The following is a 69,287-nucleotide window of genomic DNA, read 5'->3' as shown; positions in this document are numbered from 1 at the left end:
CTGTCACCAGGCGCTTTTCGGGGCGTAAACCACTGAGGAAGGGGTGCGGACGCCCCGAAACGCGTCTGGTGACAACTATCAGTTTTATTGTATCTGAGTTTTATTGTATTTGAGTGTATATGCGAATGATCTATTGGACATAACAGGTCCTATTTAATAAATATATCCCTGTATCCTATATGGTCCATATGGTGTGAGTGCTCACTCCTTCCTTTTTTTCCAAGATGCGTTAGCTGTTCTTCCTCCACAGTCGTGTCAGTATCTGTTCTAACATACACTGACGAGCAAAAGAGAAAGGGTGGGTTTGAACTAACGTTATGCCATTCAGTCAGGTCCATAAATATTGGGACATCAACACAATTCTAACATTTTTGGCTCTATACACCACCACAATGGATTTGAAATGAAACGAACAAGGTGTGCTTTAATTGCAGACTGTCAGCTTTAATTTGAGGGTATTTACATCCAAATTAGGTGAACGGTGTAGGAATTGCAACAGTTTGCATATGTGCCTCCCTCTTGTTAAGGGACCAAAATTAATGGGGCATAATAATAATCATAAATCAAACTTTTACTTTTAAATACTTGGTTGCAAATCCTTTGCAGTCAATTACAGCCTGAAGTCTGGAACGCATAGACATCACCAGACGCTGGGTTTCATCCCTGGTGATGCTCTGCCAGGCCTCTACTGCAACTGTCTTCAGGGCATTGTCCCTTTAGTTTTGTCTTCAGCAAGTGAAATGCGTGCTCAATCTGATTCAGGTCAGGTGATTGACTTGGCCATTGCATAACATTCCACTTCTTTCCCTTAAAAAACTCTTTGGTTACTTTTGCAGTATGCTTTGGGTCATTGTCCATCTGCACTGTGCAGTCCAATGAGTTCTAAAGCATTTGGCTGAATATGAGCAGATAATATTGCCCAAAACACTTCAGAATTCATCCTGCTGCTTTTGTCAGCAGTCACATCAATAAATACAAAAGAACCAGTCCCATTGGCAGCCATACATGCCCACACCATGACACTACCACCACCATGTTGTTTCAGAACTGTGAAGGCTTTTTTAGATGTCGTTTGGCAATCTCTAATCTGGCCTTCCTGTTTAAGGCTCACCAATGGTTTACATCTTGTGGTGAACCCTCTGTATTCACTCTGGTGAAGTCTTCTCTTGATTGTTGACTTTGAAACACATACACCTACCTCTTGGAGAGTGTTCTTGATCTGGCCAACTGTTGTGAAGGGTGTTTTCTTCACCAGGTAAAGAATTCTTCGGTCATCCACCACAGTTGTTTTCCGTGGTCTTCCGGGTCTTTTGGTGTTGCTGACAGTTCCTTCTTTTTAGGAATGTTCCAAACAGTTGTTTTGGCCAAGCCTAATGTTTTTGCTATCTCTATGATGGGGTTGTTTTGTTTTTTTCAGCCTAATGATGGCTTACTTCACTGATGGTGAAGTAAGCCATATGCAAACTGTTGTAATTCCTACACCGTTCACCTGATTTGGATGTAAATACCCTCAAATTAAAGCTGACAGTCTGCAGTTAAAGCACACCTTGTTCATTTCATTTCAAATCCATTGTGGTGGTGTATAGGCAAAAAATGTTAGAATTGTGTTGATGGCCCAATATTTATGGACCTGACTGTAGGTTCCGTTTATAACAGAATATAACGGTATGGCCAGACGGAATGAAAAACGGAGGCCTTTAAGAGGCATTCCGTTTTGCTTCAACCTAATAGAAGTCAACGGGCAAGCATAACGGATCAGTCTGGTTTCCATTATTCAGGACGGAAACAGGACTTTTTTTTACGTCCTGCATAACGGAAACCAAACGGATCAGTTATACTTGCCCATTTCTGTCATGGAACTCACATGATGCAGTTTGGCAATGTTCTTGGCCGAGAATACCGCTATTGATGAGCTGGATGATGCAGTTTCTCTTTTCTTGGGAAATCTTCTTCATGGCAGCTCCTCGATTCAAACGAGTGACCTTTTGCTTGGGAATCAACCTAATAACACACTGAGCTAATAGGGAATGTGATAACAGTTTTAATTTGTAGGATACAAGAAGAAAAAGATTGTTCCACCACTATGATCAAAACATTAACAATGCAGTTACATGACAAGAATCTGCATAACCAATCATATGCTAAATAGTTGCAAGTCCAATTTATGTATGAGGTAGCCACAGTTATTGTCTATAAAGTGATGGTAGTCTTACATTCAAAGCTGTAGTGGATGGTGAGATATGGAGCAGAGTCTAGCAAATGGTACAACAGTGACTGCTATGCCACCAACGTGCCCAGGTGGGAATTAAACCTGTCGACCAATGGATTGCTGGATATGTACAGTTGTTTCCTGGCCACATATTCTGTTATCGATGACTGAAAGAGGAAGGAAGGAGGAGAAGTCTGAGCGGGAGAAGCAGAAAATAATAAAGACGATGTGAAAGACACAGTATTGCCCAAAGATGCGGCCTGGCTGCTGCAAGGTAGATCGGGAGAAAGAGGAAACTCTTGTTGCGGTATCTGGCTACCACCTCTGTTTGCCCACTGAATGGGGTGATGCCACGTCATGTAGTTCAATACAGCTGTGGTGCCTATGTTTGACTGCCCATGGCTTACTTTGTTCTTGCAGAGCTTGCTCAGGGCATTGTTTCTGTCTTCTGGCAGCGTGGCGAAAAACTGACAGATGGAGATACTCGTGCAGAGCTAGAGGCAGCTGAGCTTGGCTTAGTTCTAGCACGTTTTGGGCCGAATGTAACCACAGTGTCAGTGGCATCACCAGATCCCAAATCAGATATGACCCTGGCAGTTCTTTGGGAGTTAAGTCACCTCTGCTCTTTTGCTGCTGCTACCACTACCCTCCTTCTCTGATATTACCTACTCCTCAGCACCCTGATCATTACCCTCCCTTGCCACTTTTATCAGACTGTGATATATCATTGTGGATTCCTCTGCCCCCCTTCCAATTCCCTGCTCTGTATTTTTCCCAACTGCCATTTTCATTGCCCCACCGCCAATACCATGGCTACTGGTGCTATTAATACTACCAACACAGCTATGCATGGGGTCCCTGCCTCCTCCTGAACCCCCTCCTCAGGGCAGTCCAAATGCTGACTGTTCTCACACAAGTTGACAATAGGGAGACTCTCTTGACTATCTATCTTTGGGCGTGGTGGGGTTTTGTTGCCACTTCTTAGGAAAAAGAAAGACACCCTACTAGGAGGCAGAAGTGAAGACAGAGAGGACTCCACTGAAAGCCTTCTCTCGGGTGGCATGGAGGAGGAGCAGGAGGAATGCAGTGACCCCTGGCTGAAAGGCATGGTGTCAAACTCAGAAATTACCTTCACATAATCCTGCTGTGGCTGAGAGAAGGAGTGAGCCATCCAGTCCACAATCTTATTCTCCTCAATAATAATGTTGCCCCCTTCCAAAGCTAGGAAGAACTGCGTCTTACTATTACTACTACTTTTTTATGGCCAGATTGCTGGTGCTGCTACTACCCACATTCTGGCTCTGGGAGGACAAGGGCTGGCCCTGGGTCTTTTGTTTGGAACCCTTCTGTATTCCTGACATTTATTTGGCCTAATATACATAGTCACACAAAGTATGGAACATTTTGCAAGTCTGTTTTGTAGAACTTAAAGACAGAGAGACTTCCGGTTCCGCCACCATCATGGTGAGACGCGAGTAACTGCAGCTCCGCGGGATGAAACTCCTAACTCTTACTCTTCCCTTGCAAACCAGAGAAATACCGGGACCATCATCTCCACCTGACTGGTGGCCACCAATGGACCGTTTAAAAAAAAAAAATTAACCATGGGGAGCAAGAACAAGACAAAAAGCCAAGGCAAGCAGACTAAGCCCGCAGCACAGGAATCAGAAATGGTGGAGGATGACTTAATACTTCCGACTTCGCAAGCCTCCAGCGCCCAGGCAGAGCTCACATGCATGGACGCAGAAATACTCATCGAGGAACCACAGGTCAACAATAAGCAGTTGGCAATTGAAGTAGCCAACAGAATACTACTGTGAGGTCAACGCTGCAAACACTCCAAAACACCGTCGCCGAACATGGCGCCAGACTTGACAGAGTCAAGGACAAAGTACAAAGTACAGACACTGGAAGGCTCCTGCCACAAAATGAAAACTCACCCAGAGGCAGTGTTGCAGCATAATAGACTGTTAAAAGAAAAGGTAGATGACCGTGAGAATCGTTCCCGCAGGAACAATTTGCAGATCATCGGCATTCCAGAATCGATTCCCGCCAAGATCTACTACGCATCTGTGAGTGTAATATACCAGCGACGTTGGGGTTACCGAACAGTTGCAAAGTTGAAAGGGTAATAATTTTACAAATGCCTAAGAAGGCATTAGGACCTTTCTTGACCCAGGTGAAATTTAATACTTCACTTTTATTAAAATCTGAATTACTAAATGAGTGCTCGTTTTATTTACCTTTTATTAATTATTTTACAAACCAAAAAATACTATGTTAAAAATACAGTCAGCACTCCACTAGAGAATTGAGATGTTGAACGGCAATGACGGGGCGTGGAGGGGTGCACTACCTCCCACCCTCTTTCTTGTAATACAGGGAAATGCTGTATCGCTATATGCAGGGCTCTTGCCAACTGAATATTGTTGTCAGTGTGGCAGTGTAAAGCAGTGGGGAACAGGCGACATCAGCCCACTGTCAGAGGGATGCTAATGACACCCTTATACACGTAAGGCTAGCTTGATGCCAGACCACAGATAGCCCTACAAGCTATAGTAAACACCATAAGCTTGTGTCTGAACTGAATAGCTTGATTGATCTCTCTATTGAAATGTAGTCCAGCCGGACTGAACACAGTTTGATCACAATGGAGTAGAAGACTGAATCTAAAAACTACATTTTTAGGGGGGCAGATGCAGTTTTTAGATTCAGTCTTCTACTCCATTGTGATCAAACTGTGTTCAGTCCGGCTGGACTACATTTCAATAGAGAGATCAATCAAGCTATACAGATAAAACAGCAATCCTGCGCTCCTACAAACAAAACCGCTCAGCGACAGAGATCAAAGGCCAAAGACTCCTAATTTTCGGAGACTACTCTGCGGAGGTGCGAAGGCGGGAATTCTCAGTCATCTGCTCGGAGTTTTATGAAAGACACATTTGATTTGTTCTCTTGTACCCAACGCTGTAAAAGGTTTTACACGTGGATGGAACCAGAACAACCTACACCTCCACTAAAAAAGCACGAGACAGTCTCGACATGGACATCTTTGAACCGCAGCGATGAGGAACTCCAACATGATGAAAAGAGCACTCACCCGCCAGAGAATATGCAGACAAGAGCAAAAACCCAGAAGCTAAATCACGTTGGTCTGCCGAGGCAGATGTGGCTCTGCTTCAAGAGTGAGGTGGACAGCGCTAGAATGCAAAAACTATGGGTAGTGAAAGTTTTGTGCTCCCCATCCATAAATTCCAAAGCAGGGGTGCTGATACTTTTGCACAAGAACTTGCCATATACTGTGCGGTCATACTCCTCGGATGGAGAGGGGAGGATATTGCGGGTCTTCCTACACGCCCCATCCGACGACATTAGTATCTATAATGTATATGGGCCAAATGATGCTAACTCCTCTTTTTATGCTGACCTAGGATGTTGACTCGTGAACGACACCTACAAAAACCAAATAGTAGCAGGTGACATGAATGCGGTATACAACTACTCAGAAGACCGGCGCCAATCACAGGGTAAACTGATCACCCCAAGAGGTAGGGATTCCTCACTCCCCTGCTTTTTCCAGGCACATACACTATGTGATATATGGAGAGCCATGCTCCCTGAGGGATGGGAATACATTCACTACTCTAATGCTCACGACTCATGGTGCAGACTAGACTATTTCCTCCTATCAGCCACTTTACAGACTAGAACCATGGCTGTATCGATAGGAGACCTAGTAATTTCAGACCACGTCCCGGTTCAGTTCACATTAACGGACACAGTTCCCGGACGGTCAGATTTTATCTGGCGGTTCCCATCAGCCTTGGTTTGTAATGGAGAATTTGAGGCTGAACTAAAAAAATGGTGGGAAGAAGCTTCAATGGTCAAACAAAAGACACCCAATTATAATGGGAAAGGGGAAAGGAGGTTTTGCGTGGCAAGATTATAGCTCATGTCTCAAATCTCAAAAAACAAACAGCAGCGACCCTACAACATTGCAGCTCCGCTCTCAGGGATGCTTACACTAAATATCAAATCTCCCCAAACCCTCAGAACAAAGAGGCATGGGCGAAGGCGACATATGAGCAATGGGTACATAAAAAAGAAAGTAATTTTAGGACACAATTTGAAGTTCAACTATTTAAATATGGGAACAAAGCAGGCAAATTGCTGGCACATCTGGCGAGGGGATTGCTCCACACCTCCCCAATTCTGGCTTTGAAGGACAAAAGGGGAATTACACACACAACGCCCTCGAAAAAAAAAAATGAAGTGCTTAAGGACTTCTATACTGCCCTGCACTCAGGACAAGGGGGTCACCCTGACAAGGCGATGGAGTAGCTCTTACGCACACCCCTACCCAAAATTACTCCTGTAGATCTGGCTGCGTTAAATACCCCAATCACTAGAAAGTAAGTAACAGAGGTTATTGGGAATTTGGCATCCAACAGTGCCCCAGGCCCAGATGGCTTTCCAGAAAAATTAGATAAAACAATGGGGGACACCATTGCACCCTTGCTGACCTCCCTATACAATGACTATATGTTGGGCCGACAGATGTCTGCATCGGCTCGTACTGCCTACATAAAAGTGCTATCCTAAACCGGCAAAGACCCACTGATGGCATCCTCTTATAGACCAATATCCCTCAAACGCAGACATAAAGATAATATCTAAAATCCTAGCGAGTCGACTAGATCAGTTGATGCCCAAACTATTTTCACCAGCACAGGCGGGTTTTACACAAAAGAGGGCTGCGGTGACAAACATTAGGAAAATACTGGCGGTGATAGAGGATAACAAAATGCGGCCTCGGGTCGGAGAGTCCCCGGCCATTATAGCAATTGATGCAGAGAAAGCTTTTAAGCTTTTACACAAAGCCATATATGGTTTTAAAATCAAGGCAGGGAAAGATATCCCAACTGGGGGGAAACAGACAACATGTCCCAAATGCACGTACCCTAGAACTGACCTTTTCCATTGCATTTGGGAATGTGCGCAAGTGGCAGGCCTATGGGAGTGTCTAGCGCAGGTACTCAACACTAAACTTCAGGCACAGCTGAGGAACTCTTTCATATCACTACACCTTGGACACCATTGGTTGTCCTACTAGCCAGTAGCCACTAAACGATGTATACTTAAACATTGGCTATCACCTAATGTACCGACTATACATGAGATCATGCCAAGTCATGCCTCTTGGCGGACAGATGGGAAGCAGATAGATGTAAGGATAAAACACCCAAATCATATTTGTTATAGGATCTCTGTAACAGGAATGTTAGTATTAAAGCATTCATCATGTTGCCTAATTGATGCTATGATTATATCCTATGTTTATTTGAAAATTCAATAAAATATATTTGAAAAAAAAAAAAAAGACGCACAATAAAATGTAATTCCCTTTCCATAAACACACTGCTAATGACAATTTACCTTGGAATTAGTGCAGTATCAGAGCCATTCACAGATTTAGGCCTAATGTCTTTCGTGCCTTCAAATATGCACATTCAGAAAAAAGCTTTCTCTAGTGTAAAACACAATTTGTCAACCCTAGTGTTTCATGTTTGGTTTAAAACGTTACCCTCTGTATTGTAAAACACATTGCTATTTTAGAGAATGTTCCACCTGCTTATTATTGCCTGAAAAAAATCAACTATAATTGCACCAACTTACATAATCCACGGGGTGTCCATGTTTCATCCTACTCTTCACTACTGTATCAGGTAAAACACGACTTTTCAGTCTGTGTACAACAAGATGCTACTGAATTACAAGGCGTAAGCTAATTCTGGCTATGTATGGGTGAATGGCCTAATATTTTGGACTACAAATTGGACGATGTTTGCAGAGATATTGGTACAGTATATGGGGGTTGTCTGGTAGCATGGATTGTTGGGTGCATGTTCCCAACCGCTCCCCATTCAAGTGTGAACAACTAGGAAGAGTAAAAGGAACAGCACACTAATGATGATTGAGGTGATTTTATCCAAATCCAATGAAAATGGATTACGATCGCCAACTAACCTCTATGCGGCTTTCATACTATCAATCCTACAATAAACCAAGTAGGTTAATGGCGAGGAAAATAAAACCATTAACACAAAAGATAAATATACCCTATATGCTAGCCCCCGATAAAACATCTAGAATTACGCACCCAAATGAGATAGCAGAAGCCTTTAACCACTACTATTCCAAATTATACAACCTTAATAAACACCCTTCCACACACCAACCGTCCTTAGAGAAAATGGACTCTTTTCTCCGAAAAGTTAATCTCCCCTCTCTAAATAGTGAACAAATTGCAGAACTGAATTCCCCAATATCTGCTTCGGAAGTGGATGCTACGATCAAATCTCTAAAGCTGGATAAATCGCCTGGCGTGATGGGTATTTCAATGAATACTATCAATAGTTTTCTCCCTTATTACAACCACATCTTGTTCAGCTGTTTAATAAGGTTTTAGCTGGAGAACAATTTCCATCTGAAATGCTACAGGCTACGATTGTTACCATCCCGAAGCCGGGTAAAGCGACGGATTCCCCTGCAAACTTCCGCCCGATTTCTCTTCTCAACTGCGACGTAAAGCTATATGCAAAATTGCTAGCCCCTAGGCTCTTAAAAATTTTACCTTTGCTAATACATAGTGACCAGGTTGGCTTTACAAAAGGCAGAGAAGCACCAGATGGCACCCGTCGGATATTGGGCCTGTTACAAAAGGCCGGGGGATTGGCGACGCCTTCTCTGCTTCAAACTTTGGATGCAGAGAAGGCATTCGACCGTATACATTGGGGATTTGCATCAGCGGTGCTGGATAAATTTGGCTTCCGAGGCCCTATTAAAAATGCGATCCAGGCTCTATATTCCACCCCTTCCGCTAGAGTACTAGCTAATGGCTCCCTCTCCTCCCCTTTTTCAATTACAAACGGCACCCGACAAGGCTGTCCCCTCTCCCCTTTCCTCTTTTTAATGGTAATGGAGCGCTTCGCAGAAATGATAAGGACGTCAGAAGCGATACGTGGCATTTCAGCAGGTAATCGGCAACATAAGATAGGGTTATTTGCAGACGATGTGAATTTGACCGTATCAGACCCCTTGCCTTCATTGAGGGCCACTTTACAGATTATCAGGGAATTTGGGGAAGTATCATATTACAAAATCAACGAATCCAAATCCTAGCTGTTAAGGTTCCTCCATCATTGCGGAAAGCACTGGAAAATGAATTCCCTTTCCAATGGGTAACAGATTCAATCACATATTTGGGCGTACAAATCTGTTTCCTCTTAAACGGTTAGTCAAAAGCAACTATGACGTTTTATATAATTCCATCCAAATTGATCTCTTTCACTACTCTAAATTAAACCTATCCTGGCTGGGGCGAATAGTAATATACAAAATGATGGTGCTCCCAAAGATTCTATACCTATTTCGTACCCTACCCATCCCTATCCCCACCTCAATTATGGCGAAATTTAAGACTCAAATGCTGTCTTTTATTTGGAATAAAGGCCCTCACAGAATAGCAGCCTCTATACTTTATAGTCATAGGTCACATGGTGGCCTGGGAGTTCCAAATCTTCAGGGATACTATGATTCCTTTGTTTTTAAACAATTGAGATTTTGGTGTAAGCGAGAGCAGACTCCTAGCTGGCAACAGATAGAAATAGACCTGAATAAAGGGAAATCACTTTACTCTCTTCTCTTACTGCATGCTGTTGAGCCCGGCTTCCCGCTTCCCACAGCGCTGACTCTGAAATCATCCATTCAAACATGGAAACTATTGATACAACGTACTGGTCCGACGTCTCCAAAGAGAATAGTACAGATCCCCATAGAGATCTTGCAATATTATATAGCAGATTTCTCGGTGGGTGGTTGGCGGAAAGCTGGGACATGGGTGCTAAACGACTTCTATGACAAAGATATTTTGAGGTCACTCATGCCTACAGGTCTCTTTTGGTATACCAGACTCTTACCATTACCATTATACTAGGATTGCTCACTTTTTAGCTAGGTGGCCTATGAGAGATGTAATGCTTCCAGTTGGTCTTCTCAATATTATGTTATGTACCCGAGGTGATTCCTACAAATTTAATTTATAAGACCGTGATAGGGGATATCCCCTATAACTAAGTGGCAAGCGGTGATTAGAATTACATATCAGGCTACAAAGTGCTCTAACTTGTTAGAATGCTACCATAAAATACTCACACAGTGGTATTTTACCCCTGCTAAACTCAGCAGATTCTACCCCAATGTAGAGAACTCGTGCTGGCGCTGTCAGAAATCGCCAGGTAACCTAATACATATTTTTTGGGAGTGTGTAGGGATCCAATCGTTCTGTATTGGGGTTGGGGAGCTGGTGGGAGAAGTGACAGGCTCCAGAATTTCTCTGTCCCCTGCTATGGCACTCCTCTCATTAGATCTCGACTTGATTCCACAACAACGTAGATTACTAATTTGTCATACACTACTCGCGGCCAAACTTCTAGTGGCTAAACATTGGAAATCTTCCACAATCCCAACTATAAATGAACTCAAAGATAAAATTTCCACACATGCTATTTATGAACACCTTTGGGCTCAGCGGACCAACAGATTGCAACATTTTCAATCCTCTTGGTCTCCTTGGCTCACAAAATTCCCTATCCCTAGGTGGCTTTAGCTCTTCTGCCTGATACTAGATTGGTTCCTTACTCCGGTCGGTTTTTCTAGTGATGATAAGTCAGTGTTCATCGATCTCTTTATTTTAAAAATTTTCTCTCTTGTCTGATTTGTCGCTGTTCTACGTTGGCAGCACCCAGGCGGGTGCCGTAGAACCTGATTTATATAATATCTTGGCCTGTTCACTATATTCAGTGGCTGCGAACCACTTTTTGCTTGTTTGATATATGTGTCTATCATCTTGAGTGGCTGCGTCCACACTACAATCGTTGTCACTTCTACTGTGCCATATTGACAATAAAAATATTGTGACAAATCCAATGAAAACACCAATGCAAATTAGTCAACATTTCGAGTATCAATAACCCTTCATCATACATGTGGTAACATGGGATGCCAGTATGGACATGCACTCAGGTTCACTGCAGAATGCAGAAGACCATGTGAATTCCTGAGAACATGGATACCAGCAGTGGAGCTCCTAATGAAGGGTTTTGATACCCAAACATCAGAGGTGTTAAACTGGATTTTAATAAAATCACTATCATTGGTGTGCTTTTCTTCTGCTAGAGAGCTTTTAACAAACTGGGACTCTAGTGAACCTGGCCCGTCCACGTATTAGATAGGAAGCCCTTCATTTGTTTTGGCCACTGCATGGGAGAATCTACAGCCGGCTGCATCTACCTGGATGCAGAATGTAAAAATAAAATACATAAATGCTAAAAATCACCTTGATAAATAGTCCTTATATCTGAAGAAAGTCTTTGGGTTGACTGCATGGCTGTAGCATATATATATATATATATATATATATATATATATATATATAATCCTTGCAGATTATAGGTTTTCCAAGCTTCACTCTATTTTCTTTCTAGATTCTATTCTCTCAACCATTTTCTTTCGTCCCCTCCCCCAGGAGACCCTCACTATCTTCTCCCCAGGATGAATGGGACTTGTCAGGAAACAATTCCAGGAGGTTCTGGCTGAGGAAGCTGCAACCTAATATCAGAAACCTGGTATGCATCCTAATTAACATATGTCACAGTGACTGTGTTAGGGGCATAGCATGATGCTACAGAGATGGGGTAGACTCAGTGCAACAATGGACCTGCACCTTGTGTCAATATTTGGCACGCAAAAAAATACCATTTATTTGTGTAACCGGCGTCGTTCTATGTTAAGTAAATGTGTGCAACAAGGGGTTGTCACTGGAAAACGAGACCTTCACAATGCAAACTGGGTCAATACAACTGTGCATTATACAGTTATGTATATAAAACATGGTGAACATATGGTCTCCTAAAAACAAAAAAAATAAAAAAAATACAGTGTTCCCTACTTCCAGTGGCTCTACATTGTAGTGATATGCCATTAATGTCTTTAAAAGGAATCCGTCAGCTCCGAAAAACACCTCCCCAAACTAGAGTAAGCGTCGTACAGTGTAGAGTTAAATTACGGTATGTAATTTTTATCTTCATGCTCACTTGCAAACAAACCAGCAAAAAAAATGCTTTGAGAGGACTTATGCACATAATGGAGAGGACTCAAAAAGAAGTCCTCTCAATGCATTTTACTGCCGATTTGGCAGAGGACCGCATTGGAGAATGAAGATAAAAATTACATAATCAGCATCACTTACACTATACACTGTTTATCTTAGTTTGGGGGTGTTTTGTAGCTTACAGATACCCTTTAAATCAACAACCCCTTGAAGTATGAAAAAATAACTGAATACTGCATGTATCCAGTTACCAGCAGCGTCTGGATGGTATAGTTACCGAGCGTTCTTCACTTTGTCTTTGCAATTTTCAAATCTGACCAGTGCAGCTGGTTTGGATGCACTGTCTGTGCAAAGATTTCTCCCAAGCGCTCTGCCTTCTTCCTATACTCCTCAGGCATACATACACATTAAGTGGCTTCCTATGGAATGGACTTTAGACCGCGTGTACTTGAGATCAAACAATTCGCTTGTGGACCCCAGCGTGGATAAGGGACTTTAGTAAGTGCATACTCAGCTATATGAAACATGATTCACTGTACCGATAATAGGAAATCATATGATAAGGCTGTAAAAATAGTTTTTTTCTCCTGGGCCAAAGGTAAAACCACCTTGGAGAACCCTCACTAATGCTAACATTTGGGTGCTTCCATACCAAGTTATTTGGGGACAATTTTTTGGGGTTTGTAAAACATGCCATGAAATAAAACATATTTTTTTGGGAGTGGCATTTTTTAGCCACTCAACATTTTAGATTTTTTTCCTACACAGACTGGCATACCCTATGTATGATACACCAATAAGAATAAAGCACCTCCATTATTCCCTGTAAAACAACTATATCAGGCTGAGGACCAGTGATGGCCAGTTCGCAGTGTTCGCCGACAAACACATGCGATCTGCCATCATTTTTTTCCCAAGTCCGGCGATGCAGAGGTAAGTCCTTACCTGTGCCTGCGCCGCTAGCCGCTCTGAAACACATGCGGTCACCGGAAGCAGGCAGTTCCGAGAACCGCCTTCATCGGGCTGTTCTCGGAACTGCCTGCTCCTGGTGACCGCATATGTTTCAGAGCGGCTCGTGGCGCAGGCACAGGTAAGGACTTACCTCTGCATCGCCGGACTTAGGAATAAAGATGGCAGATCGCATGTGTTTGTCGGCGAACACTGTGAACTGGCCATCATTGCTGAGGACAGAATGTAGTCTTCTTTAAAGGGAACCTGTCACCTCTACTATGCTACCCTCACTGAGCGTTTCTAAAGGTTCATTGTGTTACCCTAAACATATAAACGACACTTTTAATTTCATTTGCAGACGAATTCAATAATTATTAGGCATTTTTGTACTTCCCGCCTTTTATGTAAATTAACATAAGAGAGTCATTTATTTATTTTTACACAATAAAAGCACACAGAGCTATGGGGACTGGGTATTGCGGATGTGCTAGCGGCCATCTAGCAACCCATGTCCTCAGCTCTATACACAAAATCCAGGTGACAGGTTCCCTTTAAGGGCGAGTTTGCATTACCGTTAGAAATTCCATTATAGTGTTCTGTTATAACAGAGTTATAACGGAATATAACGGAATCTTAGGACGGAATGCAAAATGGAAGCCTTTAAGAGGCATTCAGTTTTGATCCATCCTAAAACATGTCTATTGTGGGGATTCGCTCTGGTAGACAGGGTGTGCCGACGCAGTACAGAGGCAAATTACCAGTTCTTAAATCAATCTTCCGTGTTTATTCACACATACAGCAAAAACAAACGTCACTTTGCAGTCTTGGTGTTAGTTCACACACAATAAAAAGTCCACATAGCAAAAAAAATCACCTTGTTGGCAGTTCTGCCTCCAGCAGTCCATAGCAGGCTTTTACGGGGCCCGTTTCCCTTACAGACGGGTCTCAGCCCTCCATCACGGCACAAGCATCAGATCTCAGCACACACCTCCTGAGCTCCACTGCCAGACTGAGGTAATCCCCCTCACCTGGCAGTGCTGGCTGGTTTTTAGGCCTGGCAAAACACAGCCTGGAACATGGGGTGTAGTCACCCACCCAGCACCTTGACTACTCCCAGTAAGAGCTGTCCCGGATCAGCTATACAGCCACACTAAGTATTAAGGTGTCAAACAGCAACTGCTGCTGACACATAAAAAACGGCTGTTACTCCACCGAGGCCAGGAACCTCATTGACACGTACCTATCATCCTCGATGATTCCTTGTACCTTCTTACACTATGTAATAACGGTTACTTTTTGTTTCGTTATACATGATGGGAAAAAAAGTCCTTACGGAACCGATATTTGTGCCCATAGACATGTATTAGGATGAAGCAAAACGGAATGCCTCTTAAAGGGTACCGTTTTGCATGCCATCCTAAAATTCTGTTATATCTCTGTTATAACAGAACACTATAACGGAATTTCTAACGGTAATGTGAACCCCCCTAAACAGATTGATTACTAGAAGTATTTAAAAACTGACTGCCCTGTGATCATTGCTTTATCTCACATATCTCAATTTGTGCCATACACATCCAAAGGTTAAACTGCACCACTGATTTTTGCTGTTACCATAGTCTATGAGGGCAGTGTTGGGCTCCAGCCCTTGGACCCCTTGTATACAAGTAAAACGGAAATACTGCAGCACTCCATGCAGTATTCCCACTTGTGCCATATACATCTGTAAACTTCTTTTTTAGAAGCAGAACGTGTATAAATCTTTATTTTTGTATAGAAACACATATGTACCATTCACTAAATAAAAACATGTTAAAAACAAATCAAGTATATACCGCATACTGGGCCTTATTCTTCCCAAAATGATGGAATGTTCCATAAAGTAAAAGTCCAACTTATCCACATGGTCACTTTGATTCATTATCTCCATAGCCATCACATCATTTTCCTATTGAGGACTCTACAGAAGACTCTTGAAGCTCTCCACTCTCTCTTGGTACAGACGATGGAATGACTTGGCCAAGGCTCGAAATGGTTGATCAAAGTTTTCCAGCTCCTTCTGCAATAGATGAATAGTCTGATGTAAGGCACAATCACTGTGTGGAAGGGCAATTCAGCACACATCTTATAGGTTATGCCAGCAATCCAAGGCAAGGATCCACAGTGTGTTCACACCCAAGGAAATCCACCACTGTGAAAGGAAGGGTCCAGCGTGCTTAATAAAATCTAATGATTTATTTCGATATTTGCATAAAAAACACATCTTCAGAAGCAATTACCTGAAGCCTTTTGACTGACTAGCGGTTTTAAGTCAAGGGCTATATGGCGACGTGTCGTGTGACACTCATGTCGCGCGATATTTATTGTAAATATTGTCTATGGTGTTGCACTGGGACATGCTGCGACTGGGACACAACAGTCACAAAAAATCCATCCAAGTTGGATTTTGTGAGACTGTTGCTTTGCAGTTGCAGTGCGATACCATAGACCAATGGTGGGCAAACTTTTTTGTCAACTGAGCCAAATATCGCTAAAACCACGATTAAAATTTCTTTTTAGAGCCACATTTTTAAAACCTAAAATATATAGGAAGGAAGTGCATGCTGAAGTGAAGCCCGCATCATGGACCCATTCACTTCAATGGGTCCAGGATCCGGGATATGAGTGCTACAGAGTGCTTCCGTGGTGCTTCTGGCTGTGCCTCCGCCCCGCAAAAAAGTAGTGCATGCTGAAGTGAATGGGTCCATGATGCGGGCTGCACACGGCCGTGTGCAGCCCGCATCATGGAACCATTCACTTCAGCATGTGTTACTTTTTTGCAGTGCGGGCATCATTTTTTACCTTTATTAAACTTGTCTGCAGACATTACTTTTGCTGTTTAAACACATGCCAAGTTAATGCTGATGCCAAATAATTGACTCACCTGTAGAAGGAGGTACACTGACTCTGAAAGGAGGTACACCGACTCTGAAAGGAGGTACACCGACTCTGAAAAGAGGTACACCGACTCTGAAAAGAGGTACACCGACTCTGAAAAGAGGTACACCGACTCTGAAAAGAGGTACACCGACTCTGAAAAGAGGTACACCGACTCTGAAAAGAGGTACACCGACTCTGAAAAGAGGTACACTGACTCTGACTTGTAGCCTGCAGCGGTGTTCTATCTCTGGCAGATTTCACTGCCCGGGAAGTTTTCAATACCCCTCGTCACTTCCTCCTCGTTCCGACGTCTACTCTGGAAGGAGGTGCGTACTGCCGGCCCTACTGTGATGCGCGTGCGCTAATACTAGTTAGCGAACACGCCCTCTCTCTCTTCGATTCCTCTGTAGTGCAGGATGGTTCGCCGTGGGAAAGAGCCGCATTGAAGGGTCTAAAGAGCAGCTTGTGGCTCGCGAGCCGCACTTTGCCGACCACTGCCATAGACTATCAGTACAATAAATGTTGCGAGACATAAATGTTGTGCGGCGCATGTCGCAATGTAGTTGTACCCTTTTTGCTGTGCGGCTAATTGTCACGCATGTAGACCTAGCCTAATCATATGATTAGGACCACTAGTCGGTCAAAACGCGTCAGCGACTGCTCTGAAGATGTGTTTTTAATGCAAATATAGGAATAAAGCATTTGATTTTCTGAAGCACGCTGGACCCTTCCTTTCACTGTGGTGGATTTCCTTGGGTGTATAAGCTGTATTGTGTGTATGCTGGATACAGCAGTGGGTCCCAGAACAAGAATAGCAGCTATAACAGTCAATGACATTGATGAGAGTTGGTATCGCTGTTAGATTTTCGGTTGTATTTTCTCTAAAATAGCCAAGACGGTTCAGTCTCTAAATATATTGTAAGTCAATGGGGGACACGAAAGAAAACTGATCCGCCACCATTGAGTTACATTGTGAGTCATGACGAATCCGTCTTGCTCCGCACCACATGGCGGACAGAAAAACGCTGCTTACAGCAACCAAATAGAACGGAATGCATTCTGGTGAATTCCGTTTAGTTCAATTCAGTTTTGTCCCCATTGACAATGAATAGGGACAAAACGGAAGTGTTTTCCCCCGCTATTGAGATCCTATGACGGATCTCAATAGCGGAAAGGGAAATCGCAGATGTGAAAGTAGCCTTACATGTAATTTTCTGCTGCTCCATGTTCAGTCATAATTAGTTAGGTATATTTTTTGCATTTGCAGATCACTGTACCAGAGCGGGAGTCTCACTGTGTCCTGGCAATGAATATGGAATACAGCTGGAGGTGACGACTCTACCACAAGTCAGGGACATGGTGGCCACAGTGTCAGGATCAGATGGACCTGCGCTTTAGCAAGAGGCAGATTCCGAGCTCGGTCTCTGCACTCACCCACCGGACTTCCTGCAGTCAGATGTACTCACTAAAGAAGTGAGTTTCCTGCTGCATCAAAGGCAGATTCTAGGCTTGGTCTCTGCAATAACCACCGGACTTGACAATCACTGGACTTTCCACAGACAGATGTATTCACAAAAGACGTGAGGCAAAGATCCCAGGCTCTGTCTCTGCATTCACCACTGAACTTGTCATCCACTGGACTTTCCGCAGTCAGATGTACTCACCGAAGAAGTGAGTTCCTGTCATGGGTAATGGGGGAGGGGATAACACCAAATGACACACAGAAGGAATAGACCCGAGCTTAGGCCTCAAAGCTAAGGGAGAGGGATGGTGACGTCCTAGGAATCCCTAGACTTCTCCCTGACTCCTGCCAGTATGAGTAGACCCTGAAGGTGGAAATACTCATACACCGGAACCTAGGCCCTGAAGACCCTGGAAGTCCCTTGGAATGGTGGCAGGGAATGAGACAATTGGTTCCTTCCCGGATGAAGGAACCAGTGTCTGCCTGTGGCCTAGACAACAACACACACAAGCGAACAACAAAATGCAAGACAAAATGCACTTAGCTTAAAGCAGAATGGAGGAGCAGGAGATTCAAAGGAACAACACACCAGCTCAACCCACTCCAGCAGCAAATATCAACCGCATCGTAAGCAGTGTGAGTCAGAACTAAATAGGGCCTGAATAATGACTACAAGCTGCACCTGACAAGAGGTGTGGTCATTACCAAACACAACACTGAAAGGACAGAACAGAGAGAGACTGTCAGATACGCTCATGGGCTGCCAGTCTCTCTGATCTTCTCACCTCTGTCATGGGAGGGACCGTGACAGTTCCCTGCTGCATCAAAAGGCAGATTCCAGCCTTTTGTCTCTGCAGAAGTCAACGCACTTGACTATTACAATTGATTTCAAGAAAAAAAAATCTACCATCCTTGTCACGTGCCATCGTTTTCCTCCACCGCCTAGGGGAAGGGCAGTCCTTCAGCCATGGTTTCCTAGAGGTTTTCTCCAGTGTTTTTTTTTCTCTCTCCCGAGTGCTGAAGGCCCGACTCTTCAAAAGCCCATCATCAACAGGGCCACATTTAAGAACAGTGCCCTGACTTCTAATGAGAATATCAACTGTACATTTCATACCTTGCAGTTAATAAAGAAGTCAGTGTATATTAATTAGTGGCGTGTCTGAGCCTCTTTATGAATCAACATAGTCAGACCCTTGCTGATCAGATAGTGATGGCCTTTCTTGGTTTTACAGCTCAGCTTATTTTTTTTATCCCCTACCTACAGGATAGATGATAAGTATCTGATCGGTGGGGACTGATGGATGCTCCATGATCTTTGGGGAAATTGAATGGTAGGTCAACTATGTTCCCTTCTGCTTCATTCAATGTCTATGGAACTCAGCTATCTCCAGCAGTCCCATAAAGAGTGAACAAAGTAGCTATATGCACGCTCAACCTGCCAGTTCATTCATAAAGGGACACAGGATCCAGTTCTCGTGATCAACGGTGGTCTCAGATATTCTGTGCATAGGGTAAAGTTGTGGTCAATGGTGTACCTCCAAAAGACGCAGACCACACAGCTGCTATGGGGGTCTAGCGCTGCACCCACTGGAGTCCCGACTAGCGCTTCTATGTTGTCTCACTGCTGGGTGCTGGGCTGGCCAATCAGTATTAGCAGTGCTTGCAGAGCCTGCTGCCGATTGGCTTTCCTAGCGCCCAGCAGAGACACTTTAATGTTCTGTGCCACGGGAGTCGGGATTTAATTCCTCTGCAAGCAACTTGCAAATGACATTGTAGAGGATGATGAGAGTGACTTCTGCGGAAGCGATGACTTTAGGTGAGAAGTGACTGTACTGTTAGCAATATGTGTTTTGGGTGTGAAGTGAACCCCTCATTTTCAGTGCTGAATCCGCAGTTCTGAAGCAGAGTTCTACTCTCCCAGCTCTGCAGATGACCCTGAATCTTCACCCTCTCAGTCGCTGACACAGTGTAACGCTGCCATGCCCTGCTCTGTGCACTCAGGTACAGTAAGTGTCTCTGTGTCAGCTTCAGGCACTGATGTAGAGACACATTGTTTGTCCTGCTTTAGACTGCAGCTTAGCTCCGTAAGGGCATTACTATGATCAGTGTTGGACTGTGGTGCCTAGGGTCCACCAGTAAAATTTCATTTGGGGGACACACTGTACGGATACATTCAAATATTACAGCAAGGTGCTACCAGATCATTGAATATGGGGGTCCCTGTAACTTAGAGAAGGTAGGTCCTGGGGAAAAGAGGACACTGGTAGCTTTCCTCTATACCTAGAAGTCATCTCAGCTCTGATCGTGTCTATAATAATAAACTGGGGAGTTTAGTTAAAAATCTATCAGGTTTTTATAAGAACATAGGCTGGTTGAGGTGCTGTACATTGAATATATGTCTGTAGTGCAGTGAGTCTACAGTGTTATGTGCCACTTGTGCAGGGGGTGGGAGACTAGGGAGTACTGCAGCCTCCTCGCAGCTTAGGCTACTTTCACACTAGCGTTCGATCGGATCCGTTCTGAACAGATCCGCTCATATTAATGCAGACGGCGGCTCCGTTCAGAACGGATCCGTCTGCATTATAACTTAGAAAAATTTTCTAAGTGTGAAAGTAGCCTGAGCGGATCCGTTCAGACTTTGCATTGAAAGTCAATGGGGGACGGATCCGCTTGAAGATTGAGCCATATGGTGTCATCTTCAAGCGGATCCGTCCCCATTGACTTACATTGTAAGTCGGAACGGATCCGCTCGCCTCCGCACGGCCAGGCGGACACCCGAACGCTGCGTTCAGGTATCCGCTCACTGAGCGGAGCGGAGGCTGAGCGCTGGCAGGCGGATGCATTCTCAGTGGATCCGCCTCCACTGAGAATGCATTAGGGCCAGACGGCTGCGTTCAGGGCCGCTTGTGAGCCCCTTCAAACGGAGCTCACGAGCGGACACCTGAACGCAGGTGTGAAAGGAGCCTTACCATGCACACTGCTGTCCACTGTGCAGTGGCTGTGCTTGGTATTGCAGCTCAGCCCCATTCACTTGAATGGAAATAAGCTGTGGCTAGGCCATATGACCGATGAATGTAGAGTCACCGGCCTAGGAGGAGGCTGCAGCACTCGGGTGCTGACTGGTAGGGGTACTGGCAGTCGGACATCCACCAATAACATATCAATGACCTATCTTATACATTTTTGTAAAAAAGTAGTCATGTTTTTTTCTAATCCTGTCAACACCTCCTACAAAGCCTTCCTTGTAGGACAGTGCTGGAGACAGGCAGACGTCTTGTATCACACACACAGTTAGGACTCATTTGTATTTCCGTTATCTGCTTTATACACAGGTTGTAATTACCGCTGAGGTCTCAAAATACTCCAGCCCATGGCTCGCTGCCCACTCTTCAGCCTGGATCTTCTCCACTACTCTACGGCCAGTGAGGTCTGTCTTATTTCCCACCAGAACTCCTGACAGGATGACAAATAATGAATTCAAATTAGAAGATGATGAAAGGGAGAGATTTATAAAACTAGCATAAGGGAAAATTGGAGAATGTTGATAACAACCAATTAGATTACAGCTCTTACTTCTAAAGGAGTCTTTTGGAAAATTAGAGTTGTAACCCGATTGACAGCTGCCTTTTCCCTTGCACTAGTTTTGTTTTTTTATCTTGATTTTCCAAATTGTACAATAAATTATCTGAGAAATCACCTATTGAGTGCCAGTTTTACCTACCGGGTAAGTAAGGGCTTGTGGTCTTCGATTTTACTCGTTGTAACCACTTTGCACAGTTACTAAACGAAATCTCGCTTGTGACATCAAATATCAAGCAGAAGGCACCAGGCTGATCCCACTGAGAAGAGAATAGTGACGCTCATTGAGGAGGCCATACATAAGTCAACTCCACCTCTTTGAAGGTGCAAAACAACAATTAAGACAAAAAAATATAGAACTTTTAAGGATTGTCTGGGTTCAAGAGGAAACTGGACAACAAAGGGTTATCGACCTATGACGAAGAATAGATTACTTACCTGACAGATCCCACACTGACGCTCCGCTTCTCACAGCGGAGCTCTGTTTTGCCTGCATCAGTGACGTCATGTCAACAGCACATGACTGCTGCAGCCAATCACTGGCCTCTTCAGTGCACCACAGAGGCCAGTGGCTGCAGCAGTCATGTGTTGACATGACGTCATCACTGCAGCCAGGAAAACAAAGCCCTCCAGAAAGAATTGGAGGTGCAGGATCTGTCAGGTAAGGCTACTTTTACACTAGCGGCAGGACGGATCCGTCAGGCTGTTCACCCTGTCGGATCCGTCCTGCCGCTATTTCGCCGTGCCACCGATCCGTCCCCATTGACTATAATAGGGACAGGGGCGGAGCCCTGGCGCAGCACGGCAGTGCACGGCGAGAGGCCGCCGGACTAAAAGTACTGCATGTCTGACTTTTTAGTCCGGCGGCCTCTCACCGCGCACTGCTGTGCTGCGCCAGAGGTGAACAGCCTGTCGGATCCATCCTGCCGCTAGTGTGAAAGTACCCTAAACATTAAAGGGGTTGTCTCACTTCATCAAATGGCATTTATCATGTAGATAAAGTTAATACAAGGCACTTACTAATGTATTGTGATTGTCTATATTGCCTCCTATGCTGTCTTGATACATTTGCCTATGCACACTCCTATGGTCACGGCCATCAGAGAGACCAGCGCCTTTCACTATAGTGTGCAAGCACGACCACCACTGCTGGATTACGGGAAAGTCGTAACCCCTGGAAACAAGCCATGTATAATGTGATGGAAAAATTAATCAAGCCAGCAAAAAAGGAGGTAATTAGCTGCAGGTTTTTGCTGTTTGAAACAGCTGAGACCCGCCGGCCATGACACCCGCTGCACGTGTGAGCGGGCGCCATGTTTGCCAATCCTGATTTGCTGTTGATTGGGATCACTGCCTTGCAAGAAGGTGAACCTCCATCCAAGTTTTCCTCAAGAATGGCACTGTATTTACTGCCATCCATCCAGTTCATGCAGGTGAAAAGCAATCGCACCCCATGATGTTGCCACTACCAAGCTTCACTGTGGGAATGGTGTTCTTTTGGTGATGGGAAGTGTTGGGTTTGAACCACACATAATGAATCCTAAAAAGTTCAATTTTATTATCATCTGACCAGAGAACCATCTTCATTGTGTTTGGTTTGTCTGCCACATGCTGTTTGGTGAACAATGATCATATTTTCTTAGGTTTGTCTTTAAAAGGGAACCTGTCACTACACTATGCTGCCCTCAGTGAAGGAAGCAGTTTTTTTTCCTGGCCATTGTTACTTACAACCCCCACAATGTGGATTGTACAGCTTATAGTGGTCCAATGGACAGATCCTTCCATCTCCTCTGTGGAGTCTACAGCCTATAGTTGTCCTATGGACAGATACTTCCATCTCCTCTATGGGGTCCTATGGACAGATACTTCCATCTCGTCTGTGGGGTGTAAGGCTTATAGTGGTCCTATGGACAGATACTTCCATCTCGTCTGTGGGGTGTATGGCTTATAGTGGTCCTATGGACAGATACTTCCATCTCCTCTGTGGGGTGTATGGCTTATAGTTTTTACATAATTCAGACCCTAACATATGTAGAGGCACTTAGGAGCATTTATTTACAGTTGGTCTAAGACTATTAATTGCCTTCTTTTAACATATGTTATATTTCCCATAAAACGTAACTTTTAATATTGTCATTAATATTACGCTTTAACCATTAGAGTTGTGTTAAAACTCTCGGTTCCCTGACTCTCCTCTCTAATTGCCACATATAAATTGCAAGTTCTTGCTGACATATAGGCTTCACTTCTGTCTCTAAAAAGTCTCCCTCAAACGCTGCCCCCCCCCCCCCCCCGACATGTTTCGCCAGCTGTTCTGGCGTCTTCAGGGGATTGGGCAGAACAGCTGGCAAAACATGTCAGGGGGCAGCATTTGAGGGAGACTTTTTAGAGACAGAAGTGAAGCCTATATGTCAGCAAGAACTTTCAATTTATATGTGGTAGTTAGAGAGGAAAGTAAGAGAAGTTTTGGAGCTAGCGCGCAGCTACCGATCTCCCACCACAAATCATGCTGCAGTTGACAATACACATTAATAAGGCGACACAACTGAGTTTTAACACAACTTTGATGGACAAAGCGTAATATTAGTGACAATATTAAAAGTTAAGTTTTATGGAAAATATAACATATGTTAAAAGAAGGCAATTAATAGTCTTAGACTAACTGTAAATAAATACAGCTTATAGTGGTCCTATGGATAGATACTCCCATCTCCTCTGTGGAGAGTATGGCTCATAGTGTTCATAAGGACAGATACTTCCATCTCCTCTGTGGGGTGTATGGCTTATAGTGGTCCTATGGACAGATACTTCCATCTCGTCTGTGGGGTGTATGGCTTATAGTGGTCCTATGGACAGATACTCCCATCTCCTCTGTGGAGTGTACGGCTTATAGTGGTCCTATGGACATATACTTCCATCTCCTCTGTGGAGAGTATGGCTCATAGTGGTCCTACGCAGATATACTTCTGTGGAGTGTACAGCTCATAGTGGTCCTATGGACAGATACTTCCATCTCCTCTGTGGAGTGTATGGCTTATGGTGGTCCTATGGACAGATACTTCCATCTCCTCTGTGGAGAGTATGGCTCATAGTGGTCCTACGCAGATATACTTCTGTGGAGTGTACAGCTCATAGTGGTCCTATGGACAGATACTTCCATCTCCTCTGTGGAGTGTATGGCTTATGGTGGTCAAATGGACAGATACTTCCTTCTCCTTTGTGGCTCTTTGGAGCTCCTTCAGTGTTATCCTTAGTGTCTGTGTTGAATCTCCTATAAATGCCCTCCTTGCTCGGTCTGAGAGTTTCGGTGGGCACCTTCTCCTGTCAGGTCTGGAAATGTGTAATTTTATTATAGTGGATCTAATGGTGCTTCGTGGGATGTTCCAGCTTTGTGATTTTTTTATATTTTTTTTTTTATAACCCAACCCTGTTTTATACTCCTCCACAACATTGTCTCCGACTTGAATGGAGAGCTCCTTGGGCCTTTCAGAAGACTGGTATTTATATTCACATGATGTGACACTTTGCACACAGGAGTACCTTATTTGACTTTGGAAGTTAATTGGTTGGACCAGTCCGTTTGTAGGGGTTTCATAGCAAAGCTCTCGCAACTTTTCAGTTTTTATTTCTTTTTTAAACAAAGTACTTTTGTCAGGTCTATTACATAAAAATCTACAAAATGTAAAAAACCAGGCAAAACACCCAGCAGGGAGAATACTCAAGTAAGGCGCTGCATTACAGTTTCCAGAAAGCAGTCACTTAGTACATTCTTGACATTTACCGGTTTTGAACCTTTTTTTTTACCGTTTTTTGTGCCACTTTGAAAATCAGCAAATAACAAGTATTATAATTAAAGTGAAAAAGACTTACCAATACCTCTGTCATCTCATTAAACATTGCCTTCCCCGGAGAATCACAAAGAAAGAGCTCCTACAAGTGAAGAATACAAAGTGAACCATAGTACAGCTGAGTGGATTAAAATATGTTTTTTTGAAGCTTTCTGGTAATTAGATAAGATCTACTTAAAGCACATATGAGAGAAGCGAGTGATAGCGGAGGGGCCGCTGAAACAATCGCTACTACAAACAGTACAAGATCAGCTTTTAATCACTTGTTTAAAGGGATTGTCTGGGTTTATTAAATATGATTCAAAAATAACTCACCTGTTAAATCCACCACTGGTGGTCTCTGCCAGTCAGTGTTTACTTGTTCTGCAGCGATGACATCATGTATGCTCATGTGACCACTGCAACCAATCCCTGGCCTCAGTGTTCTTTGCAAGCACCATAGCCGGGGATAGTGATTGGATGTTACAGTCATGTGGATGTATGGCATATCATTACTGCAGCAATGTATGAAAAGACCACCGGAGTGGCTGTATTGGAGTAGCAGGGGAATTTAACAGGTCAGTAATGTATATTTTTTGTACTATCACACTGCCTCCTGGGCTGGCAAATCTGGAGGGTGGTCTCTCACACCATGTGTACAGGGGAAATGATCATTGTCAATTTCCTTTGTATACTCAAACAGAAGCTGGTTCAAAAGCCTGGCTTTAAAGGGAATTTGTCACCAGGATATTTCTGTCTGTGGAGCTGTGTAGGACTTGGGGTCCATTCACACGTCCTCCGTGTTTTGCGGATCAAACACCGGGCCGGCACCCCAATACAAATGCCTATTCTTGTTCGCAGCTTCAGACAGGAATAGGACATGTTCTATTTTTTTGCGGACCCGAAGTTTAGGGCCGTGGACCGGAAATACGGATGCAGACAGCACACAGTGTGCTTTCCGCATCTTTTCCGTCCCCATTGAAAATGAATGGGTCGCACCCGTTCCGCACCCAAAGTGCGGACGTGTGAATGGACCCTTATTGTGAGGCGAGCTGTAGTTTTTAGATACCATTTTGGGTTAAATAAGACTTTTTGATTATCTTTTATTCCATTTCTTTTTAGGGAGGGTGAAGTGAAAATGGTGATTCAGCCATTTTGGATTTTTTTTCCGTTACGGTGTTCACTGGGCTTGATAAATACTTACAATGTAGCCAGTGATTGGCTGAATAGCATAACGAGCCATGTTGAGAAGAGTAGCAGGAAGTGGTGCAAAACAGGAACGGCAATGTAGGGATATCGGTGAAATTAATAGAAGAGGTTTGTTTTTTAACCATTCCCAGGCCATGGAACAGTGTTTTGAGGGACTGAGCTGTTCATTGGTCACATGGCCTAGGCGTTCATGGAGCACCGCAGCCTTTTCCTACAGCTCATCTTTGGGGATCTGGGGAATTGGACATCAATCTCATGCTGATGACCTCTCCTGAGGCTGATCCCTATCAGGGGGCATCTGAACGGTAAGACTGTTCCATACATTTAGCCATATTTCAAGCATCTGTTTGTGGCGCTTTATATTTTATATAAATTAACAGTAAAAGTTATATTTTAAGCTCTCCCAAATTCTCCATTGTTCATGTATATTATATCAATACTTTATTTGTTGCACAGTAATACTTTTCATGGGATAACCCTCAGCATTTTTGAATGATGGGGTCAGTAATACAGTACATGGATAAGAGTTCCCACATTCCCATCTTCTAACTGCACAACTGCCTTCTGAAATACTGCAGAGACGGAACCACCATGAAGACACTGAGTAAACACAATGTTGTTCTGATGTGGATTTGATATAATCGTGCATTTGCTTATTTGTCGGGATTTCTTGGTTAGCAGGAGCTGCCCGGGTCTCCATTGTGCTGATGAATTGAACTTGTCTCAGATCCCCCTGATTAATTGACTTGTTTTCCGAGTGTTAAGGATTAGCTGTCCTGCACAAGAACTGAGCACTCACCACATTTAGGAATGATTTATCTCACACTTTTGCAAGAAAGCTAGGTTTTCATGTGCCAATGATTTATGTAGATGTAAGCAAGTGTAACTATGCTTTGAGACCCCATACAATTTCCCCTTTTCTGTAGCTGTCTGTCACTATATCATTCTTATGTATGATGCTAAACTTAAAGGGGATGTCTGGTTTCTGGAGGGAACCGGACAACACAGGCGATCCACCTGCAATAAAGAATAGATCGTTACTTACTTGACAGATCCCACACCTCTCGCCCCGGTTCTCCCGACAGGGCTCTGTTTATCTGGCTGCAGTGGTGACATCACTTCGACAACCTGCGACTGTTGCAGCCAATCACTGGCCTTAGCAGTGCCCTGGAAGAACCAGAGGAACGGCACAGGATCTGTTGGGTAAGTAACAATCTATTCTTAATTGCAGGTGTATCAAATTTGAGGTCTGGCTTTCTCTTGAAACCAAACAACCTCTTTAATGCTACATCTACGATCTGTGCATCAAGGGACACAATATATCACAGGGTTTCTTGAACTTTTTCTACTTGAGCCTCGCCGGCCAATGTATGGTTAAGTCGGGGTCTTATCAGCAAACAAATATTACCATGCAGTGCCCATATTACCCCAGAAGTGCCAACCAAATCCTATTGTACAGTGCACATAACAGCCGCTAGCAGCACCAAATACCACCGCGCAGGACAGAACACAGCTCCTCAGTGTCACCAAACACCACGGTGCATCACAAAATACCTTTCCGGCTGCGCCCATAACTGAAGCAGGATTAGGCTCATGTCATACAACGCAGGAGAATAAAAAAGAGCAGACATATTACCAGATCCACTCACTCTTCTTGGCTGTATCTGGGAGGATATTTTGGCTCTTAGCCACTAGTACAGGGTATACAGTATCTACCCTTCAGGTATGGGGGTCTGATGCAGCAGGGTGTGTAGAGACACATGGCCGATAATGGACATCTGACACCAGACAGAGCTAGGGAATGAATGTTGAGTTCATAGGGGAAAGTTATAAAGATAGTGCAGGAACTGTGCCCTTCAATATATAGTAAAGATGAGATCCTGCTCCCTGTTCCTGTTAGGCTGCTCAGCCATGACTGCGTCATTACTATATATTGCAGAGCAGAGTTTTTGCTCCACTGTGGATAGTAATGGAGCCATAGTAAATTAGATAAACAGGCAGGCTGAACAGCACAACAGCATGTCTCGTCAGTGCAATAGGAACCCAGCAGCGGCCAGCAGTTTAATGAGGCTTTGCCCCCTCATTAATCCCCTAAGTAGCTGTAGAAGGTAACCCATACTAATAACATTCTAGGATAGGTTGCTGGAGGACATTATTATACTATTCCTTGAAAACTCATTTATCTTATGACCACACTCTGACTTAAAAGGGATTCTGTCACCAGAATTAACCCTATTAAACTAGCTGACATTAGCGATGTGCTAATGTCAGCTAAACCTAACTAGTCTATTCCTACTTTTATCTTTGCCCCCTTTAGCATATTATAAATGTTTGATTTCTGGCGTAATTAGCCTCTAGGAAGGGGGGGCGTTGTTCCTGTTCCTAGAGGCTCCGTTCTCCCACCTTTGTCGCCTCCCTCCAAATCCTGATTGACAGGGCCAGGCAGTGCTCGCATCTGTCTGCCAGCCCTGTGCTCTGGTGAAATCTTGCGTGGTTCAGCATTCGGGGCAGGCGCGGTGAGGGAAAGACACTCGCAGGCTGCCAGCTTTCTCACCGCGCCTGTGCCGAATACCGACCGCCGCAAGATTTCACCAGAGCACAGGGTTAGTAGACGGATGCGAGCGCTGCCTGGCCCTGTCAATCAGGACTTGCAGGGAGGCGACAAAGGTGGGAGAACGGAGCCTCTAGGAGTAGGAATAACGCCTCCCCCTGCTCCTAGAGGCGAATTAGCATATTATAAATAAAAGATAAAAGTAGGAATAGACTAGTTAGGGTTAGCTGACATTAGCACATCGCTAATGTCAGCTAGCTTAATAGGGTTAAATCTGGTGACAGAATCCCTTTAAAGAGGCTGCTTGATTTAGGGAGTCAGAGTGCGGTCATCTGGTACAACTGAAGGAACAGAGACTGATAATTCCGGAAAAAAGCGATTGGTAAGAAAATTAACTACACAGCTATTTACCAGATGGACACTACAAGTGGTGGAAAAGATAAATGCTTCTTTAAATGAAGCTTGCTAATATAGAAGAATAGGTTTACGACTACACTGTAGCATGCCATCCAACATACCATCCTATCATGTGTAAATGATGCCTTGGCAGGAACATCACAATTCAACAGGCAAGTCATCGTACAGCATGAGCATTTTTGGAAATCATCCAATTGCCCTTTTTGCTCAACTAGGGAAAACACTCATACTTCAGCCATTTTCAGACATCCTTATTAAAAATCTTCTTCTGCGAGACAATTACAAAAGTAGTGCATGCCGTTACACACGATGGTCATGGAAGCACTGTGTAAAAAAAAAACGGTTTGAGTGATGTCCTAGTGGTTCCCTGGTTTTCACCCTTTAAACCCTGTATAGGGATATGGCCTTTGCTGCAGGGGAGCCACCAGACTGCTACCTCTTGGAATAGTCCCAGGGTAGTTAGCAGTTGACCCAGGGGGTGGGGGTGGGGCAGAGACACCGGTTGCAAAGCACCAAGGATTCAGACAATACACATAGTCAGAATCACGCTGAGGTCAGGCAGGCAGAGTACATGTAAATCCACGAAAACAGTCCAAAGACCAGGGCAGGCACAGCATCTCAATCCAAGCAATAGGCAGAAGAGGAACACAGGTAGACGAATAGACCAGGGGAAACAGGCACAGGTCAGGTCAGAAGACACACAGACTCGGGAGTCATGTAGAGCATGGTCCACAGTCAGAGAAACGGATTATAGGTCACATGATCCAGCAGACAAGAAAGACCATACAGAACCGGTAGCTCTGACAAGGCGTGGGGCACACAACACAGAATATATAGTAAGGATGATGAGCTCATTAGACAAGCAGGTGCACACAGAAACCACAGTGCATTAACCCTTGCAGTGCTGCAGAGAATACCAGAATACAGAAACAAAGGATGGATACATCCTAGCAATGCTGCAGGAGGAGGGGTGTGATAGCGGGCACGGACCACCAATGTAACACATATGTACCCTGGGTTTCCCTGTACAGACCCTTGGTTTGTGAAGTAAAATGGAGATGTGAATAGCAGTCGCACCATTTACTTCTACGGGTCCGTGTGCAGCCTGTTGTACACACCAATCTGAATTACATTGGTGTGACAAAAACCCAGATGCAGGAAATTCTCTATATGCTCACCACACTGTCACCTGTATCCGGAATCTGCACCGTTTTCGTTATGACATCCATGATGGTTGTCTGTTGAGAAAAGAAATAACAGTGAGCCACAGCAGGCTGTGAAAATGGTTCTGGTGCCTACATTATAATCTGAAAATATACAATCCCATTACTTGCACTTTAATTTCTGAGGATAGTCGACAAATAAACATGAGGTTTTAGAGGAGCCGTCACCTCTCCTGACTGCATTCTCCATGGAACAGCAACCATGGAGCATCTTTGCATAAAACTCTATGGGGCAGATTCACTACTAGCGGTGCAGCTCACTACTAGCGGTGCAGCTCACTACTAGCGGTGCAGCTCACTACTAGCGGTGCAGCTCACTACTAGCGGTGCAGCTCACTACTAGCGGTGCAGATTACTAATTGCGGTGCAGCTCACTCATAGCGGTGCAGCTCACTCATAGCGGTGCAGCTCACTCATAGCGGTGCAGCTCACTCATAGCGGTGCAGCTCACTCATAGCGGTGCAGCTCACTCATAGCGGTGCAGCTCACTCATAGCGGTGCAGCTCACTCATAGCGGTGCAGCTCACTCATAGCGGTGCAGTTCACTAATAGCGGTGCAGCTCACTCATAGCGGTGCAGCTCACCAATAGCGGTGCAGCTCACTCATAGCGGTGCAGCTCACTCATAGCGGTGCAGTTCACTCATAGCGGTGCAGCTCACTAATAGCGGTGCAGTTCGCACTGTCTAAGAATATGAATCCCAGTCTTAAAATTAGACAAGTTTATTATTGTGGCCCACGAACCTTTAGAAATCATGTTCTAAATCCTGCACCCGATTCTGTCTGTGCACCAAAAATCTGTCCGCCTGCCAAAATTTTTGTCCTGGCACCTATAAGTTGGTGTAGTTTTACTGTAAAACTGAGCGTAAATTTTGGTGCATTTTTTTTTTATGCAGAGAAGGTGCAATAAGGCCACGCTCATCTCCTGCAAAGCCATGCCCCTTGTTGAACGAGGCAGGAAAAGAATAGAAAAGTGTGCAAAACTGATTGTAAAGATTATGCAAAGCATATTTTTTGGAGTAAAACTTTTCAATAAAATGAAAACTGGGTATGATCATTCTCTTCTTTAAAAGGGGTTCTCCGGGCTTTTAATATTGATGACCTATCCTCAGGATAGGTTATCAATATCAAATCAGTGAGGGTGCTAGGTGTTGGACCCACGCGATCAGCCGTATGAAGGGAAGGTGCACGCAGTACGTGCATGCTGTCTCCCTACTCTCTTCCTGCTCGACATAGGAATAGCAGCAGTGAGCAGGAAGAGAGAAGGGAGACAGTACGCACGCACTGCGCGCACCTTCCCTTCATAGAGCCGATCAGTGGCGATGCCGGGTGTCGGACCTCACTTATCTGATATTGGTGACCTATCCTGAGGATAGGTCAGCAAAATTAAAAGCCCGGAGAACCCCTTTAGGCTCCATTTCACACGTCCGCAATTCTGTTCTGCATTTTGCGGAACGGAATTGCCGACCCATTCATTTCTATGGGGCTACACGATGTGCTGTCCGGATCCGTAAATGCGGATCCGCACTTTCGTTCCCGAAAAAAAAAAAAAAAAAAACATGTCCTATTCTGGTCCGCAATTGCGGACAAGATTAGGCTTTTTCTATCACATTGCCGGTGTCCGTGTTTTGCGGTCCCGCCGATCCGCAAAACACATACAGATGTGTGAATGGACCCTTTAAGAAATGCATCTGTACGGAGTCTGTTACAGACACCCCTGATAGGACAGTGCGAGAATGTATAGGGGGGCACCACTTGCTAGTAATACTTAGTGTTTCTTCAGTAAATTGAGTAAAATCCTACAAACTGACTTACATTTGAGGCTTAAATAAGAGCGGTCACCTCTGACATGTTGCATTCCCCTTGTAACAACAATTCTAAAGACTCTATTTTCATGGCTCTATATAGATATCAGTATAAGCACACCTAATTTATGACGAGGCGTATGCCACCTGTCTACGATAAATCTGCCCCAAAGTGTTTCTGTCTTGTAGGAAAAAACCCTCAGGATCGGTCAGCCCGCCATTGATCAGACATTTAAAGGGGTTGTCCGGGCTTTTAATATTGATGCCATAGACAGCAGCGTTGAACAGGAAGAGAGAAGAGAGGCGGCATGTGCACCATCTCCCCATACAGTTGATCGTCGGGGGTGGCGGGTGTCAGACCCCCACCCATCTGATATTGATGACCTATTCTAAGGATAGGTCATCAATATTAAAAGCCCGGACAATATTAATATCAGCATTCTGATAATAGATCATTAGGATTTTCATATTTACGTTGGGTTGGGCTAATTAATTTGTCTGACAAATGTGAAAGAAACATTATTACATTTAAGTGTCTGCTTCTAGAAAAGTTTGGCATCAATATGGAGGCACTACAGCTTACACAGGGGTTATCATCCAGCTTTCTCAGGCTCCTGGATGGTAAATGCTCCAGGACTAGGCACAATTTCCATTAAAGGCCCTAAGAAAGTATATGTCAGTTTTGGTAACTGCTGTGGTCATACTGTACCATGCTATAGTTCTTTGTGAAGTGGCTTCCATCACTACGAAACAGCTGGATTAGCGTGCTCTTCCCAACAGTGGTGTCACCTATATAGAAGCAAGCATAAAACGGTCATAATGTACTACTGTATATGACAAAATAATAGATAAACTAACCAAGAGACCCAATGAGAAGACAAGCATACAGCACAATCCAACAAAGATTCAGCCATTTCCTACTGTGCACCGAGCACTGTGTTCTTTGTCCACTTTCCCAATTATTTTTTTTAATTGTCCTAATGCATCTAAAATGACAAATGAAAGAACTTCGCGATAGGTCTTCATGAAAGATTTCCAATCATTTTGCATCTACAAATTTCTATGCAGATGCTGAGCATCTCCATGGTAACAGACTACAAAACCACTTATAAGTCGAAATCTGCAGTCATGCTTCCTTATAACTTTTCCTACATATTGTTAATTTACATTCCATAGGTTAGCAGAAGGTGAGGCGGAGAAATGAGCATGACCGGAGAGTCAGACTACACAAGCACTGTTGAATCCACAGGAAATGTCATCAATATCACAACCCCCGCTGATCAGCTGTTTGGGGAAGCTGTGGTGCTCACCAGTGCTCTGGTGAATGCGGTGGCCTCCCGGGCGCTTACCAAGCACAGCACCGTACATTATGTAGTGGCAGTGCTTGGTATTACAGCTCAGCTACATTGACTTGAATGGGACTGAGCTGCACCTAGGCCATGTGACTAGAGATGAGCGAACTTCTGTTTTAAGTTTGGCGTCTAAAGTTCAGCTTCCGGTTAGCGGAGAATCCCGATCTGGATCCGGATATGGATTCCGACTTCCGTTGTGGTCCGTGGTAGCGGAATCAATAATGGCCGATTATTGATTCCGCTACCACGGACCACAACGGAAGTCGGAATCCATATCCGGATCCAGATCGGGATTCTCCGCTAACCGGAAGCCGAACTTTAGACGCCGAACTTAAAACAGAAGTTCGCTCATCTCTACATGTGACCTATGAACGTTACGTCACTGGCCTAGGAAGAGGTTGCGGTGCTTACCGAACGCCCGGTCTTTTCTAACAGCTGATTGTAGCAGATCCCTGATATTGATGACCTATCCTGAGGATAGGTCCAACTGCTGGCACCCTCAGCGATTCCAAGAATGGAGGTTAGTGATGAAAGCGGTAGCGTGCATGTCGGTCCCCATTCATTTTTATGGGACTAACACAGCACTGTCTACATCAGTCCTATAGAAGTGAACTTACACCACTGCTGACTACTGGACACAAATGGCTGACTTCTTTCCAGAAGATGATGGTCTGTCATTGGTCTGCTAAATGATCACTTCTTGAGAAATGTCATTGAGCAATCTTTGTGACCAACTTTAGACTAAGGTGTATGGGTACCTTTGCTTTAGATGCATTGGAATAAAAAAAAACAAAATCTATTGTACATTATAGTTTTTAAATAATCCACCTAGGCAGGTTTCTCTGGAGAGCTCTTTGATATTGAAAGCTGGGCAAAGGGAAATACTTTTTAAATAATTTTTTTTTACTGTTCCTGCTTTCCACAGAGCTCAATGAGCGCTGTGTATACAGATAAGCGTATATCAAAATAAAATAAAAGTTCTCTGATACGTTGCCTATCAATGGCGCTGCAAGTCCCAAAGTGAAGTGGGTTCTGTTCACATAATCAGTCAGTTTGCTCTCAATCCTACAGCGATATCCTGCTTTACTTGAAACCCCAATCCTCACATAGGCAAAGGTACAATTCCGTAAGCCAAAGGATTTCTTGGTTCCAAGTCACTTTCTGTGAAAGCCAAATTAGCGCAAAATAGTGAAGGACCACCAACCAAAATGATATAAAAAGGATTATACCCACAAGCGTACTGTAGCAAATAAATGCGCATATCACAAAACCATATCAGTCCTCCTCAATTCACCTGACCTAGGTTTCGCTTTATCAGGGACGCGTATATACCCGTACCAGTTTTCACACTATCTGGCAGAAGACAAGTGCTAGGCTGACACTGACCTTTTCTGCAGCTTACTTCGCTTTGCTGTATAGACTGGGGCAGAGTCAGCAGAGGGTGTATTCAATGATAGCTCTACTGTATTGTTGGAGGCTTATATAAGGAAGGGAATCAACACTATACACACAGATAAGTGTGTGTGCGGGGTGCTGTATTCCATCACTTCTTGGAGAATGTAATAGTCTATGAGGATCTCAGTACCGGAGAAAAACGCCTCTGTCTTGTCCCCATCCATTGTCAATGGGGACACAACGGAACTGAACAGAACGGGATGCAAGCTGCGGTTTTCTTTCTGTCATTGGGATGCGGAGCAAAATGGATTCGGCATGACCCACAATGCAAGTCAATGGGGACGGATCTGTTTTCTCTGACACAACAGAAAACGGATTTCAATGGTGTTCATGACAAGTCATGGCTATGTTAGCGTTTTGGTGTCCGTCTGATGAAAATAAGCCAAACGGATCCGTCCTGGCACACAATGTAAGTCAATGGGGACGGTTTTCACTGACACAATAGAAAACGGATCCGGCTTGGCTATGTTTAAGACGGATTCGGCTTGGCTATGTTAAAGATAATACAAACGGATCCGTTCTGAACGGATTAATGTGGTTGTATTATCTGAACGGATCCGTCTGTGCAGATCCACGACGGATCCGCACCAAACACGAGTGTGAAAGTAGCCTAAAATGTCTGCTGAATGCGGGGTCTTCACATGTGTCTTAGCTCCTGAATCCACCAAAAAAGCTCCTATCCACAGTAAAATGAAGCAGGCCCAGGGTGGAGGAGAAACTGAAAGCATTTCTCATATTACCGTATATTCTAGCCGGTACACCCACCTTCATGTAAATGCTAATCTTCAGAAGGCAGAAAAGTACTTTGGAGCGATGTCAGGTGTATTAAACTAACTCCTGGGAGTGATGAGGCGCTATGTGGGAACAGTGAGAGACAAGCGTGGGAATGGGCCCAGTAAGACTGTCACTTGAGCTAACTGCACAGATTGAGAAAATCCAATCCCACTACCAAGCTGCACTTCGAAAACTGTAAAGCACATTTGGAAAAATAAGCTGTTAAGCAACATATTACATATTGCAAACAAGGGCTACTTTCACACTAGCGTTTTTACTGGATCCGGCAGGGTTCAGCAAAAACGCTTCCGTTACTGAAAATACAACCATCTGCATCCGTTGTGAACGGATCCGGTTGTATTATCTTTAACACAGCCAAGACGGATCCGTTTTCTATGGCAGATTGTGTCAGAGAAAACGGATCCGTCCCCATTGACTTGTATTGTGAGTCATGACGGATCCGTCTTGCTCCGCATTCAAGGATGGAAAGCAAAGTTTGCTCTCCGGTATGAGAATGGAACGGAATGCAGAGGAGCACTCCCTTCTGCTCAGTTACGTTTACTCCCCATTGACAATGAATGGGGACAAAACGGAAGCGGTTTTTTTCTCCGGTATTAAGACCCTATGAGGGATCTCAATACCGGAAAATATTAACTCTAATGTGAAAGTAGCCTGTTACTATATACAGTATATATATATATATCCTGCTCAAACAAAGTACATCCTCAATTCTTTGGTTTTATGTGTCAGGCATAATAAAAATAAAAAATAAAACACCTCAGGTCCTTATAAAGTCTTAAAAATTAGTTTGATAAATTCAAGCTCCGATTATTTAAAGGGGTTGTCTAACTTCAGCAAATGGCATTAATTACATAGACAAAGTTAAAGAGGGCCGGTCATCACTCCTGACATGCCTGGTTTATTAGCTTCATGCATTCCCTATGTAATAACAATTCTGGAGCATCTATTCTTATGTCTCTATGTTGTGCCGTTCCTTTCTTATTTCTACTAGAGGTTATGAATTAATTGCCATTAGCCTTCAGTAAGGGTACAGAGGGGTGGTAACCAGTTGGGGGGGGGGGGGGGGGGGTGTACCTGCACAGTCTGAAAATGGCAGCACTGATTGGATAGAGTGAATCTGTGCAGGGACCCCCCCAACTGGTTACCTACCCTCTATACCCTTACTGAAGGCTACAATTAATTCATAACTTCTAGTAGTAATAATAATAAAGGAACGGCACAACATAGAGACATAAGAATAGATGCTCCAGAATTGTTATTACACGGGGAATGCATGAAGTTAATAAAACAGGCATGTCCGGAACGGTGAAAGGTCATCTTTAAGGATGATTATTGAAATTTCCAGATTTTTTTTTTCTGGCAATAATGTATTTTTCTGTTGAATTGTAGTTGTCGGGACACCTAAACAACATATAAATTAAATACGAACGAAATACATATAAATTATTTAGATAAAAAGACTGGGCACACCTGAGGAAATTGGTCACTCTATTTATTGATTAGGCTAAAAACATATGACTAGTAGGAAGGAAATAATATGCTCGGTTTGTGCTTGGGTGGACAGGTATGTATTGGGCAGTAATATATAAAGATACAGTATATACCACCACTATAGGCTACACAATAGACAGGGTATACAATATATTCGATCAGTTGACCTCCTATAAATAAGATAAAATTAGACCATCAATAAAAACTGGTAGTAAATATAGCAGCATGCAGCATATGGGGCAGCATAAATATGAAGATCCAAATAGCAGCGGAAGTGTCTAGAAGGCAGCTTGAAATAATGTCTCCAATGGGGAGGAATCGGGTGACACAGAATATATCAATAGCGGCTGATTGCCGTAAAAAGTCGCAAGTAAGTTCATGATTATGTATCCATTGCGATCATCAGTTCATATACCCAAACCCCGAAAACGCATCTGGTCAGACCCCCTATTTAAATGTGAGTGCACCACAGACAATTAATACAAGACCAAGTGCCGAAAAAACTGACTTTGAAACTCCGCGGGAGAAGGTGGAGGTGAGCTGGAGCCTGGACTTGAATTGGCTGGCCCACGTGCAACAACCCACCGACGCGGTCAAGGAACAGCCTGCAAGACAAGGGGAAAGCATCCCATTAGAGTCTACAGGACGGCAGAGGTCTTCAGCAACTGGTAAGACCGTTCTGAACTTAGAGTGATTATTAATTGCATTATCTATCTCTAGCGGGACGCCGCTGCGCTCAGCTCAAGCATCGTGACCCTAGATGCACTTGCGGTTTTGGTACTGACTGCAATATTCCATGGTGGATACAACGGAGCTTGTCTGTTGAATTGGGTATATGAACTGATGATTGCAATGGATACATAATCATGAACTTACTTGCGACTTTTTACGGCAATCAGCCGCTATTGATATATTCTGTGTCACCCGATTCCTCCCCATTGGAGACATTATTTCAAGCTGCCTTCTAGACACTTCCGCTGCTATTTGGATCTTCATATTTATGCTGCCCCATATGCTGCATGCTGCTATATTTACTACCAGTTTTTATTGATGGTCTAATTTTATCTTATTTATAGGAGGTCAACTGATCGAATATATTGTATACCGTGTCTATTGTGTAGCCTATAGTGGTGGTATATACTGTATCTTATATATTTACTGCCCAATACATACCTGTCCACCCAAGCACAAACCGAGCATATTATTTCCTTCCTACTAGTCATATGTTTTTAGCCTAATCAATAAATAGAGTGACCAATTTCCTCAGGTGTGCCCAGTCTTTGTATCTATATATTTGTTCTCAACTAGTAGTAGGGTGATACTACTTGACCGTGAGCACCCTGGTTGGTGACTAGCAGCCCTGTGCGTCCTACTATTTCATAATTTCACATATAAATTATTGATTAACTTTTATTGCCATGTATTTTTAAATCATTTTATTTTTGGCATGAAAAAATGAAAAAAAGCTATTCTATTATTGTTTTTTGCACTTTAAATTTACAACATTCACAGTGTGGCATAACTAGTGCATTACTTTTATTGTATGGGTGAACATGATAATTGTGATACCAAATAGGTGTAGTTCTGTCAGGTTTTTTGCCCAATAGTAGTATCTCATGCGAAAACCATTCTTTTTTTTATGTTGTTGCATTCCAAGAGTCATGTTTGTGATAATGTTGCCGTATACGGGCTTGTCTTTTGCGGGACGAGATGTGGATTCATTAGTACCATTTTGGCTTACAAGGGACTTACTGATTTACATATTTTTTTTGTTGGGGGAGGGGGATAGGAACAATTTCATTATCTTTTGCCTTTCTCATTTTTTTCACGTTGGTTACGGTGTGGTGTAAATAAAATGTTATCTTTATTAAGTGGTTGTGGCGAACATAAAGTGATACCATAGGGGTTGTGTGCGTTTTTTTTTTTTTTAATGAAAAATATACTTGTTTAGGCTTCGTTTACATCACCGTTCAGCCTTTCCGTTCTCCTGCTCCGTTTAGAAGCAGGAGAACGGAAAGGACGGATAAGCACATAACTGACGCCAAACTGAGTCAAACGGAGCCTTAAGGAACCCATAGACTATAATGGGGTCTGTTATGTTTGCGCTCAGAAGATGATTTTTAAGCGGGGACAAAAGTTGTGCATGCAGGACTTTTGTCTCCGCTTAAAAATCATCTTCTGAGCGGAAACATAACAGACCCCATTATAGTCTACAGGGTCCAAAGGGCTCAGTTTGGCGTCAGTTATGTGCTTATCCGTCCTTTCCGTTCTCCTGCCCCTAAACGGAGCAGGAGAACGGAAAGGCTGAACGGTGTTGTGAACGAAGCCTTATATAAATATTTTATTTATATAAACTTTATTAACCTTTATTTTTTTTTATCTCAATGGGACATGCAGTGCATTTTACTCTATCACTGTAACAGGCTGCCTATTAGGCCAAGTCTGCTGCACAGTTTAATAGACAGACAGTCATGACCTAGGGGCCTTTGTTAGGCTCCTGACTGCCATGGCAACACATCAATGCCCCGCTTGGGGCCATTGGTGATAGGGAGCCTCAGTGTAACTGCCTAGATACCATCGTCGCTTACAGGCTACACAGTGCTGGGCTCCCGCGGTGACCTGGAGCGCTGTGTCAGGGACTGATTTAGCTTTCCAGAAGAGAAAAATATTATTTTTTTCACTTGGTACTAAAAGAGTCAATTAATCAAATTAGTTCGATCTATTGCACAGCCCTACATAAAACACAGCACCACTGTTGTCCAAGTGGTTGTGTCTGGTACTGCAGCTTGGCCCCAGCAGACAGCCACATGCACAGAGATAGCCTTGGGTTTAGTTTGCTTTTTCTCCATTATTCCCATAAAGACTGAATGGAGAGGCAGAGTGCATGCTTGACCTCCACTCCATTCATTCAATGGACTTGGGACCACCATTCTTGTGAGTGTCCAGCAGTCGGACCCCTACCAAACACATTTATTTCCCATCCTGTGTTTACAGGGGATTATATCTCGAGACAACCTCTTCCAGCCAAATAAAAATTTGTGGCAGTGGGCGTAGAGGGGCTTAAAAACATAAAGAAAGGATATACATGCACACCGATCCCCCTCCTGCTTCACCAGTCCCCGTTGCTCTCTACTTCTTATTCCTGCTCAACATAAAGGACCTGATATTGTTGATGGCCACGTTTTATAGTCACCATAGGCAGAGGTCTGGATGAATATTACTCCAGCAGAGATGATGACTCCATTAAAGGCGCTTACCAAAATCCACATTTGAAAGACCTATCCTCAAGATTGGTCATTAATATCAGACAGGTGGGGGTCCGAAGCCCAGCACCCCCACCAATTAGATGTTCCCTTTAAAGGACCCTGGGACGTGTCAGACACCACAGACTTAAAAGGGATTATCCCTAATTAATACTGATAACTAGAGATGAGCAAATAAATAAAAAACAATCGATTTGCTGATTTTTTTCAGGAAAAATATATTTGCGGCGAATTACGTTAAATAAAACGGCTATTTCCTGGCTGCCGAGTGCCTTTATAGTGGTGTAGAACACTGTGCCTTGTAGTAACACACATAGGGAGTGTGCTTTGGTACTGAAATAATACTGGGAGTCAGTATGACATGCAGATGACAGGAGTCGCTCTTAGAATCACTGCACACTTCACTTATTAGGGCAGTCACGGGCCTAAAACTGACCAAATAACTCGAGTATGAACTTAGCCTTACAGGTCGAGGTTCGCTCCAAGAAGAAGCGCACTCCTTTTACACCGTTGCCAGCTGATTCCACATAGATGTCTACAGAAGCTGTTCTATTAAAACGCATATACACGTAGAGCCCCCCAGACAGAGCCCCCCCAGACAGTAGTAAGTTTGTGTTGACGTCACTGATTCATTTGCCCTTCCTCTGATCCGTCAGAACAATAACCCACAAAAAAGGATCCCATCTGTTGAGCATCCGCCTTCACTCGGTCAGCATTTTCTCAATAATCCATCAGTATTGATAATGCCCAAAAATAGATATGACACGTGAATGGAATATTTGCATGTCTTCTGCGTTTTTTTCCCACTTATGCTTTTGGCTACCAAATCATAAGCCAATTCTGATGGGACCATACAGGCCTTACAGCTGCTACACAGACAAGATCCGTTGTGCGTCTCACTTTTCCTTCCTTCTGACAGATCAGAAGAAATGTCAAATAAATGATGATGTCAGCCAGGCCAAAAGGCAAAATAGTGGCCCAGTCATGAAGTGGGGAGGGTGGGAACAGCATGAGAAGTCCACAGAGTGGACCTATGACATAGTGGTGAAGTGGAAGCAGCATGAGGTGACCAAAGAGTGGCCCATCGACAGAGTCTGGAGGTGGCGGCAGAATCAGGAGCTCACAGAGTGGCACGATGACGAAAGATTGTGGAGTTGTCAGCAGCTTGAGGAGGCCACAGAGTAGCATGACGACGAGAGATTGTGGAGGTGGCAGCAGCATGAGGAGGCCAGTGTAGCACGACGACGAGAGATTGTGGAGGTGTCAGCAGCATGAGGAGGCCACAGAGTAGCACAACGACTATAAATTGTGGAGGTGGCAGCAGCATGAGGAGGCCACAGAGTGGCATGATGACAAAGTGTGGAGGTGTCAGCAGCATGAGGAGGCCACAGAGTAGCATGACGACGAGAGACGGTAGAGGTGGCAGCAGCATGAGAAGGCCACAGAGTAGCACAACGACGAGAGATTGTGGAGCTGGCAGAAATATGAGGAGGCCACCGAGTGGCACAATGACAGAGTCTGGAGGTGGTGTCAGCATGAGGAGACCACAGAGTGGCACAATGACAGGGTCTGGAGGTGGCGACAGCAGCAGTATCAGGAGGATACCACAGAGTGGAAAGGTGACAGTGTGGAGATGGCAGCAACAGCATCAGGATACCACAGAGTGTCAAGGTGACATAGTATGGAGATGGCAATACCAGAGAGTCGCAAAGTGACATAGTGTGGAGATGGCAGCAGCAGCATCAGGATACCACAGAGTGGCAAGGTGACATAGCGTGGATAAGGCAGCAGCAGCAGGATACCACAGAGTGGCAAGGGTCATAGTGTGGACATGGCAGCAGCAGCTGCATCAGGAGACCACAAAGTGAACCGGTGACATAGTGGGATGGTGGGTGGCAATACCAGTACCCGCTGACGATGGTGGGTGAAAAAAGGAGTACTTGGCATCAGATGTGTGGCATCAGGCGGGTGGCAGCATCAGATTAGTAGCTGAGGCAACTAGCCAGAAGAAACAGGTCTATTTTGTCAAAGTGTTGTTGTGGCACCATGGATGATCTAGTCTGATGCATCAGGAATTGGTGGTTGGAAATATTGGCAGATCCACGCCTGATTCATCTTGACAAAGATCAGTCTCTCCACATTTTGGGTGGACAGGCGAGTTCTTCTTGGGGTAACTATGGCCCCCACCGCACTGAACACCTGCTCTGATGCCACACTACTGGCCAGGCAGGACAGCTTTTCCAGGGCAAACTCTGCTAGTTGCGGCCACAAATCCAGTTTGGCTGCCCAGTAGTCCAGCGGATCTTCAATGTGAGTTGGCAGGGTGCTGTGCAAGTATGCCACCACCTGCTGGTTCAGGTCCTGCTCCAGGTCTAGGAAAACAACAAGAGATGTCCAGCACTGAGATGAATAAAAGTCTTCAATCTTTATTTCATAAATCTAAAAGAATACACTTCTTCACATGGACAGCGGTAACGCTACCAATGTGTTTCGATCTATCAGATCTTAATCATGGTAGGAGTTGAATGCAAGTATAGTGCTCTTATATACCTGGGTAAGAGATAGCTGCACCAACCAGGTTGGAGTTACCATTGCCAACACGTGATTATAATATCAGCCATTCCTTGCATTTAACCCTTGCTGCTCACATATCCTTGCAAAAACAATAGCATATAAAATAAGTGTAAAACAAAAACATCTGACAACCAATTCTATATTTTTAAGCAAGTCCAAACATCTATAAACTCAATGTAGAAGGGAAATAAAACCCTTCATGCAAGGGGGTATCACATAAGCAGATATAGATTCAAAAACTAACACAATTCCTTTGGATCTGATAGAGCCTACTGGGGCGCATAGATGTACTAAGACCAATATATTACATTACAAAATATTTTGTTAATTTAACTATAGCGATTCAACTATACCCCATGCGTTTTCACAGCGTACATTCCAATGTTGTGTTCAAACTGCTGACACCAAGCTCGAGGATTGGTCTGCAGCACCGAACCGCTGAAATAAAGATTGAAGACTTCTATTCATCTCAGTGCTGGACATCTTTTATTTTCCTGCGTCTGGAGGAAAGAAGGTTTGTACACAAACATAGAAAAGGATTCTTTACGGTAAGAGCAGTGAGACTATGGAACTCTCTGCCTGAGGAGGTGGTGATGGTGAGTACAATAAAATAATTCAAGAGGGGCCTGGATGTATTTCTGGAGTGTAATAATATTACAGGCTATAGCTACTAGAGAGGGGTCGCTGAACCAGGGAGTTATTCTGATTGCCTGATTGGAGTCGGGAAGGAATTTTTCCCCCCTTAAGTGGGGAAAATTGGCTTCTACCTTTACAGCTTCTTTTTTGCCTTCCTCTGGATCAACTTGCAGGATAACAGGCTGAACTGGATGGACAAATGTCTTTTTTCGGCCTTATATACTATGTTACTATGTTGGTTATGGACTTAACCGGGTCCTTGCATGAGAGGTAATATGGGAAGTGATGGCTCACTCTTGACTTTTCCTGCTCCAGGTCTACCTGCTGCTGCTGGTGAGTAGTTTCTTCACTATGCGGGTGAAGAAAGTTACTCATCAGCGACTGTAGACTCAGGCTGCTGCTGATGGAGCTGGTACTGCTCCTGCCACCACACCCCACCCCTCCCCAGCAGCCATGGCAGTGGACCGTGAGCGCAGAGGGCCAGACCTGCGAGAGGATGAACGATGGCACAGATAGGCAGCGGTCAACTGACTACATAGGATGTCTCCGTAGTAGTTCAGTTTGTCCTTCCTCTCAGTTGGTGTAAAAAAAGCCCCCATTCTGGACCGGTAGCGAGGGCAGTGCTCCAGACTAAAAAAAATACCTAGTAGCCATTGACTCCTGAACTGAAAAATTTAGGAGCCAAATCAAATTTTTAGTCGCCAAATTGAAACGAATCAAAATTTTGGTATCGTGACAACGCTACGCCGATCAGATCGGCATAGGGTTGTTTTATACCAAAATTTTGATTCGCTTTCGTCACCATAAAAAAGTATTGCGATACTAAAAAAATAAAAAATACACTAAAAAAAGCCGCGTGCATTTTATGAAACATTCGGCCCATAATAGAACAGTCCTATCCTATTTTTTGGGGTGACAAGGTGACTAAAAAATGGCGAATGCTCACCGCATAGGAGATATTTTTTAATAATTTAATAGTTTGGACAGCGCTATGTAATATGTTTATTTATTGTTTATATATTTTATATGTAAAATTGGGAAAGGGGGGATTTAAACTTAATATTTTAGGGTACTTTAACACTAGTGTTTTTCTTTTCCGGCACAAAGTTCAGTCCTAGGGGCTCAATACCGGAAAAGAACTGATCAGGCATATCCCCATGCATTCTGAATAGAGAGCAATCCGTTCAGGATGCATCAGGATGTCTTCAGTTCAGTCATTTTGACTGATCAGGCAAAAGATAAAACCGCAGCATGCTGCGGTTTTATCTCCGGCGAAAAAAACAGAAGATTTGCCTGAATGCCGGATCCAGCATTTTTTCCCATAGGAATGTATTAGTGCCGGATATGGCATTCAAAATACCGGAATGCACCCGCACTAAATCCGGACCCATTCATTTCTATGGGGCTGTGCACATGAGCAGTGATTTTCACACATCACTTGTGCGTTGCGTGAAAATCGCAGCATGCTCTATGTTGTGCGTTTTTCACGCAACGCAGACCCCATGGAAGTGAATGGGGCTGCGTGAATATCGCAAGCATCCGCAAGCAAGTGCGGATGCGGTGCGATTTTCACGCATGGTTGTTAGGATGAAAGTCTATTCACTGTATTATTTTCCCTTATAACATGGTTATAAGGGAAAATAATAGCATTCTTTAATACAGAATGCATAGTAGAAGGTCAATATAATTAACATTGGTGGCGTAGTGCACCCCCCCACCCCCAACACCCCAGTATGATAAACATTGGTGGCGCAGTGCGCCCCCCAATATAAGAAACATTGGTGGCGCAGTGCGCCCCCCCAACACCCCAGTATAATAAACATTGGTGGTGCAGTGTGCCCCCCCCCCAACACCCCAGTATAATAAACATTGGTGGCACAGTGCGCACCCCCAACACTCCAATATAATAAACATTGGTGGCGCAGTGCAACCCCCTCAATATAATAAACATTGGTGGCCCAGTGGCCCCCCCCCTGAATATAATAAACATTGGTGGCGCAGTGGGCAGTGCCAATGAGGGTTAAAAAAAAATAAAAAAAAATTAACTCACCTCCTCCAATTGATCGTCTCCTGTTCTTTCTTCAGGACCTGTCAAAGGACCTGTGGTGACATCACTGTGCACATCACATGATACATCACATGATTCATCACCATGGTAATGGACCATGTGATGAGCTCAGTGACATCATCACAGGTCGTGAAGAAAGAACAGGAGACCAGCAGCTACGCGATCAACTGGAGGAGGTGAGTTAATTTTTTTTTAACCCTCATTGGCACTTCCCACTGTGCCACCAATGTTTCTTATACTGGGGTGTTGGGGCACACTGTGCCACCAATGTTTCTTATACTGGGGTGTTGGGGGGGCACACTGCCACCAATGTTTCTTATGCTGGGGTGTTGGGGGGGCACACTATGCCACCAATGTTTCTTATACTGGGGTGTTGGGGGGGCACACTGTACAGGGAGTCTAAGAAAGAATCGAATGAGTCACAAGTCGGATCTTTAGTTCTTTTCACCTGTAACTCATTCGATTCTTTCTCCCTGTACTTGTCAGTGACTCAGAGCTGCAAGTGCTTGCCTTGCCTCAGCTCTGATTGGTTGGTGGGCGGGGAGGGGAGGGGCTGGCAGAAGCAGCTTCCACTCTAGGATCAGATTACGCTCCTCCCGAGCCCCGCCCCTCCCCTCCCTGCTGCCGGCGTCTCTGCTGTTGTGTGCTGTGACCGAGCTGACTCAGACTGAGAAGAACATCGGCGGCGGCAGAGAACTATCAGCTCCTGTGCCCGTCGCTGTTCAACTGCAGAGCTGCCGCGGAGGGTCTACTCGCAAATGGCGACAAGACTAAAAAGTCTTGTCGCCATTTGTAAATTCTGGTCGCCATCATTTTGGTCGCCATCTGGAGCCCTTGAGGGTCCAACAAGGTGGAGAGCCAGAGGTCATCCCCCTGCCGAATGGTGACAATTTGGCTGTCACTACACTATGAGCATGCATCGAGCCATTTGTGCAAGTGACTCGGAGGGACTGCCTGCCTCCATTTCCACTGCATACTGCCACGGTGTGTCTGGGTCCTCCGTCTCGTCTTCCTCATCGCCCTGTAGCTCCTCTGGCTGCTCCTGCTCCTCCTCTCCTGTCACCCGAGTAGAAAAACCACCCATTTCGCTACACATTGCCTGTGCTCCAATGTCCTCCTGTCCCTTCAGTTCAGCCCCCACAGGGCTCATGTGGTTGTGAGATCTAGGCGCCACGTCTCCAGTCCCCTGACCAGCCATTGTCACCACAATCTGTTCCAGGACATGAAGCAGTGGAATGACGTTATTCATCTCGTAGTCCTGGCGCCAGACAAATATTGTGGAGTCCTCAAAAGGCCTGAGCAAACAGCAGGTGTAACGCATGAGCTGCCACTGGCTAACATCGAAGTTACACAGGGGAGTACTCCTACCCGCTTGCATCATCAAGAAATTGTTGATGGCCTTTCCCTGTTTGTATAGTCGGTCCAACATATGGAGGGTGAAATTCCAACTGGTGGAAACGTTGCATATCAGCCTATGTCGGGGGATGCCTTTCTGCCGCTGCAGCTCGTGGAGGGTGTGCTTCATGGTATACGAGTGGCTGAAGTGCATGCAAAGTTTCCTGCCCATTTTTTGGATGTCTTGCAGATGGGTGGAAAACTTCAGGAACCGCTTGACAACCAGATTGAACACATGTGCCATGCAGGGCGCATGGCTCAGCCTTTCTTGACGCAGTGCCGACACTTCCCGTTGTCGGTCACCACGGTTCCGATTTTCCGTTGTCGCGGAGAAAGACAAGATTCGATTTCTTGACGAATCACACAGAGTAGTTCCTCCTCTGTGGGACTCCGTTCGCCAAGGCAAACCAGGTGCAGAACAGCGTGACACCGCCGTGCCCTTCACATGTGGTATGGTGGAGGGGCACTGTGACTTGTCCCTGCAGTAGAGGCTAAGGACACGGTGGAGGATAAGGAGGTAGAGGCGGACACAGTCACAGGCCCAATGGTGTGACAACGTGGAGGCGGAAGTGGCGTGACCTGGCAAGTTGCTGGTGTGGCTGTGCAGGAATCACATACACCCAGTGGGCAGTAAAGGACATGTACTGTCCCTGACCGTAGTTACAGCTCCACACGTTGGCGCTGCCATGCACTTTGGCAGACACTGACAGGCTGAAGGACTGGCCCACCTTCTGTTCTACATATTTGTGCAGGGCTGGTACTGCCTTTTTCGCAAAGAAATAACGGCTTGGGACTCTCCACCTCGGCTCGGCACAAGCCATCAGTTCTCTCAAAGGTGCAGAGTCCACCACTTGGAAAGGTAGGGACTGCCGCACCAGCAACTTGAACAGGAGCACGTTCAGCTTCTGCGCTGTTGGATGCGTGCACGCATACTACTGTCTCTTGGCAATCGAATCGGTGATCGATTGCTGACAGAATGAATGACGAGGAATAGGAGGAGAAGGAGCATCTGGACCAGCAGAAGATGGGAATGACAGACAGCTCCCTTCGGCTGAGGTGGTGGAGCCTTGACTGGCTGAAAGCACGTGCATGCCACTGGGTGATGCGGCGGTTGCTGCGGCAGGCTGGACCACCACATCAGAGTCACGGTTCTCCCAGGCCACTGTATGGCAAAACTGAATATGTTGACGCAGGGCCGTAGTGCCAACATTGGCACCCTGGCCACGCTTCACCTTCTGCCCACAGATTCTACATATGGCCACGTTCACCTCCTGCGGCGGCTTTATAAAAAAACTGCCACACCGCCGAGTAGGTGATTTTCCCCCCAACAGTCCGCATTGACTGACTGCTACCGCCGCTGCCTCTGTGAACCACTGTACCACTACTTCTCGGGCAGGTAGGCTGCTGCAAAGCAGGTGGTCTACCCCGGGAACGTTTGGCTCCCGACCTGCCACCCTGCTGACTCCTGGCCACCCTATCGACTTGCTGGCTCTGCCGCTGGCTCACGGGCAAGCTGCCACCCTCTTCTCCTGATGATAATGATGAAGCCCCTTCTGCACCTGGCTCCCAAGTGCGATCGGCTTCATCATCATCGAGTAGTGTCTCCTCCAGAGCTTGGCTGGGCATGAGTTGCTGACTGTCATCTAGTACAGGGTTACTCAAGTACTTTTTGTAAAGGTCCACATACCCGAGTCTGCTGTAGGATGAAGGTCTGAGCTGCAAAACAAAAATATATTTACGGAGGGACAACCCCATTGGCGTGTAGCGCTGCATTATTATTTTTTTTTTACAATAATCCACACCTCCAAGCCTACCTAATCTCCTTTCTACCGACCAAACAGTAAGAATGTCCTTTCAGTGCCCCCTAACAATAATGATGCCCCTTAGACAGTATGATATCCCTACGTGCACCCTCACAGCAGGGTGATCCCTTGGTGCCCCCACACATTATGATGCTCCTTAGTGCCCCTGACATATTACGATGCCTCCTTAGTTCCTCCCCACAGAGTATGAATACCCTAAGTGCCCCCTCATATTAGTAATGCCCTCTCTTTGCTCCTATCACAGTAGTAATGCTCTATCTGTGCCCCTTCACAGTTGTAATGCCCTTTTTGTGCCCCCTTCATAGTAATAATCCTCATTGTGCCTGCTTCACGGTAATAATGCCCATTAATAGTACTAATGCCCATTGTGCCCCCTTAATAGTAGTAATGCCCACTGTGCCCCTTCATAGTAATAATGCCCATTGTGCCCCTTTACAGTAATAATGCCCTCTGTGCCCCCTCTATAGTAGAAATCCCCATTGTGCCCTCTTAATAGTAGTAATTCCCTAATTCCCTCTGTGCTAGTAATGCCTATTGTACCTCCTTCACAGTAATAATGCCCTCTGTGCACTGTGCCCCTTCCATAGTAGAAATGCCCATTGTGCCCCCTTCACATTAGCAATGCTCATTTTGCCCCCCTCCAGAGTAGAAATGCCCATTTTGCCCCCCTCCAGAGTAGAAATGCCCATTTTGCCCCATCTGTGTTAAAAAACATAGTACCTACTCACCTTGTCCCATTCCTGAAGCTCACAGTCCTCTCTCCCCTGCAGACACAGATCGCTCTGAAGCACTGGGTGGGCGGGGCTTTGCAGATTTCCGGAGTGCGGGCTCCGCCCACACAAGCCAGATGCACGGTCTGTGCCTGCAGGCTGAATGATGGAACAGGAATAAGCCGGCCTGAAGGAGCACGGGGAGCTGAGCGGCGAGTGGCAGGACTGCAGTTCCCTGCGCTCCAGCAATGAGCGCTTCCACTCTGTATTGATGGAAGTGCTCATTGCTTCTGGACTGTGGCACCCCCTGAGAGCCAGCACCCGGGTGCATGCAGGGGTCCGGACAGCTGGCAACCAAGGTCCGCGATTCGGACCGCGGTCCGCCAGTTAAGTACCCCTGCTCTAGTAGCTCTTCCTTGCTGTAAAGTGGGCTGAGCCCACAGCATACAATACTTCTGTGGCTGAGGGAACAGCAAAGGACAGAGGCAGGTTGAGGACAGGTGAGGGCACAGGGCCTGCTCCCGGGCCATGCCAACTAAGGGTTGTGTCTGACGAACCCACCGACTGTTGGCTGGCGGTGTCTGATGTCACTTGGAATGAAGTGGATGACCGAGTTAACCAATCAAGAACCACTGGGTTGCTGGTCAAGACACGACCACTAGATGACACTAGGAGCTCAGGCCTCTCGCTGCGACTCCTGATGCCACGCCCCCTTACTCTGCTGTGACAAAAACATTTAGGCCCCTACCACACCTCTGTGCATGGCCTGGCTGGAGTAAATAAATTAAAACACCCCTAAAAGCGACGAAAATATTTTTCTTTCTGTACTGAAATAGGCCACTAAACGCTTTCAACACATATAACTGCAGAAGTGAACTGAGAATATATTTTTTTTTCTGTACTGAAATAGGCCACTAAATGCTTTCAACACAAGACTGTAGAAGTGAACTGAGAATATATTTTTCTTTCTGTACTGAAATAGGCCACTAAATGCTTTCAACACAAGACTGTAGAAGTGAACTGAGAATATATTTTTCTTTTTGTACTGAAATAGGCCACTAAATGCTTTCAACACAAGACTGTAGAAGTGAACTGAGAATATATTTTTCTTTTTGTACTGAAATAGGCCACTAAATGCTTTCAGCAGAAATAACTGCACCTGTGAAGTGCCTATATATTTTTCTTTCTGTACTTAAAATTGGCCACTAAACGCTTTTGCCACAAATAACTGCACCAGTAAAGTGCGTATTGTGGGGGATTAGCTCCTTTTCGGGGGTCATCATCACATATCTTCGCCTGACATCAGATTGAAGTCCAAACAATGCTTTATTTTCAAGCATATCAGCACAAAACAGCAACCAAAATATAAGTCAAAAACATAAATCCTCAGCCGTCTGGCCACTGACTAAATAGTCTTTCCCTTTCTATCAGGATCTGAGTCTACCACCCAGCTCCCCATAACACATTACCAATGCTTACCCCACACACAGGTCCCACAGGCTTTGACACTTTATATACATTATAGCTGAAATGTATGCCAGATGCTGGTGCAGGGTTTAATTTATGGCGCACAGAAATCACAGATGTGACAAATTCATAAATAGGCCTGCACCTCTTAGTAAATTAGCTACAGCTTACTTCAGCAGAATTTTTTACAAAGACTGGAAAATGAAAATACAGTCTTAAGTTAATGAGCTCCAATGTCTTCATTGGGTAGCAGAAAGTTTAGGAAATCCCTGCCTTCCTGTTGTAAGGACACCTGCTGATGTATTACCATACACACAGGCCTTTTTCCAAGCCTTGTAGAATAAATTTATTAGTGATTTCAGAAAACATTCCGACTTAATAAAAATTGTGTATTTCTCTTAAAAAAAGACTGATTACACCATTAAACATTCACTATAAGGCCTACTATTACCAGCTACAGGACATACCAAACCTCCTAAGAGAGCGCGTGGAAAATCTCAGCTCTGCCACTCAGTTCTCTTTCTTTTCCAATAACGGCCTCTCTCCTTAATACGAGAGCAATAAACTCTTCGGGGGTCTGTAATTACGGAGAATAATTCTGCTGCTCTCTTGTCTGTTTAAAGGTACTCAGAGCTCTATTTCTCGAGACGTGCAATTTCTCTACCTGTGTAATCATGCGCCCTGCAGTGTGGTATTGTGAGCCGGATATACGATATGATAATGTGTATAATCAGAGTGCCGCCACACAATGCTGCCACTTTCTTGGCCACTTTAGACCAATAAGTAGCTGTGATTTGGTGTCATATAAACAGAATGCCCCGAGTATGGCGGCTCCGGCCTCAGATACAGGTATCACGCAGGTCCTGGAAATCCCAAATGTCAGCACTGTGTGATTGCAATGCGCGTTATTTATAAAAAGCTATAAACAGACAGTGTGCGATCACGTAATATGTTAAGGACTGGTTACACGACACAATCATATGTTGCATGCCTGTCCGATCCGCGTTTTTTCGCAGATTGCACGCAGACCATTCATTGCTATAGGTCCACAACCTGATAGGGCCTGTATGTGGTCCTCACCTAGGGTAGGGCAGCACAGTGTACATTTCAGCGGTAGTCATTGCTGTGATGGCATTCAATACCTTCAAAGTACTGACCCGCCGAAGCGTGCAGTGGAAGCCAACTCAGTGAGAGAGAGGAGTCCGAAGCTACCCTAGACATGGCTGTTTCTCTGCATATTTGCTGGATCGCGGCCGGATCACCACCGAGCCCCATTACAGTTAATGGGGACGGACTGCATTCCAGCTGTATCCGGCAATGCCAGATCCGGCAGTCTGTTCCCGGCCCGAATAGCCTGTCGGAACTGCAAATGCAAGCGTGAAACAAGCCTAAGCTGTAATGACATGGTTTTAGGAGTGCAGAGGTAGCTACTGCACCTGGGCCCTGGTGCCTGAGGAGATCCAAAAGCCTCCCTGCCACTTAAGACGCCAGGATTATAAACTATAAGGGTCATTTAGCAAACGGGTGTAATGTAGAACTGGCGTAGTTGTCTATAGCAACCAATCATATTCCACCTTTCATTTTTGTCAGATCCTTTGGAAAATGAAAAGCAACTAAGCCAGTAGTACTTTACACCAGTTTGATAAATCTACTCCCATATATTTGCATTTGGTACATGGTGGGGGGCCCTGTTACAGATTTGGCCCAGGAGCTACACCTCGTACAGACTACACAGAAATATACAGGGGGAGACTTATCAAAACGGGTGTAAAGCAGAACTGGCTTAGTTGCCTGTAGCAGCCAATCAGATTCCACCTTTCATTTTCCAAAGGAGCACTGAAAAATGAAAGGTGGAATCTGATTGGTTGCTATGGGCAACTAAACCAGTTCTACTTTACACCACTCTTGACAAATCTCAGAAGAAGAGCAGAACATTTCCCAGCTCATAGTCAGGACCTTCACTGCTTTGGTGGTTTCTAATGTTTCTCTAACAAAGTGAAGTAAAAGCCTGCAATTACAGGGGGAATAGGGGCAGATTTTGGCACTACACAAACCAAGCAAATGCTTGGGGCCCTAGAGATCAGGAAGCCCCCTGCTGCCCAAAAAAAGAACAATTTAGGGTCCATTCGGACGTCCATAGTTCAGGGTCCGCATCCGTTCCCCAAGAGCATGTCCTATTTTTAGCCACAATCACTGACAAGAACAGACATTTCTATCAGAGGGCCAGCCATGTACGGTTCGCAAAATGCGGATGGCACACGGACGGTATCCGCGTTTTGCGTATCTGCAATTTGCGGACCGCAAAACACTTGCGGACATCTGAAAGGACCCTAAAGGGAACAAGGGAAGAGATTAGTAGTGTAATGGGGGCCCCCAGATATAACTTTGCTTGGGGTCTACAGTGAGGATTTTCTGGAGAGAATCAATGAGCCAATATACTGTTGTTGCACATGGCCCCTCTTTTATTGTTGTCTGCCCCTGGGTAAGCTGGTGACATCACTACAGTTTTTTCAGTCAGCTAAGCACCTGTGACATCACAAATGTGAGCTTCTGTGGCCTCGCACCTGTTTCTTTTAGGCAACTGACCGTGAAAACACAATAGGTTTTCAGTCAGGTAAGCTGCGGGACATCACAAGTGCGTTCAAGTAAGGTAAAACACCTTGGTGTCACAACTTTATTTCTTTGAGGCAAGCTGTTGTGACATCACAAGGGTGTGCCAGTAATGCAATCAACTGTGACATCACAAGGGTGTGCCAGTAATGTAATCCACTGTGACATCACAAGGGTGTGCCAGTAATGCAATCCACAGTGACATCACAAGGGTGTGCCAGTAATGTAATCCACTGTGACATCACAAGTGGGCTTCTGATGGGGAACAAATATTCTGTGACATCACAACTAATTTTAGTCAAGTAAGCATCCATGATCTTATAAACATGTTTCAGTCAGGTAAGTGGCTGTGACAAAGTGACTCTTTTTTCGTCTGGTAGGCTGCTGTGACATCATCGCTGGGTTTCTGTGAGAAAAGCTGAGGATAAATGGGTGTAACTAGCTGGGTAGCCACTATAGCAATGAATCTGGAGCCCAGCAGTCAGTCCGCTGACTTTCAGTAGAAAATCGGGCCCCATTCCAAGTTTTGATTTGGGGTCCCATGCTTACATGTTAGACTCCATGCTAGGATATGACAAGTAATTTACGGTGACATCACAAATGCGTTTTATTTGGGTGGGCTGCTGTGATATCGAAACTTGTGTCAGTCGGACATATTAGGCATAAAATAGTTACAAGTCCCCTGGTTTTACCCCATCTTCGACAGTTGGGAGGGACGGTGTGGGCATGTCGGGGGCCGCCTAGAAACAGGGGTGGGCAGTAGGAAAAAAAGTAGAGATCTGGACTCCATGGGGCACTAAGGGACTTGCGACTATTTTAGGACTAAAATAGTTGGATGTCCCCTTTTTTAACCGGCTGTGCAGCAAGATTAAGGCCCCTTTCACATGAGCATGACAGATTAAGTCCGGATGTGTTCAGTTAAAAATGTGCGATTTTGCAAGCAAGTTCATTCAGTTTTGTCTGTGATTGCGTTCAGTTGTTCAGTTTTTTTTTGCGCAGGAGCAAGGCCCATTGATGCGTTTTTCACGAGCGTGATAAAAAACTGAAGGTTTACGAACAACATCTCTTAGCAACCATCAGTGAAAAACACATTGCATCCGCACTTGCTTGCGGATACAATGTGATTTTCACGCAGCCACATTCACTTCTATGGGGCCAGGGCTGCGTGAAAAACACTGAATATAGAACATGCTGCGATTTTTACACAAACGGAGAAGTGATGTGTGAAAACCAACTCTCATGTACACAGACCCACTTAAATAAATGGGTCCAGATTCAGTGCGGGCGCAATGCGTTCGCATCACGCATTGCACCCGCACGGAAAACTTGCTCGTGTGAAAGGGGCCTAAGTCTAACAGCCGGTTTGACGCCATGTCCGCCAGTTTTGCTAACTTTTGGAAACAGACATAATGTTAGCGAATAAACGTCTGGAAACAGACACAGACTAACGTCTGGAAACAGACATAATGTTAGCGAATAAATAGAAAAACAGGGACTGTCTTAGTGAATATGCCCCAATGTGTGCCATCAAATTAGTAGTTTAGGCTGAGGCTTCTGTTGTTGGCGTCTGTCGCTGTGTCATTAGGCAGGTGTGACACAACCTCTGGGACAAAGAGCCACAGTTACACACTCTTTACAGGCCACACACCGATTTTTACGGGACCATCCTGCGCAACAGACCTCTAAAAAGGTTGGGGCTTATGCAAATGAGTCCCAGAATGGGCACTGCTGGAGGACATCATGGGTGTTCCCAGGAGGAATACAGCAGGGCTTCAAATGTCCCAAAAATGGGGATTCAAATATTAGGAATATCATATACTGTAAAATGATCTGGGTTTTATAGGTGTGAAAATGGTCTTTTCTGGAACCGATGGCCTGAGCCGCAGCTTCAGAGACATTACTGCCCAGGTAGTTTGAGCAGTCAGCTCAGGAGTCACGGCCAGGATTTCGCTTTCTTTTATCCATGGCAGATTTATGTTCCTTTATCTCTACTTTGGGCTTATTTAATTTGTACAAGAGATCAGCCATTTGACAGTTAAAGGGGTTGTTGTGCAGTGCGATGATATCCATTCATTGCAACACATTCACTTAACCTCTTCCCGACCGGCTAACGTAAATTTATGGTGTTATGTAGGCAATCGGGTATTTAAAGATGGTGCGGGCATGCAGGCGCCATAGCCGTCGGGTGCCTGCTGTTTTAACCCTTTCACCCCCCGAAGGTTTTTTTTTCTTTTTGAGTTTTCGTTTTTCACTCCCTTCCTTCTCAGCGCCTGTTCACATAGCCATAAGAGGGCTTGATTTCTGCGGGACAAGTTGTACTTTCCAATTGCACCATTTAATATTGCATATGATGTAGTGGGAAGCGGGGAAAAAAAAATCCAAAAGAGGTGAAATTGCAAAACAACAAAAAAAAACGTTTCAACACAGTTTTACGCTTTGCTTTTTTGTTTGTTTGTTTTTTACGATGCTCAATGTACGATAAAACTGACTAGTTACTTTTATTCTACAGGTCAGTACGAATTCGGCGATACCTTATATGTATAGTTTTTCTTGCGTTTTGATAGTAATAAAAAAAAATCAGTTTTTTGTAATTACGTGTATTGAGCTGTCTGGGGGGCTCATTTTTTTGTGGGGTGATCTGAACTTTTCATTGATACCATTCTGGGGTGTGTATGACTTTTTGATCACTTTTTATTTAACAATGATTCTGCCATTTGGATGTTTTTTACAGTTTTAGATTGCTAGCACTAGCATTGGAGTCTATCAGAAAATTGCTTGTTTCCTATGGAGCCCTATTAAAGGCAAGTGCTCCATAGGAAATACTATGCAGCAGCCTCCTGTCATTCACAAAGACACGGGCTTCTGCACACAAGCTCTGGCTCCTCCGATCGCCGCACGGGGGACCCGGAGCATGACCGGAAGCGCGCGCTTTCGCTTTTCAGTGCGCTCAGATGCCGTGGTCAGGATTGACCACGGCATCTAAGGGGTTAAATGTCCGCGCTTGGCATTACTGCCGGTTGCGGACATAAGCCACGGGTGTTTGCTATAAGAAGCAGGTGGCCACCCGCGGCTATGGGGCCCACAGCGCTCGTGAGCGGGCCCCATTTTTAAAGACCCGGCCAGCGCCGTACTATTACGGCGCTGGTCGGGAAGGGGTTAACAGCAGGCACCCTAGACTAATGTATGTGATCGATTGCACACATTTAATCCTTCAGTTGCTGCGGTCAAATGCGACCACAGCATATGTGAGGTTAAAAACCGGGAGTGTGCACTCCCAGCCGGGCACTGGCTCCCCCTAGTGAGGATCGGGGTAGCTGGATGGTGTGTGCGGCAACCTCCGTCCTCCTGAATGATCCGAGGCTGCTGCACATAGGTTCCTATGGAGCCCTGTCACAGGCAAGCTCTCCATAGGAACACAGTGAAATTCTTATAGACTTCAATGCTAATACAATGGGCTTTGAAGTCAAGGAGGCGGCCCCATCAGCCTTCCTTCTATGACTGTGTATACAGAGGCAGCTGTCAATCACTGATAGGACCGCCTCCTGGACTTCAAAGCCCAGAATGAGCAGATATAAATACTGTAAGTAAATTACAAGTTACACTGAATCTTTCCCCATAAAACTATATATCAATCTGCTCAACTCCTCCTGCTCTATAACATGCTGCCTGCAGATTATTTCACCTTTTCTGCGGCTGTTGGGCTCGAGAACCACTACCAGTAGGAGCCACTGATACCTAATGGTTTTTGCCCTTGCTCATAGAGGGGATCCTGAGAATGTGGAAATGACACAACCTCTTTACTAATACATCTATTCTATATAAAAATAATAAAATAAAATAAATGAAAACTCAGCACGCTCCTTGTATGGGTCAGGATTAGGCTACAGGGCTTTATAAACAGGCCTGGAAGGCTGCAATATGGATAGAATATTGGAAAAAAGAGATATTGCGCAGTATGCAGCATGAATTGTATGGCCGCCTATAGGGAGTAATATCAGTTACAGGACACAGCAATTCTGAGAGCTCTGGAGGGCAGTTATGTGCAGCACGTGAGGAGCTGGAGAAAACTTATATAAAGCAATGAAATACATAAATTGTACGGGATATTAATAAAAGTATGTGCGCTGGCCAGTCATATGTTAGAGTCCCTATGTGCTGGATTCTTTGTGCCTGTGGACCTTGGCGCTTCAGACACTCGAGTTACCTGCACATGGGGAGGTTTTATATGCAGACGATCCGCATGAAATCCGCACTAATAAAAACAAACAAAAATCTACACTTTAGGTGCGTTTTTTGGGAGTTTTTTTGTCGTGGATTTATGGGTACCTTAAATCGTTGCTGATTACGTGCAGATTCTCGTGCGGAAAAAACGCAGCGTAATAAATTAGCAGGAAATTGTACGAGATAAGACACATCCCAATTATTCTTTGCTTTTTCGTTTCGTGTGGAAAATTGACCTGTCGTGAGATTTTTAAAATCTGCAGCATGTCAATTATTTGTGCGATTCTGCACATTATGTTATAGTGGTTTTCTCCACAGGCTTCAATGCGGTTGTTAATATAAACGGAAAATCCACACAAAAAAAAATGCACCAAAACCACGATAAATAGTGCAGATTTATGTGCGTTTTTTTATGCATGAAATACATAAATTGTATTGCGTTTAATTTATGTATTTCATTGCTTCATAAAAAAACGCACATAAATCTGCACTATTTATCGTGGTTTTGGTGCATTTTTTTTGTGTGGATTTTTTGGTGTGGCTTTCATGTGGATGTTCTGCATAAGCAACGTGTGCAGATAGGCTCCTGATATCCGATTGTGGAGGTCCCACAGCCAATCAGCTGTTCCCTGCAGCCTCTGACACCAGTACAGGAAGCACAGCTCCGTTCAGCATCTAGTGGCTGTGCCGGGTTACTGCAGCCAGGCTCCCATTTAAATGAATGTCACCCAGCACGGACACTGAACTTGGAATGAAGCTGTACTTCCAGCTCCGTTCTAGTTCTGGCATCGGAGGCTGCAGGAAACAGCTGATCGGCAGACCCCCACCGATTGAATATTAAGGACCTATCCTGAAGAAAGGTCAATATCAGGAGCCTGGAAAACCCCTTTAAGTAAGGGCTCATGCACATGAATGTATTTTTTGTCCGTTCTGGTTTCCTTGCAGCCCGTATGCAGAACCATTCACTTCAATGGGGCTGCAATAAACGGAAATAACTCTGTGTGCCTTCCGTGTCCGTATGTCCGCATATTCGTCCCGCAAAAAAAACCTAAATACATGTCCTATTATTGTCCGCATTACAGACAAGGATAAGACTGTTCAATTATGGCTCATGCACACAAACGCTTGCCGCCCATGCAATTTGCACTCCCCAATGCACAGGCAGCATCCATGTGGCCTGCACTGACAGATGCAGACTCATTCAACTTGAACGTGTCCGCGATCAGTCCGCACTGTTGTATATTTTTTGTGGTGCGGAGGCAGGGACCGAAATGTAGTGCTTCCGTGGCCTTCTGCTCGGTGCCTCCTCGCTGTATCTTCCGGACTCATTCAAGTGAACGGGTTCTCATCCGTGATATGGTGTGCACACGGCCGGTGTCCGTATATAGTGGATCCACTGTTCGCGGGCTGCAGTATGGGCACTGTCAGTTCGTGTAGGGGTCGGCCATTCCGTAAAATGCGGAACACACACGGCTGGTATCCGTGTTTTGTGGTTTCGCAATTCGCGGACTGTAAAACAGCAAATGTCGTGTGCATGAGCCCTAACAGTAGTTTGAATCTAGACAATGATGTAGATGGTGATGTGGCAACTACTGACCACTAGTGATGGCCAGTTCCCCGACGAACACATGCGATCTGCCATCTTTATTCATAAGCCAGGCGATGCAGAGGTAAGTCCTTACCTGTGCCTGCGCCGCGAGCCGCTCTGAAACACATGCAGTCACCGGGAGCAGGCAGTTCCGAGAACAGCCCGATGAAGGCCATCACTTGTGCGTTGCGTGAAAATCGCAGCATGTTTCTATATTCTGCAATTTTTCACGCAACGCTGACCCCATAGAAGTGAATGGAGCTGGTGAAAATCGCATCCGCAAGCAAGTGCGGATGCGATGCGTTTTTCACGGATGGTTGCTAAGAGATGTTGTTTGTATACCTTTAGTTTTTTATAATGCGCGTGCAAAATGCATTAAATCACATTGCATCCACGCACATTTTTCTCTGGATGCATTCGCCTAAGGCTCCATGCACACGAACGCAGATCTGCAAAACAGGGACCCTGGTGGTGTGCACCTGTTGACTTCAATGGGTCTGCAATCCGCGTGTTCCAGACAAAGATAGGACATGCCCTATCTTTTGTGCCGCTTTCGCATGGACCCGGAAACCCACAGAAGGTCTTCTGGGTCCATGCAGCCGTGCCGCTGCAGATACCTTTATCTGCAACATGCAGATTGCAGACCATTGAAGTCAATGGGTCCCCACTGCGATGAGGTGTGCACACGGCCGGCGGTGTCCGTGTTTTGTGGATCTGCGGTCTGCAAAACAGACACGTTCACGTGCATGGGACTCACTCAGACAATGCAGATTGTGCTGCACATATTTCTGCCACAGCCACAGTTCCAGAAACTGATTATCAGTCACAGATATTTCTGCAACAAAATCTGCAGTGTGTGAATGCGCCTTAAATTAAATGGAAGAAGGAGGAGGCCTACATCACCTCTCCTCTGGCCCAGGGGCCCCAGCTGCTGCAGGCAGGGAAGAATCGGGACCCCACAGCATGCTCTTCTGCATGGAGGACGGGACTCACCAGCTACAAGGCACTTGGCTGACAGCTTCACCATGCTTCCGGCGCCGGTACCGCTCTCAGCCGGGATGTATGATGACCACAAGACACCTGTGCGCTAATCTGCCCCAGACACGGAGACGCTCTGGCTACCATAGCAACAAAAACAAGGGTGCAAGGACCTTTGGTGATGTCATGACCATGTGATCAGTCACGTGTACGGGAGGAGTCAGGCTCTGGAATAAATTTCTTGAAGTAAGTAATGCGAGAAGGTGGTGGGTGAAAGAAAAAGGACCTTTGGTGATGTCACGACCACGTGATCAGCAGTCCGTTGTGTGGGAGGGGCTATGCTCTGGCGGAGTGCTCATGTACTGCATGTCTGAAGGATGTATTCTTCATGCTCCTTACTGGTGACAGCTCGTGTGTAGCCATGGTGCGGCCATTACAGTACATGGATAATGCACACAGTGATGCCAACATACAGGGGTGATGCTCACTGTGATGTCACAATAGTGGGAAAAAAATCTCACTGTTATGTCACTTGTGAGATGATGTCACAGTACAGGAACATGCACACTGGGATGATGTCACAGTCCAGAGACTACACATGGTAATGTCACAATAGTGAAATAATGCTCACAGTGATGTCCCAGTATAAGGGTAATGCACACAGTGACACTACAATAGTAGGTGAAATAACCGCAGCACTCCAACGATTCAATATCTTCAAGGATTTATTGATAAAGACCAGTGTGGTCCAAACGTCACTGCATTCGGTGATAATAAATCCTTGAAGATATTGAATCGTTGGAGTGCTGTGGTTATTTCATCTTTCATGGTTTTGTGAGGAGACCCAGAGGCCGGGACCTGGCACTGCGGGCACCGCCACATATTGGTCTATCTGAGATTGCTCAGTAAGTAGTGCTGTCTTGATGTTTTACTATAACTACAATAGTAGGGTGATCAGGGGCGTAACTATAGGGGAAGCGGCTGCTTTGGGGCCCTGACCCAGAAGGGGCCCATCCAGGAGGAGGAGGACTAAACGATTTTGTCAGGGCCCCTCAACAGTATTACACAATGAAATTATATACAGTGACAGTATAGACAGTGTAGAAAACGGATGGAACAGCTTCCGGGCCTGGTCTGAGAGAGCGATCTTTACTAGTCACAGGAATGGGGGCGGCATGAAAGGAAGGGCTTGCAAAAAAATTACTGGGGGAGGGGGGCCCCAATCAAAAATTTTATTTGGGGCCCAGTCATTTCTAGCTACGCCACTGAGGGTGATGTCACAATATACAAATAATCTTTGAGAAAGGTCCTTATAGGGCCGAACATCTGGTCAAATATATTCAGCAGTTTCCTTATTGACAATACATTATATGTACCTGGATCACTACAGTGGATGTACAATCACCTAAAATCAAATATAAATTAATTGCATCGTATATGTGGAGTGCTATAAAGTTCTGAAACATATTTGAAGACTGACATGTCCTTCACAAGCACTGGTCTCTAACAAAAGTGCAGACCTCATTGTTATCAAGAATAGTGGGATAATGTGCGCAGTGATGTCACAGTATAGGGATAATGTATACAGTGATGTCAGTACAGGCATAACGCATACAATGATGTCATTATAGATGGATAATGGGCACAGTGATGTCATAATAGTGGGATAATGTGCGCAGTGATGTCACAATGGTAGAATAACGTGCACAGCGATGTCACAGTATAGGGATAATGTACGCAGTGATGTCACAGTGGTAATATAAAGTGCACAGTGATGTCACAGTGGTAGAATAATGTATGCAGTGAGGTCACAGTGGTAGAATAATGTGCACAGTGATGTCACAGTATAAGGATAATGTACGCAGTGATGTCACAGTGGTAGAATAATGTGCATAGTGATGTCACAGTATAAGGATAATGTACGCAGTGATGTCACAGTGGTAGAATAATGTGCACAGTGATGTCACAGTATAGGGATAATGTACGCAGTGATGTCACAGTGGTAGAATAATGTACGCAGTGATGTCACAGTGGTAGAATAATGTGCACAGTGATGTCACAGTATAGGGATAATGTATGCAGTGATGTCACAGTGGTAGAATAATGTGCACAGTGATGTCACAGTATAGGGATAATGTACGCAGTGATGTCACAGTGGTAGAATAATGTGCACAGTGATGTCACAGTGGTAGAATAATGTACGCAGTGATGTCACAGTGGTAGAATAATGTGCACAGTGATGTCACAGTGGTAGAATAATGTACGCAGTGATGTCACAGTGGTAGAATAATGTGCACAGTGATGTCACAGTGGTAGAATAATGTATACTGTTAGTGTTGAGCGAATCGAATTTGGAATGTTCCATTCTACACTAAAATGTATGGGCTCCACAGGGTCTTTGCGAACTTGCAGCAAATATCGCAAGACTTGCTTTGTCTCGCGTCTATGACGTGACACTTCGTTTAGTAGCATAAATTAAGCTGAACTCGGCTTTGTTTATGAGGCAGGAAGTCGAGTTTAGCTTTCGATTGTGACACTGTAATTTAAAAAACGAAGTGTCACATCATAGACGCGGGACGAAGCAAGTCTTGCGATATTTGCTGCAAGTTCGCAAAGACCTCCGCGGAGCTCATGCATTTTATGTAGGACGGAGGCTGTACTGTGAACAAAGTTTACAAACAAATCGGGTTTGGATACAGCAATCCTAACCTGATTCGCTTAACACTACATACAGTGATGAAACAGTAGTTTAATAATGTGCACAGTGATACCACAGTACAGGGATAATGCATACAGTGATGTCATAACAATAGAATAATGTGCACAGTGATGTCATAACAGTGGAATAATGTGCACAGTGATACCACAGTACAGGGATAATGCATACAGTGATGTCATAACAATAGAATAATGTGCACAGTGATGTCATAACAGTGGAATAATGTGCACAGTGATGTCATAACAGTGGAATAATGTGCACAGTGATACCACAGTACAGGGATAATGCATACAGTGATGTCATAACAATAGAATAATGTGCACAGTGATGTCATAACAATGGAATAATGTGCACAGTGATGCCACAGTACAGGGATCATCTACTCAGTCATGTGTCAGCATAAATATTATACAAACATAGGGCTCATGCACATGAACGTATTTGTTTTTTTCCGTGTCCATTCCTTTTTTTGCGGCCTGTATGCGGAACCATTTTTCTTCAAAGGGGCAGCAAAAAAAAAAAGAAGTTACTCCGTGTGCATTCCGTGTCCGTATCTCCGTTCCGCAAAAAAATAGAACATGTCCTATTATTGTCCACATTATGGACAAGGATAGGACTGTTCTATTACGGGCCAGCTGTTCCGTTCCGCAAACTGCACACTACCGGTATCCGTGTATTGTGGATCCACAATTTTTAGACCGCAAAACAACAGCAGTCATGTGCACGAGCTCATACAAGAATAATGTACAACATGATATAGCTCGCAAAAAAAAAGATCGCCATCTACGTATGACCTCACAGCAAAGGGGAAAAGTTATAATGATGCTATGTGCTGGTATAATGTACACATGATATTAAAGTACAGGAATAATCCAATCAGCACTGCCACGTGTTCACACAGCGTGTTTACGGACGCAGCCACGCCAAGGGACATTTTCTTTCTTGACGTGGCTATAAATTGTGGTTTCTGATGGAAAACAATGGAAGGAGGATCCCGCGCTCCTGCCAGTGGCCTTTTACTGTAGAATCTGCGATGAATTTCAAGAGACGTCGGTTGAACAAACACTTAGGCCTTTATAAGGGCCGTCTTTAATATTGATTGGACCCTGGGCAAGAATTTACTTGGGGCCCCTGGATCCCGACTTCCCACACCCTAGCATGCAATCACGCCCTCCACCACAACACACAATAAAAAAAATTAAAATCCACACACCTCGTAGAGTAGTAAACTTTAATAATGATGAGTGGCCACTAGAGGTGTTCCTTGGCAGTAATGTAAATACTGCCTTTTTTTCTGAAAAGGCAGTGTTTACATTAAAAAGCTTGCAGAGACATGCTATAGACACCGGAACACTACGCTTAACTGTTGTGGTTCTGGTGACTATAGTGTCCCTTAATATAGAGAGAAAAAAAAAGAATCAGCACAAACGTATCAAATAAAATGGCTGTGTCATTATTCTAAAAAAAAAAAAAAAAAAAAAAAGCACTACTTCTGACACAAATATATAGTATTTGGCAGATTACTTTTATTTTTTTACAATGTGCAGATAGTACTGTACTACTAACCCCTCCATCCACCCCTCCATACAGGGTAATACAGCGCCACATACCTCTTACATCCAGTGATGTCTCTTTGATGTAGATGTTGTCTTTCCTCATCTTCTCCTTTCGGACCTTCAGACCAGACCACCATTTTCCAGCCATTTCTTGTCTCTGCAGTTTCACAAACTAAATCTTAGTTTACTACTTTTCCATCATCCTCCCATCTTCTGGACAAATCATCCTACCACCCCCAATACTGTTCCGCTGTGCTCCCTAATAGTGATGGACGAACATCGGCCAGGACGTTCGCGAACACGAAAAAATGTTTGCGAACCGCAAGTTCGAGGCGGGCCCCATTAACTTTAATGGCAGGCTAACCTGAGAAACCTTCAGCTCATATTTGCAGCCACCAAATACTTAGAAGTGTACAAATAGTCCCACAACATGGACAGTGACATACTAGAGGGGAATCAATGTCAAAAAATATGTATCTTAATCAGGAGACATTTTTATGTGTCTTAAAGGGAAATTCTCTAAAATGTGCCCTGTTGAAGCCTAGAAAATTTTTATTTTAGGCCACGGAAGTACGGGCCTTAAAAATTAGGCATTCACCTGACATAAAATAAATTCTGATTATGTGGCTCGAGGTACATTATGCGGTCAATGGATAAAAATTTTACTGTGGGCCACTGGTCTACAGGCCACAAACATTAGGCATTCACCGGAGAGAAAAGATCAAGTGATTATGTGGCCGGAGGTATATTACACGGTCAATGGATATCAATTTTACTGCAGGCCAGTACAAATACAGGTCAAATACATATGCTTAAAGGGTTTCTGTCACCTGAAAAATGGGTATTAAGCTGGCTGACATTAGCGATGCGCTAATGTCAGCAGAACATAACCATATTAGTGCCATCTCACTGCCTAAAGCCTTTATTTAGAAAAATTAACTTGTATAATATGATAATTAGCCTCTAGGAGCAGGGGATGCGTTGAGTCTGCTCCTAGAGGCTCTGTTTGCCCACCTCTTTTAACGCCCTTCTTCTCTTGATTGACAGGGCCAGGCAGCGCTGCTCTCCTCCCGCTGGCCACGTCTGCAGTGTAAATCTTGCGCTGTTCAGTATTCGGCGCAAGGGCAGTAAGGAAGCCAGCAGCCGCCAAGTGTCCTTCCCTCACTGCGCCCGCGGACACGGCGAGCGGAAGGAGAGCAGCGTTGCCTGGCCCTGTCAATCAAGAGAAGAAGGGCGTGAAAAGAGGTGGGCAAACGGAGTCTTTAGGAGCAGGCGCAACGCCCCCCCCCCCCCGCTCCTAGAGGCTAATTAGCATATTATACAAGTTTGTTTTTCTCAATAAAGGCTTTAGGCAGTGAGATGGCACTAATATAGTTATGTTCAGCTGACATTAGCACATTGCTAATGTCAGCCAGCTTAATACCCATTTATCAGGTGACAGAAATCCTTTAAAAGAACTAAAAAATATAAAATTGGATTAAAAACATGACTAATGAAATCCTCCCTCTTGAAAAAAACCCTAATGATAATAGTGGTCGTTACAGGTGTTGAATTCTTCAGAGGCCCAAAACATTAGGCCTTTTATGCCGCTGTATTTACCTAAGACAGGGACCAATATTTGTTCTGGGTGGTGGCGGATATTTGTGGGCTGGCATGAGGAAATTTAATTAAACGTGGTCATCACAGGTGTTGAATTCCTCCGAGATCCATGCCTCATTCATTTTTAGAAATGTGAGGTAGTCCACACTATCGTGAGTTAGGCGAGTGCGCTTATCGGTCACGATTCCCCCTGCTGCGCTGAACGTGGCAAGCCAACAGTTCCATGGCTAATTGTGCCAGCTCTGGCCACAGGTCAAGTCTGCACACCCAGTAGTCCAGGGGTTCCTCGCTTCTCAGAGCGTCCACATCGGCCGTTAACCAGATGTAGTCGGACACCTGTCGGTCTAGGCGTTCCCTAAGGCTGGACCTGGAAGGCGGCTCTCGATGGGTTGGCTGCAAGAATGATCTTATATCCAAAGTGACCAACACATCTTCAAACCGCCCTCTTCTTGCATGCGCTGTTGGATTGGTACCCGCAACTGTTTCTCTGTGAGTGAAAATTCCTCTGCCAGCGCCTGCAAAAGCAGAATGCAGCATTTTCTCAAAGCAAGGCCTGGAAGTGCTGCATACTGACATCCCTCTGTGATGCTGGTAACATTTCCACCATTTTGTGTTTGTACCGGGGGTCTAAGTACGTTGCCACCAAGTACTGGTCATTGCCCTTTATGCTTTTTATACGGGGGTCCCTCTTCAAACACTGGAGCATGAAGGCCTCCATTGGCACTAAACTGGAAGCGGTGGAGTGGCCTTGCTCCTGCTCATCGTCCAGGATAAAGTCGTACTCGGTATCCTCCCCCCAGCCACGGACAACATCAGGGATCCCAGAAACGTCTAAACCTCTGACTCCTGTTGACTTGTCTCAGATGGAGTAGCCCCCCCTGGGAATTTATCCAGCATTGCAACTTCCTCCTCTTCCTGCTCCTTGACGGCTTGATCAATTACATGACGCAATGCATGCTCCAGAAAGAAGGCTGACGGCTGCCAATAATAGAGAGGGACATCAAGGGATAGTCTGGATACGGGTCCGACTGGGCAAAACATCGGCAAGAAGGGGGTCGTAATGGACGTGACACTAGGTATGAATGTGCTGAGAGATCTAGACTATCAACTCTATGCCAAAGAACCTCGGGGTGCTCCAACGCCGAACGCAGATATCTAGGGGCTCTAACTACCGGATCCAAAAGAAAAGACGGGATACTAAAACCCTCAGCGAAACCCCTCCACATGAATTAAGCCACGCCCTGGTCCGGGTGTCTATTTAGATACCGCACCATCCCGTCCACCCCTCTGCTTTGCTTCCCGAAAACAACGGCTGGCCCGTGACTACCCCCGCAAGTGGAGCATTCATGCTTGAACTTGCATTTCTGCCCAAACTTGCAACTCCCCTCATTGAACAAAAAACAATGGCCCTTAGCTGACGCAAACCAAGATTGACCGGCCCCTCCTTGATCCCCCCGAAAGGGCTGCCCCTGCTGCACCGACGCCATCACCTGCATCCAAAGCCCAATGTCTTTATGGTCCCACCGCATGCTAGGGCGGACCGCCTTCCTATGACGAAACTGCTCATCATATCGTAGCCACCTGGAACCCCCATACCCCTATAGGCTTCCCCTATGGCATCCAAATAGCAAAAAAGCGCAGAACAGCTGTCCAGCGCCTTTTCCCCTATCACGCTCGCCAAGATAGCGAAGGCCTGGAGCCAATTCGCTAAAGTGCAGGGTATCAGCCGAAACCGCCTCTTCTACTCCTCTTTTTTCCCTCCATCCTTCCTAACTATATCCAGAATAAATCGCTCCAGAGGGAGAAGCGAAAAAATATCGACATAGTCCCCTTTCCATATCCTCTCTCTCACCTCCTGCTTCAAGTGCACCCCAGAGAGCCCTCAAAGCATACGTACACCTCTCCCCTAGCCACATCATCGACCCTGGGCCTATCCTCCTTACCCCCTGCCTACGTTTGCACCGATACCGCCTCGCCAACCCCGCCGCCTGATGACCTACAAACTCCCGACCCCACACCCCACTCTTGCAGGGGCGCAGCACCTGACGCCCCAGCCCCCATTCCCGCCAAACCACACAGCAACCTCCCTAAACCCCCAATCACTTCATACTGACCCCCCCCAAGACCCCCCAAACCAGCACCCTGAATTAAAGCAAGAAATGCCCGCAATGCTGCCTCACCTGGCTGCCCGGACGCTGTTAACTCCGCAGCCGTTGGTCCGGATTCCCGCCGTTCGAATTCAGACCTCACCGACACAACCACTCCTGATGGGGACGATGATCTACTCGAACCAGTCATCCCAGCATACTCAGCGCTGGATGCGTTCCGCTCCGACCTGGATCCCTCTCCAACCGACACGTGCGCAGGACCAGCCGAGGGCTGTCCGCCATCTTGAAGAAGCCTGTGCACCGTCGCCACTTCCTGGTGCACAGCCTCGCGACTCCCACCGTTGTTGGCTCTCCCCCGCCGAGCAGGCCTCCCCCCGACCGAGAGGTGGGAGCCTGCCATATCTGGTCCTGCCGCCATGCTGCAAGCTTCCGAGGGCGGGAGACTGGCCCCCGCCCTCCTCTGGGTCCTGCCAACAAGCTGGATTCCTCCCATGCCGGGAGGAACTGGGAAGAGGCTGCACATCATCCCCCCGGCGTGGAGGGTCCCCGGTGGGGCTC

The 69,287-nt window shown here is 45.1% G+C and overlaps 1 protein-coding gene across 1 annotated transcript; it reads right to left on the bottom strand.

The window, feature by feature from the left end:
* Positions 1-14,493: 14,493 nt before the first annotated feature.
* IFT27 (intraflagellar transport 27) lies at positions 14,494-60,951 on the bottom strand. The gene is made up of 7 exons (XM_044301596.1): positions 60,763-60,951; positions 33,031-33,110; positions 30,474-30,533; positions 25,162-25,221; positions 21,434-21,551; positions 21,056-21,165; positions 14,494-15,390 (listed from the first exon to the last, which is right to left on the bottom strand). Exons 1-7 carry the CDS (start codon positions 60,794-60,796, stop codon positions 15,292-15,294), a joined length of 561 nt encoding a protein of 186 aa, XP_044157531.1. The 5' UTR covers positions 60,797-60,951; the 3' UTR covers positions 14,494-15,291.
* Positions 60,952-69,287: the final 8,336 nt, after the last annotated feature.

Source organism: Bufo gargarizans, chromosome 7, assembly GCF_014858855.1.
Source record: "Bufo gargarizans isolate SCDJY-AF-19 chromosome 7, ASM1485885v1, whole genome shotgun sequence".
NCBI classification, from domain to species: Eukaryota; Metazoa; Chordata; class Amphibia; order Anura; family Bufonidae; genus Bufo; species Bufo gargarizans.
Note: the sequence above shows the minus strand (reverse complement) of the source record. Positions and strands in the feature narration are given on the sequence as shown.

Excerpts from the sequence above, each read along its gene's own strand:
- IFT27 (XM_044301596.1), bottom strand. The coding sequence starts at position 60,796 with ATGGTGAAGCTGTCAGCCAAGTGCCTTGTAGCTG. Across the intron at positions 33,111-60,762 it reads AGCCAAGTGCCTTGTAGCTG|GTGACACCACTGTTGGGAAG; the intron begins GTGAGTCCCGTC and ends GCTTCTATATAG. Across the intron at positions 21,166-21,433 it reads CACAAGCCCTTACTTACCCG|GAGTTCTGGTGGGAAATAAG; the intron begins GTAGGTAAAACT and ends TCATCCTGTCAG.